Raw genomic sequence first — 72,089 nt, forward strand, 5'->3', positions numbered from 1 at the left:
CAATCGGACGTTGAATCGGTAGTGCAGTGGTGTGCCAGGAATTGCACTGTTCTAAATAGCGCTAAACGAAAATGGTATCATTCGCTCATTCAAGAATAAAACAAATTACGTAGTAAATTCCCACGTTCACTCAGCACACAACAATACCGTTGGCACTGTAGAGTTCATACAGGAATGCCCGTATTCAACAGTCCCACTTAGCCACTGGTTTAGTGACGTATGGTTTAAGTTGATCACGTGAGTACTTCGTCCGCCAGTCACGAACAACCACCCCGCTGGTCTCACGCTGAAAAAAGGGTAATTCGTTCGATCTCTACAAAAAGGATATCCAAGACGGCCGTGAACCAAAACAACTTTATCGTCTTCAATGTTGGAACAACTGAATCGACCAGTCACAGTGCGCCACGCTCATCAACGTATCAGGGCACACCCTTTTCCCTCTTTTCATCGCCCTCTTTTTCGTCTCAACCACAACCGGGAAGACGAAGTTGCTGACACCTTACAAACCAGCCCAAACCAAATACTAATTCATTACACACTCCCCCGGGAAATGAGAATTCTCATTTGCAAAAGTACTCAAAGTGATACCTGCCCCACCAACAAACTAGTAACCACACAACTCTAACAAATCTCTAATGGGTAGAGCAGTTGCACTGGTCTGCGCAATACTGTTTTGTCCGACAGTCTTACTGCACACGCGCGAATGTTTTTGTCCCTGCCTGGAAACACCTCTGTGATGCGTCCGGTCTTCCACAGGTGACGCGGTAGTCTCTCATTATGAACAATGACTAAGTCTCCCACTCGTAGCGTCGGTTTTCTGCTGGACGTCTTGGCCATGTGCGCTGACCTAAGTTGCAGAAGATATTCTTCTTTCCATCGTTTCCAGAAACGATCTAGTAAGAGCTGCTGTTGTTTCCAACGGGCCTGTAGATCCTCTGTCGGCTTAGGTGCGCTCCCAGAGAAGGATGGTAACGAAGTAACCCGCTTGCCGACCAAGAAATGCGCTGGCGTAAGTGGTTCTGCTTCATCCGGGCTGTCGGCGACGGAAGTCAGAGGACGTGAGTTTACGACTGCCTCCACACCGTGCAGGATCGTGGTCAGTTCTTCAAAACTGAACCGGTTTTTCCCAAGGATCCTTTTGAGATTGTTCTTCACCACTCGGACAAGCCGCTCCCAGAAACCACCCCACCACGGAGCACGCTCCACAATGTACTTCCAGTGAATTTCCCATTCGGTGAGGTGGTCTTGGAAACTTGGTCCGCGCAGTGCCTTCCAGATCTCTCTGTCCGCTTTCTTGAATGTTGAAGCGTTGTCCGTGTATATTACGGACGGGACACCTCGTCGGGCAGTGAACCGTCTGAAGGCTAGCAGAAAACTTGCGGTACTCATCGTCGTCACCAGCTCTAAGTGTACCGCTCGGGTAACTGCGCAGGTGAACAAAGCGATATATGTCTTCTGATCCCCTCCGTCCGGCGACTTCACGAACAGGGGTCCAGCGAAATCGATCCCTATCACATCGAACGGTCCTGTTTCCTTTACTCGATCAGCAGGAAGCGGAGCAACGGGAGCTGATGCTGGTCTAGCTTTGAACCGCCGACAGACGACGCACCGATGTAGGACTTTTTTCACCAGCTGTCGACATCTGGGGATCCAATACCGCTCCCTTACTTCGGTCATGGTGTCTTGCACACCTCCATGTAGCAGCCGTCGGTGTGCCTTTTCCACAACGAGTTCAGCAAGCCTGTGTCCATTAGGCAGTAATATCGGGTGCTTTGCAGCCGTAGACAACGAAGCGTGTTGCAAACGACTCGATATCCTCATTATGTGGTCACCATCAAGCACTGGTCGTAGCTCAGCGATTGGAGACTTCTCGTGGACCCCGTCGCCGCGCCTTAGTTGCTGCATCTCTGTGTTGTACTCTTGTTTCTGCGCCTCCCTGATCCAGTAGAGGTCCGCCCTCTGTATCTCTTCGGCTGTTAGAGGCCCTGAAACCTTTACTTTCGGTTGGCAGTTGTTGATGAAGCGGTACACCCACGCGGTCACACGGAGGACGAATTGCAGTCGGCTGTAGTTCTCCAGGCTCAAGACGCTGGTCGTTGGACGGTCGTTGCCTGCCAACAAGACTTGGGTCTTTACACGTTCAGCTTCCAGTTCTTCGTCCTCTACTTTTTCCTTGGGTGCTGAGTTCGGCCATGACTCCGTAGTTCTAATCAGCCATTCCGGACCCTTCAACCACCTCTTGCAGCTCGACAACCTTTGCATTTTCTCTCCTCTCGTCAGCAAGTCTGCGGGATTCTCCTTCCCCGGGCAATGACGCCAAGATGCCGGATCTGTGGTGGATTGTACCTCGGTGACTCGGTTCCGTACAAACTGTTTCCACCGGAGGGCTGATCCTTTGATCCATTGAAGGACGATGCTGGAATCCGTCCAGAAGTAGAACTTCAGTGGCCAGTTTGTAAGGGAGCTCCGTATGACCTTTGCTAGCCTGCACCCGACTAACGCTCCCATCAGTTCCAGTCGCGGTAATGTTAAAGTTTTCAAGGGTGCGACGCGCGCCTTCGAGATCATGAGCGTTACTGAGACGTCCCCAGTCGTGTCTTCTGTTCTCAAGTATGCAACTGCTCCGTATGCCAAGGGACTTGCGTCCGTGAAAACGTGTACTTGTACTCCCGCGATGTCTCCTATTCCTTGGCTCACAAAACGCGGTATCTCGATGCGTTGCATGTACGGTAGGCCCTCGACCCATCGTGTCCACTCTTCAACCATCTCCACGGGTAGGTCTTCGTCCCAGCCAACGCCGGCTTGCCAGATCCGTTGGAATAGAATCTTTGAACATATCGTGAATGGTGACACGAAACCTAGTGGGTCGAATACCGATGCAGAGACTTGCAGTATCGTTCGTTTCGTAGTGCTTTCCGAACCGGTACTCCTGTTGTGTTGTGCAAGCTTCAGACTGTCTGTCTGCCGATCCCATCGTAATCCCAGTAAGCCTGTGTCGTGATCTCCGGGACCAACCTCTTCTTGTTCTTCAAAAAGCTGGTTAAGACGCTTAGAATTTGATGCCCACTTCCTCAGGTGCATTCCCGCCGATCTCATGATCGCGTTGGCTTCTTTGTAAATCCGTTGGGCATCCTCCTCGCAGGAAGCCCCTGTTAACAGGTCATCCACGTAGAAGGATGCGGCGAGCTTGGAAGCTGTTGCTTTCAACCGTTCCTCTACGCCGTTCAGGTGGTGTATAAGTGTTGCTGCCAAGAGGAACGGACTCGAGGTCGTCCCAAACGGTACTCTAGTCATTCTCCAAACTTCGGGGGCTGGTAAAGGACCCTCCTCCGTCGGTGTTTCTTTGTACCACAAGAAACGCAGTGCGTCTCGATCTTCCTCTCCAACCACTACCTGCAGAAATGCTTGGGCGATGTCAGCCACGAGCGCGATACGTTCGGTGCGAAAGCGCAGTAATAGCGGTATAGTTCTGTGTTCAGCTTGGGCCCTTTTTCCAGGTACGCGTTTAATGGAGCTGTGTTTGGAGCGTGAGCGGAAGCGTCGAAAACGACCCTGAGTTTGGTGGTTGTGGAGCTTTCCCGAATCACCGCCTGGTGTGGCATGTAATATACATGCTCTGACGACGTTGGCTCCGAATCAGTAACGACCTCCGCGTGTCCTTGCTCCAGGTATTTGCGCATTGCTCCATCGTAGTCTAATAAGTGGCTGTAGTTTCGCCGCAGTCGTTTGACCAAAGTACGTAACCGGTGCTCTGCGACTTCTCTGTTGTCTTCTAGTGGACTACTGGTGTGCTTCCATGGCAACCCTACTTTGTACCGACCATCCTCCCGCGTGACTGTGCTCTCAAACTGCTTCATGACTGTATTTTCCTCGTGGCGACCGTCATCGGCGTTGTCGGTAATTCCTAGGCTCTCTAGCTCCCAAAATTTCCTCAGATCGAAGGTACTTTCCTCCGTTGCGGCTTCAACGTGCAAAACGCAGGTAAGCGCTTTAGTCTCCTCAGTCAACGATGACTTGAGTACGGCTGGTCCTTGGAACGTCCAACCCAAGTGTGTGTCGACGGCGACTGTGTTCGTTTTACCGGCACAGCGACGGACGTTTGTCTTCACCAGCTTCCACATTTGATCTGCGCCTATCAGAAGCCCGATTCCAGGTTCTGCTTCTACTCCTGGAAAAAACATCTCGTCGGCAATGTGTCCTCCTTCAGCTCTGACTGCTTCTACGAGAGCGTCGTCTGGGCATAGTGACACGATGTCCTTGGAGATGAACGGTATCTCCACGGCCTCCAGCAGGTGCTCCTTCTGATCATACTGGCTGCGGAGCTTTACTTGCACCAGTTTCTGTCGGTGAACGACTCCTCCCGCCGTAGCGTCGCCAAAGGTGTTCAGCCTCACCACTATGTCGCCTAGCTTCTCCAGGTTCAACCGCCTGGATACATCTTGACGGACGAAAGTCTTCTGGCTGCCGCCATCAAAGATCCCTCTAACATAGGCCGACTGTTTTCCGGCGAGAATCCACGCTCGAAATGTCTGTAATAGCACGACGTCGCCATCGTTTGCTCCTCCTGTGCTTGCGGCGTACATGCTTGTTGTTTCGACCGTTTTAACCTTCGTCCCCGAGACGGAGTTCCAGTTGGGGTCGCAGAGTGAAGTCACGTGTTTGCCTTTGCACGACGAGCATACAACCCTCCTCCTGCAATCTTTGGCGCGGTGTCCTTTCACTGTACACCTAAAACAGCGACTTTCTGCGGAGAGTATCCTCTTTTTTCGATCCAAATCTATGGGGGCGGTGCAGTTCTCCATCGTGTGCTGCTCGGAATCGCAGAAGTTGCACCGTGCCACCTTCGCCGATGCATGCAAAACTGCGGATGCTGGTCGGGGTTTCTTGAGTCGGTTTCCCTTCGCTTGTTGATCTCGACCAGAATCATTTTTGCTAGCATTGCTGTTACCAGCTTTCTCTCTGCTCTCCACTTCTATTTGTAGAAAATCGAGAATGCTGTCGAGCTCGGATCCGGATGACCCCGTCATTCTGGTGCTTTCGTCGTTCCGTTGGGAGCCCTGGTGGCCGCCTGACGTGTTCGGTTGTGCAGAAACTATGGATCCACGAGCCGATCGACGATAGTACTCGACGGTGATATCACCAGGTAACGCCTTCAGGATGATGTCCACGAGTAACGCGGCGTACGTTGACGGGGAAATTCCGAGGGCCTGTAGTCCTCGTCTGTGTGTCTGCACGTGGTCGAACAACCGGCGGAGACCCCGGATGTCGTCTGACGACGTCACCACAGGAGGTGTTCTCAGCTTTCCAAGATGCTCTTGTTCAATCTCTTCTGATCTCCGAAACGACGAGTCAAAATGTCAATCGCGTCCTGGTAGCACATCTCCGTCGCTTGAAGACCCGCTATCGCCGCGGCAGGTAGTCCGGACAGCAAAGAGCGCAGATACTGGAATTTCTCCCTTCGTGAGAGATCTTCATTTTCGTGAATAGACTGTCGAAACTGCTCCCAAAATGGTGTCCACTTCGCAAGATCTCCGTTAAAGGTCTGCAGCTGCAACCTTGGCAGTCGAACCGCACTTGGCCTTCCACTGTTTGATATCGGGTTCGTTGATGTCGTGGTGGCTGCCCAATGTTCAGAACGGGTTCCGTTGCCTTCGCCTTCAACAGGCTCGTCATCTTGAGGACTTGATCTTCGTATTCGAGCACTGTCGCATACTCCTGATCCATGTGCTGATCGGTAATCAGCGGTTCTATTTCTCTATCCAAGATACTTAGCTCCTTGCTGTTGTGCAACAGCCTTTCCAGCAGTGATGCGTACGTTTGCGGTGTAGTAGTCGGGTCGGCCAGTGCTGCTGTCGCCTCGTTGATGACCTTAGTAGTCTGCGTTCGGCGTACAGCTCGCTTTGGCTTCAGCCGGTCCATCGTTGATCTAAGACGATAATCCTCTAAACGTTGAGACAGTCCTGATCCGCGGTTCCTGGCTTCGATACAGTGGGAGGCCTCTGAGTCACTTTCCCGGGTTTCGGCACCATGAAAAAAAGGTATTCGTTCGATCTCTACAAAAAGGATATCCAAGACGGCCGTGAACCAAAACAACTTTATCGTCTTCAATGTTGGAACAACTGAATCGACCAGTCACAGTGCGCCACGCTCATCAACGTATCAGGGCACACCCTTTTCCCTCTTTTCATCGCCCTCTTTTTCGTCTCAACCACAACCGGGAAGACGAAGTTGCTGACACCTTACAAACCAGCCCAAACCAAAATACTAATTCATTACACACGCGGCCTCCGCGGGGTTTGTGTGCAAAACGCATAGGCCTAATCTACGCTTCGCCTGAAAATTTTCAGCGAAATACAGGTAAGTTTTGACTTGTAAAGCTACTAGAAGCGTTCGTAAGGCGAATGTCGTTTGCACTCCAATCAATGTTTGCCCTCAACGTCTCATTTCGTTCGCCGTTCACACGACGTAAACCCGGCAGCCTAGCGATGGTCTAACTCCCATGTATTCACATAGGACTGATTTAAACTTGGGGTGGGGGTAGTTTAAAGCCGGTCTACCGCGGAGCAGCTGTGAATGAGCATTTCGAGAAACAACCCAAAAATAGTTTTTGCTGGACGCTGTTGCCTAGTTTTCAAGTCCAAATTGCGCAAATTAAGCGAAAAGAACGGTGTGAGGAACCTTGAGCGAAGTAAGTGAAGTAATAAACCCGCCGCCGATAAAAAGTTAACGATCGGTATGAAGTGGAATTTTGAAATCCGCTCTCCTAATTTATGACCAACATCGTCAAAGTTAGTCATGTCAACATCGGCCGCTAGACGCAAGTCACTTCCCGATACTCAGCTGACAGGAGGTCGTGTACAAATAGCTGTCACCTCCAGCAACAAAAACGATGCTGATTGTGCGTGGTACTCTTAATACAGCCCTTAGTGCATCTGTTATACACCACTAACAATAGTTCGTGCTGTGCTGCCGTTGCTGGTTCTGATTGATATATTTAACGACTTGCTGCACACTACAGTGATCGCCGGTACTTGTGAACGAGCTTTGTGTTCCTAGATTACTGTTAAGTGTTTCCTGTTAAAAATGCATCCATCATGTCTGCATTCTAAAATAAACGGAGGTCACAAGAGGGAGGGGGGTTCCATGGAGCAGTTATACCTCCACGTGCGTTACAGCTATAGAGCGGAGTATGGTACATGTTACCCAGCATGTAAAGGCACAAATATCAAACACGTAGCTCGACTTTGAAATGTGCGAGTGACATTCCAGAATAGTAGGATTGAGAGGGTACCTGGAGTTATATGTTGGATGTCCCAGTGCATTAACAAGGTACAATATTTCAGATTTGACTCTGGAAAGGGCACCATATGGGGGAAGCTCTAGATCCCCTTGGAAGCTTGATTTGTTTGCCCAGAAAGATGCAAGCCCCATAGGAAAGCACTGTTGCGTTCTGTCATTATGAAAGCACTAACGTTTTTTGGAACTCGCTATGAGCATGTTTCTTGGCACAATTTTGTGCCGGTGAGATCTGGCCAGACTTGTGCCCGTTACTCGAAAAAAGTAATTGATTACCGTTACCGTTACTTGTACGGAAACAGGAATTGATTACCGTTACCAATTACTCGACTTCAAATGTAATTGAGTAACGCGTTACTCCGGTCTTTACTCTGCATTCACGCAAATTATACACATCTTTGTGTGCCCCAGAAAAGGAAAGGAAATGAAAAAGGTCCAGCAGCAGTACAACTGAAATAAGAAAAAAAAGAAAGAAAGAAAGAAAGACGCGTAGGCCAAGTAGACCTGTACGTCTACTGTATTTATCGTACGGGAAGACGTTGACCCGATTGTGGAAGAACATTGCGTGGGACTTTCCCATGACTCACTAAACTTCCAAAGCTTCAGGTACCACCACACAAGTGTAGAGAGAGATTAGGGAGAGAGACCCTAAAATTCCTGAACTTCATTACAATGACCTCCGCTTGCTACAGCGGAACGGCCCAACAAAGGCTCACACCACGATGGGCTTGACCTGGGACAGAACACGTGAAAGATAATATAATCTCTGCTGGAAAAGTAATCAATTACTGAGTAATCGATTACTCAGAAAAGTAATTGATTACTCGAAAAATTACTGAAAATTTAATTGATTACAAGTAACGCAATTACTAGTAACGCGTTACACACTAGTTACGCACAAGTCTGGACCTGGCTATGCTTATCGGCTTCAATGCAGGGCGCTGCTCTATATGTCGACTGGGAGAAATTTTGACAAAACTGCGTGTCTTTAGGATATCAGACTTGGTTATTCGATAAAAGTACAGGGAGAAATATCCCGCGGAGGCATACAAGGAAATATTACGAGCAGTGTTTTGTGTCAACGAATTTGTATGGACAAATGACAGCCTTCATGGGGGCATATAAACACAACACTTGAGTGTCAAGCAGCTCATGTAGTCATGATGCCGATACCACAGTCAGGAGTGTGCAGATGCTGCGTGCAAAATTGTGAGGAGGTTTCATCTTGTCGGTTCAGGAGAAAATCCACAGAGAAGTGAAGGTCTCTTAAATTTTATAAGGACGCACATGTAAGTACATGTGTAGCAAAAATGTATGCTCTACCGGTTCCAGCACACTACACCAGAAGGGGAGGGCAAATATGCCAACAACCAACATTTCTGCAATGATGATGTACCGTAATATTAGAAAATATTCAAGGTGACAGCTGCTTGCTGTTATGCTCACATTTATCATCTGCTAACAGTAAATGTGGCTTTGTAGACTGCCACCGCAAGACACAAAACACAAGAAACCTGGCTGCACACTTTACCAAAGCAACATATTTCTGGGATGCGATTACTGCCAATACAAGCCCATGACCATAATTCACACAGTGTTCCCCTTCATTGTGTGCAGCACTGTGTATGCCCAACACTTTGTTTCTTTTCTTCCAAATTATTTGTTATAGGCACAGCAGTGCCTGTACCTCATGCTTTTGAGTTGTTTCTTTGCATAAATCAATAAAACTTGTTACGCATTTCCACAAGTATTATTATTAACGATATCAACTATTAGTTGTGAGGTACAGATTGTTGTGGTCTAAGAATGTATTGTTGCCGTGTTATCAGCGATAGCCTTCACGCGCGTGTGCGCTTGTTTACTTCCACTCCCATTGGTTGGTTCTGACGGTGAACGATATAAAAGCGGACCGATAAGCGGATGTTATTTTTTCTGCCTGCCCCGCTCGCTGTCAATGTACGTTTTGTTGGCTGTGGAATAAAGTCATTCCATATGACAATGGTTTCTGTGCCTAAGTACGGATACAACAGTGGCGACGAGACGATGGACTGCCTGAGCCCCAGTAGCCGAACATGAGGCTGAACCACGGCCAAGGACAACGCGCGGCATTACCATGACAACTGCAGGGCAACTGAAAGAATTCAACCCTGCTTCCGCTTCATTCGAGGTATACGTCGAACGTTTTGAGTTATATGTGGCAGCGAACAGCATCCCGGAAGACAAGAAGTCTCAACTGTTCCTCACAGCCCTTGGGGATGAAGCCTACACCACTCTACGTAGTATTCTTCTGGACAAAGCCCCCAAAGACGCGGTGTACAAGGACATAGTAACTCAGCTGAAAAAACACTACGCACCAAAGCGTTCAGTAGTTGCTGAGCGGTACCAGTTTCAGAGAAGGAGCCAGAAAGAAAATGAGTCGATAGGTGACTTTATCGTTGCTCTGAAGTCGCTCGCCATACCCTGCAATTTCGGCGCCTTCCAAAAAGAGGCTCTTCGGGACCGATTTATAGCTGGAGTGAGCAGTGACAGTATCCGATGTCGCCTTCTAGCCCTTGATGACAACGAAGCCACATTTGATAAGGTGTGCCAAGTTGCCTTCAGCATGGAAGCCGCAGAACGGCAAACACGTGAGATGCACAACGTGCCTGGGACGACGAAAGACTCCGAGGGAGGAGAAAGCGTACTTTGGAAGGACCAAAGACCTTCACAAAGGAAAGGTAAATTCAAGTCTCGGACTGTGGGAGACTCAGTTTCTCAAAAGTGTTATCGTTGTGGCAGACTGCACAAAGCTAGTGAGTGTCCCTTTAAGCAAAGTCAATGTTATAATTGTTCGAAAAAGGGTCACATTGCAAAAACGTGTAGGACAGCTCCTCGTGATAAAGGGAAGAATCCTAAAACTAAGCCAGTAAGAAAGGTGGACACTGGTCATGAGTGTGAGAGCAATATGGAACTGTACACGCTCTACACCATTGGAAACGGTTGTAATGACTAGAAGGTCACTGTTCAAGTGAATGGAAAATCTGTTCAAATGGAATTGGATACAGGATCGGCGGTATCAATTATGTCGGTTGACGAGTATAAGCGCCTTTTTAGCAAGGTAGAGAAATGCCGGAAACCGAAATTTCGATTGAATACGTACAACGGTACCACTGTTCCTGTACGAGGCGTGGTAGATGTTAATGTGAAGTACAAAGAAGAAGTATTTTCTTTGCCATTGATTTTAGTGGAGAACTACCAGGGTGCACGGATGCCACCTTTGTTCGGGAGAGATTGGCTGGGCAGAATAAAGTTGGACTGGCTAAACTTGTTCACCTGTAATATAATGAGTGCAGGAAACGTTGGGAATGTAGAAAACTTAAAAGAGAAGCACAAGAGTGTGTTTGAGCCTGGTTACGGAACCATAAAAGGGTTCAAAGGTAGCATCGTACTTGAGAATGATGTGAACCCTATCTTCTGTAAATCAAGACCTGTTCCATACGCCTTAAGAGAAAAGGTTGAAGACGAGTTGCGTAACCTTGAAAACAGTAGAATTGTGTATCGCGTGAAAAACAGCAAGCGGGCTACGCCCTAGTGATCGTGCCTAAAAATAAAGGAAACTCGGTGCGTCTTTGCGCTGATTATCGCGTCACGATCAACCCAGTCAGTAAGATAGACCACTACCCGTTGCCGTTGCCGGAAGACATATTTTCGAGCTTAACGGGAGGAAAATGCTTCACAGTGCTAGATTTGTCGAGAGCGTATCACCAATTGGAACTTCATGACAGCTCACAGGAGCTGTGTACGGTGAACACGCATTTAGGGCTCTTTCGCTTTCGACGGTTACCCTACGGGGTTACGAGCGCGCCCGCAATGTTTCAGGCGGTCATGGACCAGGTCTTGAAGGGTATCTCTGGATGTGCCTGCTACATTGACGATGTGGTGATCAGTGGTAAAAACATAAAGGAGTGCTACGGAAGAGTTGAACAAGCCCTCCAAAGGCTCGAGGCACACGGCATCAAAGTAAACCTGGAAAAATGAAGAAGTAAACCTGTAAAAGTAAAACCTGGAACCAAAGTAAACCTGGAAACCCAGAAGAAGAACAGACTCTGTTCGAAATATCGGCGGCTTCGTCCTGAGGCAACTTCCTTCCTGGAAAAATGTCAGTTTTTTCAGTCTCAGATTGAGTACTTGGGCTTTGTTATTGATGAATTCGGATTGCATCCTGCTCCAACAAGGGTCGATGCTATCATGAGTGCCCCAGAACCCACCTGTGTCACGGAAGTTCGAGTCTTTGTGGGTCTTGTAAATTTTGATGCAAAGTTCTTGCCGAACTTGGCCACTGTTCTTGAGCCACTGTATAGGTTATTGCGCAAAAGTAACAAATGGAAATGGACAGCAGAATGTCGTCAGGCATTCATGAAGTGTAAAGCGTTGTTGTCAAGTAACCAACTGTTAGCATTGTTCGATCCCAAGAAGGTGATCCGTCTAGTATGTGATGCTTCTAGTCAAGGCCTTGGAGCCGTTCTATCGCAAGTCAACCATGGGGAAGAAAGACCCGTCGCGTATGCTTCACGGACATTGACAACATGTGAACGGAATTATGCTCATTTAGAGAAGGAGGCTCTCGCAATTATTTTTGGTATTAAGAAGTTTGAGAAATATTTGCTGGGACGTGAATTTGAGATCGTTACTGATCACCAACCGTTGTCTTCGCTCTTCGATCCTCACAAGCACTCAAGTTGTGTCGCAGCGAGTCGCGTCCATAGATGGCTCACTTTCCTTGCGAATTTCCGTTACAGAATTACGTACAAAAAGGGTTCCACCCTATGTAACGCCGACGGGCTTTCACGCCTTCCTCTGCCAGATACGACTGAGGAGGTAGAAGATATCATGTATTTTTCGGCCATTAAGAGATATTCTGTTAAGTGCTCTTGATGTACAAAGGGCGACAGACAGAGATAGTCTTTTGAGAGGTGTTCGGGACTTGACGTTGTCCAGTATGACCACGAGAAGTGCCGCCAGAGTTAAAGCCATTTTTTAATAAAAGACTAGAAACTGTCGGTCCAACATGATTGTATTGTTTGGAACAATAGAGCTGTAGTTCCAAAGGCGTTGCAAGATTATGTTCTCGACCTGTTGCGTGAGGACATCCCGGTATAACTAAAATGAAAGCTCTCGCACGCTCCGCTGTGTGGTGGCCCGAAATCGATAAAGATGTGGAGAGGACCGTGCGGCACTGTCAAACATGTCAAAGTGTGCGACGGGCACTTCCAGCGGCCCCACTACAACCGTGGTCCCGGTGCGCTGCGCCGTGGGATCGCGTGTACATCGACTTCGCACAGAAGGAAGGAAAGTACTTTTTGGTAGTAATCGATTCGCATTCGAAATGGTTAGAAGTACGCGTGGTGAACAGCACTAGTGCGGAGAAGACCGTAGAACTTCGTTCCATTTTTGCGGCCTATGGACTGCCTCGGGAAGCTGTTTCAGATAACGGACCCCAATTTAGATCTACCGAGTTTGCGCACCTCCTTCGTTCAAATGGTGTAAAACACACATTAACCCCTCCCTATCATCCTCCCTCTAATGGCGCTGCTGAGCGAGCAGTTCAGACCCTCAAGAAGGCCCTACTGAAAGTCACGTTAGAGGATCGCGACTCCAATTGTCGGCGCTCGCTGCAACATCGTGTGGACAACTTTTTATTCGCTTACAGGAACACGCCACACACGTTTACAAATCAATCGCCAAACGAGTTGTTTCTGGGTCGTAAAGTCCATACCAGATTAGATCAATTGAAGCCTGACCTAGCGTCTACCATGAAGGCAAAAATGCAAGCCATCAAGAGCAGGGCTGATAAGAGACGCGGGAACATCAGTGAGCAGTACTCAGTTGGCGATAAAGTGTTCGTCAAAACGGTTCGCGGCTAGGATGTAAACTGGCTTCCGGGGAGGGTAACAAAAGTAAAGTCCCACGTCACCTTTCTTGTGGAAGTTCAAGAAAAATTAGGTTCGTTCATCTGGACCACCTTCAATCCGTACCTGTAACCACTGACGTGACAAGGCATATGCCCTTCTCATGGCCAATACCTAGTTCAAGCTCCGATGATGTGCCTAGTTCGCAAAGGGACTCTACTGATGAACTAGAACCGGTCCAATTAAGACGTGGTACGAGGATCGTAAGCAACCGGACCGATACGGGTATTCATGAGTGGGTCGAGGTCCAGTGTAACTTGTTGAGAGAATTGTGTTATGAATGTGTATAAAGATGTTGCTAGACTATAGTTGGAAGTGTTTTTCTATATAACTGTGATGATATGGATTTGGTTGTTACTTGTGCATTATCTTTAAGAGGGAGGAAGTGTTGTGGTCTAAGAATGTATTGTTGCCGTGTTATCAGCGATAGCCTTGCCGCGCGTGTGCGCTTGTTTACTTCCACTCCCATTGGTTGGTTCTGACGGCGAACGATATAAAAGCGGACCGATAAGCGGATGCTATTTTTTCTGCCTGCCCCGCTCGCTGTCAATGTACGTTTTGTTGGCTGTGGAATAAAGTCATTCCGTATGACAACGGTTTCTGTGCCTAAGTACGGATACAACACATGTTTGTCCCATGCCACATGCTATGGAAAAAAGAAATATTTACTACATTGTGCATGGCGACACAACTACAATGCATTGATTGTGCAACAGAGCGGAATTCTATTGGGCAGTTCAGCATGGAAAGCAGAACCACTAGCTGACATTCTTACTGGCACAGGAAGTACCAACACTGAACAGTTGAAATTACTGCTGTACATTGGACATGAAGAGTGATTGAGTACGGGAATGCTGTCTGTTACACATAACGAACAAATAGAGATCATGAAAAAGGGAACTGTGATGGAAGGACATGTAGGGTTTGTCTGAGCCGGTGCAAAGAGATCCAGTAACACAATTACCAGTACCGTGGAATATATGTAGATCACAGGGACCTGTTGTTATTGGTAATGCTGTGTTTCCACCTTGTACTGTGGCGTACGAGTACATCGATCTGCCTGAAACGCAGCTACGCTGAGGACAGTCACCACGTGGCAGATTGACATTTGTATCGTCTGTTCTAAATTATGGGTATCATTATGGTGTGACTGCAGATGTATGACAGATCACGTGATCTGAGAACACAGGCATGCTCATTTTGTTTGCAAGATTTCCTGGCAAATCTCACATGCTATGCATTGTTGCCAGCTGTCATGACTCTGATGTCATAACATGATGGCGACACGGATGTCAACGACACTCCAGCTTTACACTGGTGTGATCTGTGCACTTGTTGTGTAGTCTCATATGCTGTAAGGCAAATATTGAAGAATAGAAAAACACGTTCCTGTGTAATCAGGTCACAAGATTTATTATATATATCTGCATTCAAATCCACATTCCATCCATTCCTCTATTGATCATGAATGTCCAAATGCCTGTAATTTCGTTCTGTTGTGTCTGTCTTCAATGTATTCTAAATAGCTGAGTTCGAGCAATAAGTATAGAATAGTAGAAATTGTAGTAATACTGCATGAACCAAACCAATGGCCACTTCTAATATACACTTCACTTCACTGTACTTTCAATTATGTTGCAACTTCGTTCTCCTTGCACCAGTACAGGTAGGTGCTAAGTGCCCACGGTTCTTCCTTTTGACATGTCCTGTATATTACATGATACGAACAGGTACTCCCATTTCGTACTAGCTCACCTCTGCCTTGACAAATACTCAACCCCTAAATGCACACCAGTGAACGAAGTATGAACGCAATATGGGCATACTAGCGTCACAAAAATCTGATGTAATTAAGAGTGTTGTTATCAGCATCATTACAAATGATTCTAATATGTATGAATCTGTCACTCGAAAGCCCACAGGAAAGAGTGCCTAGATGCTGTGACAATGCAAGACACCGCGGCACTCATTTAAATTTGGAAAGATTGAAGTTTCCTTCCTTCACATCATCACCAGGATAATATGTGGCGCCTCAAGCGTACTAGTTTTACTGCATAACCGGCACAAAATACCTGTGACATGACACACGTTTGTTTCAGGAAAGCAGTTCTTCAATGCAATACGTGAAGAAAACTAATTGTCGTAGAGATATGTGGCTGGAACGTGACTAACCCTGCTTAAATGCATGAAAAACATGTCATTGTAAGAGTAGAAACCATTGCTTCAGGAATATTGTGGTTGTGTGTGCGGAATTTTCCCTATCTTCTAAAGAGGAGTTTCGCACTACCTCTACCTCTGTTTCTTTTTGTATCCCTGCCCCCTCCCCCCCCTTTTTTAATGCACCCTTATGGGTACATAAAGTTGAATAAGGAGGAATGAAATAACTATATGCCCTTCATGGTGTGCCAACATAGATGTGTTTGCCCGAAATGTGTGAAACTGTTGTTACTGTTAACTTGCAAACCATCCCACCCTCCCCATACGTCACCTATTAATTTCCAGCATACACCATCTGAAGACATCGCATGTTCATCACTGGCTATTGAAGTTAGGTTGTCAGCCATGCAAAAGCATCTATGTTATTTTTCTGCGTATTAAGCGATGTCCTACATTTCTGCTTCCTGACTTTGTCCTTGATGATGCGGTACACCGTGTTCACTACACTAATATACTGTCTGGTTGTGTAGCTTTGTGCTGACACAGCTGAATGAATATGTCGGCTTTTGCAAAGTTACAATTGCCAAAGTGTCTCAAAAGATAACAGAAAATGTGGAAGAAAGATATACAATCCTGTATTTCCTAAAATATAATAGCAGTTCATTGTAGATAACATGCATCTGATTTCAAGTTTCATTCTTTTCTTTATATGAGCTTATTTGCATTGCATTCATTTGTTCTTTGCAGCCTTCCACTTACTGTCCATTACATATCAATACAGAAAGCTAGCAGGCAATGGTCAGTGCTGCTGTTTGCTTTGATATTCCACGGTGTTGTTTCTCAAGAAATATCACAGTCTCACGGCATAGAGCTGTGCAGTTTATAACTGCGTAACTACGCAGTGCACAAATGCATGGGGCACATGCACAAATATTTCAGAGCTCTACCATCTGTATTTCAGGTTGTCTGCAATACAGGACAGTGTAGAAAACTGGGAACAGTCAGAGACCTATAGCATGACTTAAAATCGAAGAAAGAAAATTCTCAAGAACGCTGTATAGAGCTGCTGATGTAATTGTGCAATACCTTAATTTGCGCAATTGGACAGTAGCAGTTCTCAGAGCAGCCTTGCTAAAGGAGAAGCAGAGGTCAAACGGGCCTCTCACGTGATTTTTCTGTCAAGTTCAGCTGTCTGTGTCAAAGTGAAGTGGTAACTGCAACTGCATCACCATAGAAATTATTTCTGAACAAAAAGCCTAAATTAAAAGCCTCAGCTGGCATATTTTTAGCATGGCATCAGCTGTGGGGAGCTTTTAGGCATTGGTGGTGGCGATTGTTGGCATGTAATGGTGAAATGTTAATGGAAGTGAGGTTGTTTACAATGCCAGTATGAAGTCAAGGGAGGAGCTTAAAAGAATGAGCGCCGAAAAATACGTAAGTCCCTGACCAGGTATGTAAAAGTGTTTCCTCAATAATATATGACTCTGAACAAGCAAGCACAATGCAAATACCAGCACGGATTTGATTGTAGCTGATGTTGCAGCTGTTGTTGTAGGTGCTTGTCTTTGTCGATTGTATGTTTGCTCCACCCTTGAAACACCGTTACTGAGACAAACAAGACCTTGTATACGAGTTATTTGATACATTTTAACAGCAAAGAGAAGATTGTTTGTATTTTGTGTATGTGGTCTCAATAAACAACAAACTCTGAATAGCTCGGATCTGTTGTAACGACATTAAAGTGTGCCCTTTTATTTTTGCAGATATGGCGTCTGTGATGTCAAGTGCGCTCAATATATGACTGCAGGACAGGTGTGTACATTCCCATTATATGAAGTTCCAGCATGTGACAGTCACAGCACAGCCAGTCTTTGTTAGTTGAACAGAATAAATCAATTCAGTGCTTGATGATATGTACAAGGATGTTATATGCAGAGATACCCAGATAAAGGTCACAATTAACCATAGCACCGCACTGATAGAACGACAGGAGGTCACCACAATGGCAACTTCCACACAACTCACAGGCAGGACCACCCTGGGTAACATAAGAGCGCTAACACACATACACACACAGGACGCGGATGTCGCAACCACCTGTAGCAGCGCCAGTGCCGCCTGAACTTTCCTTTATCAACATGATAACAAAAAAACAAAAAAACGGGCGTCTTTCTCTTCGCGTTTTTTCCGTCGTCTGCTAATTTATCCCTCCCCTCAACCATCTCGTGACAATGTGAATAATGCGCACGCGTTGTGGTCAAAGGGCTTCAGAGCCGGAGAGATCACATGATCAACTTGAACCAGACGTCACTAAACCAGTGGCTAAGTGGGACTGGTGAATACGGGCAGAAGACTCTAGAGAACGTACTTGGCACGGCGCAATGGGATTCTCCTACCCCCGAGGGTGCCCGCCCCGGGCGCAGCCATCCGTTGGTCATGAACACTGTTACTGTCACACAGTCACTGTTAGTGGACGAATTTCTGCCCCTTAACTACAGCGGAGCTGTTGCGTTTGTTGCCAACCCTGTGCAGTCACGTGGGATAATAAACGGATAAACGAGCCGATGGAGGGAACGACGTCCAGCGTGGGAAGCGATACAAAGCCGTGTGAGAGCCAGTTCTCACTTGGCGACGGCTGACGCGACGTCGTGATCAGAAGTAGAGGCACATTTCGGCCGTAGAGGCCGTCAGAGCGCACGATATTCGACTATCCTCGCGTTTGCTGACTCCGCCTCCTGGATGCCGGCTGATAGGAGGACGCGGAGGGCAGGCACTTCCCAAGCCTCTGCTCTCGCCTAAGAGATGGCGCTACTTTACCTTTGTTTCGCGTGTCACAAGGCTTCTGCCATGGCGCACCAATCTAACCAACCGCTGAACGAGGCTTAGACAGGAGTGTAGCTACCGTTATTTCGCCTGCCGCAAGCCTCTTGCCATGGCGCACCAATCTAACCAACGGCTAATCAACGAGGCCAAGCGGGAGTCACGTCTACGGCGGGGAACGGACGGCGAAGCCGTTGGCTAAATTGGTGCGTCATGACAGGAGCCTTGCGGCAGGCAAACAGCGGCAGCTGCTGGTTAACGGACTGCGAAGCAGTGGGTTAGATTCGCGCGCCATGGCAGAAGCCTTGCGACACGCGGAACAACAGTAACGCTGCGCCATCTCTTAGGCGAGAGCAGGGGCTTGGGAAGGGCTGGCCTACGCGTCCTCGTATTGGCCGGCATCCAGGAGGCGCATTCTACGTCGCTCTTGGCCAGCAAACGGAAGGATAGTGCGATTTCATGTTCCCACAACAGCGGCATTCCGTCGTCCAAAGCAGACGAAAAAGCAGGAGGCGTGGCCTTTCTGTGTCACCAAATAGACCTCTCCCTGTTTGTAAACAAATGACGTCATAGTGTTCGACAGCGCCACCTGTTCGGTAGAGTTGAACTATGCTCAAAGCTATGCGGCGAACGAGGTCGCGCCCAAAAACCACGGTCTTCAGGGGATTAGGATGATCCCTGAAAGGGACGCGACCTTCGGTTCTACTTTTCTTTCAATAGGAGGCAGCGAACAAGTGCCCATTCGTGGGACCCAGCTCTCCCCTTGCGATCTGCTTCGGTTTCAGTTTGTCTACCAACGTCATGATGTCGAGACCGTCGCGTCTAGGCCGACTGTTTTGACGATCTTTTCCCGTGCGCAGTGGGGTGGCGCGCGGGCTGAGGGTTATCCAAGTGCTTGCCGGTGGCCGGAGGGCTGCGCGTGCGCTCACCCTCGCGCATTTTCCAACCTGGGCCGAAGTCTTTGGCGATTTTTCCGCCTCGGCCGACTTCGTTCGCAATTTTTTTCCAGTGGTGCGTCAGCAGGTTACATGCACGTAGGGACATCCACGCCGACAACTCCGTCAAGCGATGCTACCATCACACCTGGGCCAACTTCATTCATAATTTTTACGATTGGGCAGGCTTTGGCAATTTTCCCACCTGGGCTGACTTCACTCGCAATTTTTTCCCGCTACAACACGTAATGCAGGTAGGTGGGCGGTTTACATGCAAGTATAGACACAGTCAACAGTGCCGGGGATTATGCTGTGACTCTGTGTGAAGGAGAAAAACCCAGCCAAAAAACGTGAAGCAGAAGAAACACAATACAATAAAATAAACATAATAAAGAATATACTTACTTATTACAGGTATGATGCAACAGCAATGAGGAGGTATCACACAGAACGAACCAAACACATTTTCATTAACGCTAGTCATACGCACAAGTTTTCGATGAATCAGAATTAAAAAGGAATAGCACACTTAAGCAAAGAAGATATTCTTAATCAATACGATTACAATAAAAATTAGAAGTTTTATTATCAAAAAGTGTATAAATCGGTAATATTCGGTTTTAATAACTCTTATAATTTATTTGAAGGGTTTGATATTTTCTGTATACGCTATAACGCAATGTGAGTTCTCTACGCTGTGGAGATTAATAATTACAAATATTTTGCGAATGAAATTTACTTAAAACTCGTAGAGAGGGTCACCCACGTCGACGAACTCGTTTCTGAAAAAATGTAACACGCTCGTGTGCGGTACCAAGTTAACGCGTCGGGCGCAGAATCGCGTTCGGTTACGGGAACGTTCATAGCGTTGCGGAAACGCCGCCCCAGCGTCTTGCCGAAACGTCTTCGTCGACGCGGGTGACCATTCCTTCAGGATATTCAAGTTAGGTTCTCTGATGTGCTTGAAATTGCGTACATCTATCAGAACTTGTAATTGGAATGAAAACTCCACTATTGCAATGACAGTGCTCAAATATAGGATTATTACACGTTTTTATAATAAAACTTGTAATTTTAATTGTAATTGTATTTATTAAGATATTATTGATTAAATGTGCTATTCCATTTTATTACTGATTCGTCGAAAATGTGTGTACATGATTACCATTAATAAAATATTGTGTATGATTCTTTCTGTGTGACATCTCTTCAATGCTATTGCATCATACCTGTAATACGTAAGGATATTATTTATTAGGCGTATTGTATTGCATTGCATTTCTTCTGCTTCAAGTTTGTTGGCTGGGCTTTATTTTTCTCCTTCACACAGAGTCACAACATAATTCCCGGCACTAATGACTTTAATCAATGTATTTTCACTTGTACTTTTGTGTATCGCGATCGTTTGCATGTCTATACTTGCATGCATACTGCCCACCGCACACCTGTTGTGGGAAAAATTGCCAGTCAAGTCTGGCCAAGGTGGGAAAATTGCCAAACTTTGCGCAGGCATAAGAATTGCAAATGAAGTCAGCCCAGGTGTGACGTTAGCATCGCTCGGCGGGTTTGTTGGCGTGCATGTACCTACTTGCATGTAAACTACCCAGTTCACGGCTCTTGTAGCGGAAAAAAAAATCAAACAAGTCGGCCGAGACGAAAAAATTGTGAATGAAGTCGGCCCAGGTGTGACGGCACGATCGCTTGGCGAGCTGGAATGTGCATGTCCCTACTTGCATGTAAACTGCCCATGCACCACCGGAAAAAAGTTCCGAAGAAAGTCCGCACGGCTGTTGTAGTGGTAAACAAATTACGAATGAAGTCGTCCCAGGCGGAAAAATCGCCAAGGAAGTTTGCACAGGTAGAAAAATTGTGAATGACGTCGGCCGATGTGTGACGGTAGTATCGCTTGACGGGGCTGTCGGCGTGCATGTCCCTGTTGCATGAGAACCACCCTCCGCACGGCTGCTGTAGTGGTAAGCAAATTACGAATGAAGTCGGCCCAGGCGGAAAAATTGCCAAAGAAGTCGACCCAGGTTAAAAAAAAACGCCACGATAAGCGCTCGGGTACCCTCAGCCGGCGCGTTCGCCCCTCCCCCGCGCACGGGAACAAATTCGCGAAAAAAGTCGGCCCAGACGCGATGGTGGAGCCGCCCTGGTGGCAAGGGGCGAGTGCAGCCACCTCCGTATGCTACTGACACATTGCACCAGATAAGCATGATCACATATTAGAACTTACAGTTTTCAGATGAGCATACCATGATATCCCATACCCACTTGGGAGTTCCTAGAACGACAGAGACCTACTCTGTCCTGGCAGGGGCACGCGAAACTCCAGCAGGCGTCCTACGAGACGTGGAAACACTCCAGATACATGCGCTGTACCTCACACAGCACCCCTACCATTATCTTCGGCTCATCAATAGTGACTGTCCGGACGCTAGCATTGATATTGCTGTTGACCGCCTGAAAGTGCACCTCTCCACTGCACCGTCAGTACGTTCCTATGCTCCGCCAATGTGGACTCTTCGCAGGCCTCCGTTATGTGACCACGTTCCTCGTCTCCTGGAGAAAAACTCTGTACCTCCTGTTGTTGCTCACCAGCTTACGCTGGAGCACCTCAACTCAGCGTACTCTTAACGACTCCCTATGTACACTGGTGGATCAGTTTCGCAAGGCGGATCAACACCACCCTCTTGTAATCGACATGGGAACCTTGAAGTGGCGCACAGGTTCCCTACGAAAATTCATCTACCGAGTCCGAGCTCTTCGCCATACTGACCGCGTTGAACCACATGGCGGGATCAGCGCCTGGCTCTTGGACTGTGTTCACGGACAGTGAGGCGGCGCTAGAAGCTCTAGCAAAATATTGTTCCAGAACAATTGGCGGCCTCGACACCATGGTTGTCCCAACATAAAACAGACTTCTATCCTCGGGTCATAGCCTGTGTTTCCAGAGTGTACACAGTCACATCCGCCTGCACGGAAACACCCGTGCAGACACCTTTGCACGTCGTGCACATGGGGAAGTCACGTTCAATAACTCTCTCCTACCACTTTCAGCCGCAGCATGTCTGTTACAGAAACAGCGACTCCGTCATAGCGGCACTCGGCAGTTTCAAGAGGACGCTGTCCGATTGAACGGCCACCGCCGGTCTATCGACCCGTCGATGAATTTCGTTGCCACACACCACTGTTCGCGTCAAGAAGTGTCCATTATACACCAACTACGACTTAATGCCGCGAGGGCACCTCTGCTTCTGTGTAAAATGCGTCATCTCCAGCCGCCCAAAAGCCCCACTTGCGCTGCTGTAGCTGATATTCAACATCTTCTCGTCGACTGCCACAGATTTGACACCCCTCGAGCCACGCTCAGACGGCGCCTACTCCAGCTGCGGTGCACAGACTTTTCTCTGGCCACCCTGCTCGGTCCAGTACCAAACCACACACAGCGGTCTGTGATCAAAGCACTTGCTTGAGCGATTCAGGTCTTATGAACAGAGTGTGAACTCCAGTCGTGCAATCTCACTCTTCAGTGTCCCACCCCACCCTCAACGCATTAACCCCTTGCTTTTTTTTTCTTAAGTCATCTTCTGTAATCCATGTCATCATTCTTTCACTCTTTCTTGGCCATATTTTCTTTTGTCACCTTTGTGTTTAATCTGTCTCATCCTTCTTTCACCGGAGACGCAGCATGACACGATATCATCCGCAGAACCGTCGATGGAGGGTAAATTACCGTCATCGCCGTCACCTGGCCGCCGTGGGAAACAGTCTTCATGTGTAATGAAAATGTTGAGAACCTCACAGCGGAAATATGGCACTCCTCTTTCGGTTCAGGTGTCCTTGCGGCAAATGCGTACCGATGCCGACGGCAGAAGAATGTCTTTGTTGCCGCGAAACGAGATGTTACTGAAGCAGCGCCGCGGTTGCATTTCAAGAAATCCCTACTTTGAAATGTGGCTGAAGGCTGAGGTGCTCCAGGTGTCCTAGTTCTACGTGAGAGAAAGCGACGAGTACGCTCTTACCAGGAACAGCGAAGTGAACAAGTGAGTTATTTCATGTGTGCCTTCGGTTTGTTGTTAGTAAAGTTACATATCATAATTTTACGCTGTCCATGAAGTTTCGATATGTTGCGCACAAACAGTTTACCAGGTGGCTCTGGGGACCATTTGGAAAGCACTGCAGAAAAGTCCTGAAAGTATGTGCTGTACATGCCATAAAGGAAAACTTTCCTTCTGAAGCATACAAATGTTTTCGCATTTTTTCACATGTGATGCAGAAGGTGCTGTCTGACCATGTGTATGTTTATTCGCTTTCACTGAGATGAAGCTGTCACTTTTGTTTCAGGTCCTTGTAGGCAGCATTGAATGCCTCCCATCTTGACAAGAGGTACACTGAATGGTTTGGTCGTGAAGACTGCTTGGTCACAATAGTATCCCTTTCGTGCACAATAGAGGTCTGACATATACCCTTCTGGAGTAACCAGACAGCCACTACACAGTAAAATACATTCTGCAGACGTCAAAGCTTGTAACGTTGCTGTATTGATCACTGTGTTTATAAATGATCATAAGTGATAGCAGGGTTATTTCATTTCAATTCAGGCAAGCCGATCCCCGCGGGGTCATCGATTTCGATAATTATCTTTTTGTATTATGACCCAATATTTATTATGAAGAACGTCACAAGTCCCCACCTTGAAATCGTAGCGCTTGCGGAGACAAAACAATTCGGACAGGCGACTAGGTGAAGCGAGGCTGTATGCTCGTGAACCGTTTTGTCGCATTTTGAAGCCGTATCAGTTAGTACGATTATAAACGGAAGTCGAGGGAATGTTTTGGCTCATTTTACAGGTTGTGAACACTATTTTAGCCGCGTGAAAAGTTGTCTACCTTGCAAAGATTTTCCCGCAGAAAATGGCAAATTCGCTGAAGAAAGCGAAATTGCTAACACTTCGCGGCCTAGTTACGCAAGGGGTAGACATCATATGTAAATGAATTTTACATAATTGGAAATGCTTTTTTTTATCTTTCTAACTGCAGAAAGATGAAGCTTCCTCGCTATTTAGTGGACATGACATGGCAGGACAAATTAACCACAGTACGGGAAAATATACAAAAAGTCTCGCCGGACTCTATTGCTGATTACATGCCCTTTCAAATTATATTTATTTATCAGGGCTAGAAACATGCAACAGGTCTATCCCGCCATACTCCGACGGCTCACTCCGGGCGCATTCATCCCAACGCAGGCGAGATTAATGAGCTGCATGCCTGACTTCCTTGGTACTTAGGCACAGGATATGAATGGACAGTTATGTAGCACGTAGTCGGTCATATTGCGTACGTCATGAGAGCACGTTCTATAGTCGCCAGTGTACATGTAGTCAACACGTCTTGTACGTTAATGGCTCCATACTTGAGTGCTACAAACTTTTATCACAAGAGGTCAGACCTTTTCTAGTGACGGCTGTCAAGGCCACATCGATTACAGACCGTCACCAGGTACATGATTAAACAGTACCGCGATCCTATTTTCCCCCAATGAGCCAATAGGCTAACAGAACTGACGTTGCTGATTCGTTGACGGCACACCATTGGGGACAGGAGCTAGGTTATTGAGTTGGGAGATGACTGTCTGATCGTCAACGTAAGGCTCTCGTACCGTCCAAAACGAAGGGTTCCGACACTTTTTCGGATTGTTCCATGCAACGACGTCGTCATGTGTCGAGTTGTGCATTGCAGTCGTTGTGTGTTTTGCGCAGATGATGCTGTTCGCTACAAAAAGCCCATACCCAAGCAACACGGCTTCATGAGTGTCAAAAGCCTGGACATCGACGCATTGAAAGAAGCTTTCAAAGAAGTCCTGGGTTCTGAGCGACGTGACGAAGTCAACGGCGACGACGAATTATGTAAGAACAGTGTGCATTACTTTCGCTCAGTGATTGCGGAGCTTCCGTAACGGTCTCCTCCCACGCCAGTAATGGATGAAGATTACGTGCAAAGAGAGGAAATTGACGAGATCAATGAGAGTATTTCTCGCGCTGAAACAGATGTGACACCACTGCAGGATGTTGGAGATACGATAAGCAAATCCGTTCGCCAGGTGATTAGCGATGCCTATGAGGTAGAACCCACGACCTCAAGTGGCGATGCAGACTGCTCCACCTGTGTGAACCTCATACAGAATATCAGGTGCGCTTCTACCAGAGGTGCGCTTCGCAACAGGAAAGGCGCCACGTGTTAACACTTCTGCCCGAAGGCGTCGCCAAGAAAGAAACTTTAAAGCTGATACTGGAGGATACGTAGAAATCTTAAATAAGTTACTTCGAAAAAGTAACTGAGTTACAGTTATAATTACTTTCTTGGTCAAGTAACTAAGTTACAGTGATAGTTACTTTCTTTGTCAAGTAACTAGTTACAGTTACAGTGACAGAGAGAAAGTAACTTAGTTACATTACAGTTTCTTTTCATAAAAATGACAATGAGAAGGTGATACAATTGTTAAAAAACATACACTTCCTTACACTTATTTACCTGCGATAAAGGTAGTACTGCACTTAACCAGAAACTGTATAAGTCAATATGTGGCTCTCCCACAGGGAAAAAAAAAACGACATGTATACGCGACCTGGCGCATCGCGGAGAAAAAGAACAGCATGGTGACACCCACGCGTTTCGTAGCGTGCAGAGAGAGACATACCCAGGGATAAGGAACTCTCCTCAAGATGCTTTTTCAGTTTTGAAGTTGATGTCCTGACGTGTTATTCCATATCTTGTAGTTTAATAATTAAATTAGTTTCGTCCTTCCATGATAAAGACTCGAAGGTTGCTTCATAGAGCACCCACGGGAGCTTCATAGCAATGATAGCAGCAACCAGGGCAGGATTAGCTATTGCACTGGTCGGTGCGCAAGTGAGCTGACCGGAAAGTTCCTCCTTGTGCATAATCCTTCCCTTGTCCAGATGAGGCAGGACCCCGTGTCAGCGGTGACACTATTACTAACATATGACTCACTCCGACCCTCGAGGGTAACTATCTTCAACTGATTTTTGCTCGCAAAGCTGGAATTCCCTGCTTGGTCAAGATCACAAGGCACGGGGCACATACCGATTACGGACAGAAGGACGGAAGGCACTGTTAGGGGGAAGTAGAGTACGGTAGGGTAAAGAAAAAAAAAAGGAACGACATTTATTCGAGTAACTAGTTACATTTTGCAGTTACATTCACAGAAATGGAAAGGGAGGGGGCAGCTTACTGGACGTAAGTCCACTGTACAACAGTGATTCACTTCCCAATGTTCAGAATGCCGGAATCATCTCTCTATGATAATTTCAGCCGTTTCTCCCATACTGGAACGGTCCGAAGGTTCAGCTGCACTAGAGTCACTAAATAAGCTACGCTTCAGAGTATCGACACTGAGTTCCAAGAGCGAGCATGCGCCATCTTGTTTCGGCGCCACGCTTCCCACGCGCACGCGCACTTCTATCGCCCATCTATCGTGCGCGGGTGAAATGTTCATATCATTTACAAGCAGCAGTTGATGGCCTTGAGCGCACCTTAACACTTTCGGGACGTCCTGGTGGACAATACATGGATTATCGCGCAACAATCATACACGCTTCTCTGTCCCACAGCGAGCATTATGTTAGTCGTCTTTGATCCTCAACTGAGGATGGTACCGGTGTGGTGCGTAAACAAGATGGCGCTCCTTCTCTCCCTTGGACCTCAGTGTCGATACTCTGAAGCGAAGTTTATTTAGTGACCCTAAGCTGCACAATACTGCTTCCTTCTCTTTAGACAGCTTCCGAATGTCTTACACTACATCATCGTTTCACAAATCGTCGTTTTCTTCGTTCCATTGCCGGATATCAGACGAGTTGCAACGAATAAAGGACGAACATTTCGAAATACCGGAACATAATAAACTCCGAAAAGCACTTCCTAATGCGCCATAAATAGAATATCAGATCCTCCAGAGCTCTATGCATTTACAAAAAAGCTAGAGCTATATGAATAGGAACATTTCACTATTCCTCATCGCAGTTGTCAGTATTAACTGAAAACAGCATATATTTTTTGCACAAGGAAAAACAAAATTATTGAGAGTAGATTGACATGTAAAGTGAGTCCGCAACGTATTTTTGTAGTTACATGCTGCATGTGCCGCAGGGAAGTAGCGCAGATAATTTCGACTACTGGGGGTTCCTTTTATGTGCGTCGGTTATCGTCGACAGGCGGTTCTGGATGCAATGTTTACCTCCATCCCACTGCTAACACGCAGGAAAAGTCATGCTTGTTACGATACACTGCGTCTCATATAGCATGTATACCTCCCGTATGTCTAATGATAATCGGTATTATGTACTTACCGTTCCCTTCACAGTAGAGATGATAAGGTCAGACATTTTCGTTCTGGTAATGCGGGAACTGCGGGGAAATAAAAACGCACATGAAGCCTCATTTCAGGAACAGGGTCACTCAGAAATAGAATAGTTCCCGATCGTCACTTTCAGACAAAAGAGTCTCGAACCAAAGGGAGGCTTTGACACTCTTGGAAATAGCCTAGAGGTATCGACACCTAAGTTTATGTACTGAGATGGTGAAATGGGGTGTCATCCGAACTCCCTCATTCGTGAGGAGGTCGCCTAGCTGGCTCTCCAGCACAACATTGACTTCTCCCTCACTTGTAGACCTTGTACCTGTGAAACGTGATTTGTTCTTTCACCGTGTGAGTACACCATTTTCAAATATATACACAATTTTAACTGGTACCAGAATGGTTCCAGTCGAATCTGGACTGGTTCCAGAATGGTTCCAGTTGAATGTGGATGGTCCCAGTTGGATTTCCAAATGGGGTGGCTGGCTCCAAATTGGTCAAGTAAGTGATACCACTCTGGTCTCAAATAGTTCTAGGGCTTACAGTGTGTGCCTCACAGGTACTATTTTGTTCCCAGAATGGTCAATTGAGATTCCAAGCTGGGTTGCTTCCCGTTTTGAGATCTGTTAGAGGAGGAAGAGTCCACTCTTGCCATATACGCTTCCGGTTTGTTTGTACCATTATTTTGGTCTATTTTAGTGCATGCACTATCAATTTTAATTGCTTTGTATCCATCTACGAGTACGTCTTCGATAAAATATACGCTGTAACTTTCATTCGTATTCATATTCTCATCTGAAGGTGAATATCATAAAAAGTACTAGCAAACTCCCAAAAGACTCATTCAAAAGATGACAGAAAGAACGCTCGATAATCAGACGAAAACCAAAGAGGTAACTGCAGGAGCTCGGCCGAAGCTGCAATAATTATGAGGGCGCCACGGTGCGGCGGGAGACTTTTAATTCAGATTGAAAGGGTGGGCCGCGTGAGTGTTAGCTGTCCGCTGAAACTTGAATGCGCCGTAGCAAGTTGGGTTTTTTCTTGCGCTGCGGTGACAGAGACCGTGCACCTCATGTGCAGTATTTACATGTTCTCAGTAGGATTCCTAAGACAACGCGATGACAATGATTCAAGTGAAACACAATGTCGATATCTCTGAGTAGTCTTGACGCTACGAAGACGACATGGCGTGAGTAGAAGAACCGGACGATGAGAGACCAAGCGGACTGCAACATAATGCTTGCCATGATGCTAACAAGTATAAATGCTGACCGTGATGCTTCGATGTTAATTAGATGTTTTACTTCAGAAGCTAGAGGAACCTAAGAAGCAGGATCAGAAGAGTTTATAAAGATTCGGATCCTTTGGTGAAGAGGAATGGGGTACATGTTGTGACATACATGAGCGGATGTCTCATCTTCTCTGAGAAAATACGAAATGTGAGGTGGTCAACAAAACGCTACGGTCCCTGTGGTCCGTGATCGCATCGCATCCTCAGTCAACAAAGGCATATGCATAGTCTAGACAAAGTGAGTGATTACTTGTATGCTACTTAGTACGTGGGAGGTGTATCGATTGCTTTTTTGCACTCAGTGAATGCTCATACAAGAATAAACAATATAGTGGCTGGTCATTGGCGATACGGGTCCAATATGGGGCCTGTTTCGCCAGTCTTGGGAAAATCTTCGCAATATGGGCCTCACATTGCACAGTTTGTGCCAATATTGCGAAAATCCTGGCAATATAGGCACTATATTGCCCGTGTGCATTCCATATTGACCGAAAATACAGAAAATGGTACGTACCCGCGTTCCACAAATCCCCAAGCAGCTCAGCAAGATTGCACGTTGAAGCGTGTGAAATGCCCCTTTCAATACGTCGTTACATCCACCAACTTCCCGCAGGTGATACACGTTGTTCGAAACAGTCAACGTACAGCTCGAAGCAGAGTTAACTTGAACGCTGCTTAGACCGGCGGAGCAAGATAGGAGCCACCCTCGCGGCCTTTAGCAGAAATAAAGGACGAGGGCGTTTCGACATTTCCATTCCAGTCGGAGGGGTGCTCGCCGTGGTGTGTCGAACAGTGCCCAATCAAGCTGGCCTTGTTAATGCTGTGCCTGTTTGTGTTTTGGGCGATTGTGTCTGAGATAACGCGGATAATCGATGTCTTGGCACGCGCCTGGAAACAGGATGGCGCATGGGCACGCGTCATCCGAAACACTCATTGTGTGAACGAATCAAATGAATAACAACTTCCCTCTTTCGGAAAATTTACTGCGCTCAGAATAGAGGATGCGAAGAGGATTGAAATAATTAACGATGGTAATCGCGAAACCACCGTAATGAGTTTTTAAATAATAACAAAACAATGCTTTCATGGTGTAGCATATCGCGTTTCCCGGGAGTTTCTCGGAAGAACAGCCAATTAGTACACACAAAAATTTTGTGTGTGCATGCTGGCACACAGTGCAGGGAGTAACCGTGAAGATTTTCTGTCATTGGTGTAGTGAATGATGATCAGAGCTAGACAAATTCACAATGACCTTTGTCCTCACTTCAGTTTTCGTCAAGAGGTTCGCCCCTACCTCGACTGCATATTCCCCAAATTTGCCTCTCTCACGTTTCGTAAATCGCATGTTGATTTTCTTTTTACCCACATAAATTATTTCTTCGAAAATTTTCCTCACCTGGATCACTCCATCTTAATTTTAATTTTGGAAGTTTGGGAGAGGTGAGAGCCGACCGGTTATCGGGACGCCATCGGGATATCATCGATTGTTCGCAATCCCTCAGACACGGTCGCCAAAAAAAAAAAAAAAAAAAACGCAACGTTGATAACGCCGGCGCGATTGCGCACTCTTCGGCACACCACAGCGAACACCCCCCGACTACAACGGAAATGTCAAAACCTCCACGCCCTTTATTTCAACTAGACGTCGCCAGGGTGGCTCTCCCCTTGCTCCGCTGGTCGACGCGGCGTTCCAGTTAACTCTGCTTCGAGCTGTACGTGGCAATCCCATTACAACATTCACTAGAACTCAACAACCGAACTTTCCCCGTTCTGGAAGCAGCACCAATCATGCTTTGCGATGCCAACGCCAATCGGCCGAGCCGACTGAGAGCGGGCGCGGTCGTTTGTGCGAAATCACGCCTCCTTCAACTAATATGCATGCGCAGTCGTATAGGACGTTTCACACGAGCTAAAATGTCGCTGGTTCCTGTAATGATAACTGAATTCCGGCAAGTCAAGAGAAAAACACAATGTGAGATAGGAAGGGATGGCTCTTCTGTAAAGTTAGATGCTTCCAAGTTGCTGCAAGCAGTGTGAGCTGCTCTGGCGTATGTCCGTCACCGTCACGGAAGTGTTTCGCTCCATTGTACTCTCGGAGCGGGTTGAAAAGTTTTGGTTTATAGACTATTTCGATCCCAATGAAGGCTTCGGAGGGATGTTTGGCACTGGCAGTTCCGCGGGACTGCCTGCCTAGCATTAGTTAATCCTGCTCACATTTTTAGGGCGAGAGCAGTACTTTTTTGATGTGTGATGTGAACAAGCTTTCGCTTGTCCCATCCTACAGTTGGCAATACGACTGCTTGTGTCCTTGAGCAAGACGGGCATTGCACCCGTTCTCCGTTTCTGGGTCGATGCGGTGCACCTTTTTTTTTTTGTGTAATTTGATGCAACATGGATCAATGCGATCTTCAGAAATGTAAAAGCAAGAAGAACAGAGAAGTATTATCAGTGCTGGCTATTAAACCGGATAATGCTTCGTTATTACACGGATTCCCCATTGGCGTTATCACAGAAATATTGGTAATATTGGCGCAAAATGGGCTCGTCAATATGGGCAAACCGTATTGGCCCAATATGGAGCTTGGTTGCATTCCCCATATTAATCCAATATTGGCAGCCGATAGTGAACCAATCTTGGCAATCTTGGCAGCCCATATGGGTCCAATATTGGACCAATATTAGCGTGCTGCTTGGGTGTATCGAGAGAACCTATTCCAAAGACAGCCCCGACCCGATAAGAATTCTTCAATAAACCTCACTAATAGCTTCAACGATTATGCCCCGGACGTAAGCCGCATACTTAAACAGCACTATACAATCCTCACCCAGTCTGTGTTGTCTAGTTTCGTTTTCGTGTTCGTCTGACGTAATGCTCACGTGCTTGTTCACTTTCATCTTGCGCACACTGCGTGTCTCGCGCAACACGTATTTCATTTTACCCTTCATTTTACCATTTTACCCTTGTTTGACAAAGCACGTGTGCTGCCCTCTCCCCTTGTACATAACCCCTCTCATTCATTGGAATTGTCGTGCATCACCATAATGCACCATTCCTGTTGAAGACAGCGCCGTTGTCGAAACGCCGAATACCCCCCCCCCCCCTTAGTTTTCAATAAAGTCCCCATTTTCTACCTTTTCGTCTAGAACGTTTAATACATTTTCCTATTTCCTTTTATCTGCTACAAATTTTCACACAAAGGGGAGCTTCCCTAGGGGCGGTTTTACTTTTGGCATTCGATTAGTCGGCGGTGCTACTACTAGGAATCCAATTTTTTCATCAGTTTGAGGACCAATTAACAGATATATTTCAATCCCCTTTTTAATTATTGACTTTAGGGAGCACATTGCAATTGCAATATTAAAGCCTGGTCACCACATGATCCGCTCGAACCACTGATGAAGCACGTGCCGTCTCAGCGCGTTCTATAAACCCAAGTGTTTCACCTCGGCCGTGCTCCGGAAACAGGAAGTTATCGCAAAAAGAGCGACTTCGCGCGTTATATCTCAACAATAAACGCGTCTATTATTGTGCAATATCTAGATCATATTGTGCGCGTACTTCTACGTCTCTTGTGTTGTTCTTGCCTGCAGAATGTTCAAAAGCGACAAGATGAAAAAATGCTATTATTCATAGTCTTGCCGTAGCCATTACAAATTATTATTACCACATGTCAAAAATATCGCTCATCAGAACCCTTCAAATAGGAGGAAAGGACACGCTGCACATGGTTGGACAGTGCTACATTCTTTTGTTTTCGCGATATATTGCTGGGATAAACAGCAATTTCTGAGGACATTGTCCTACTCTCGGTCCTCTAGGTCCCCTGTCAAGAGCCCTATCGAAAAATGGGCTTTTGACCACCGTAGCCAAAGGAACCAGTTCTCTAATTACACTAATATCTTAACAGACAGGCGCACATATGCGGAGATATTCTGCGCGGAAAATTGCCGTTTTCACGGGATGAGCGGGACCGCAGCCTTAAACAATTTACAAAAAGGCAAAACACCCTTCGATCATTACACCCTTATTACACCCTTAGCACAACCTTAACACACCAATGTAGATGTGCACGCAATTCACACCCATCTAAGCGAGGATCAGCCACGAATATGAGTGAGGTCTGGGTGTATGTTTCAAAATACACCCTCATACACTAACATAGGTGTGGAAAAAGTTGGTGTGGTCATCCCATCTGCCGAGTGTAGCGGCGGAGCACAGCTCTGCCGCAGCAATACTGGCTGATTGAATATGGCGCCCCCTTCACCCCCAGGTCCCAGTTTCGGATGTTTCCTTCTACCCTGCTGGAAACAGTCTCATTGAAAATCCTCTGAAAATCTCATTGAACCTAGTAGACACCATGTACACAAATCTCATTCAGTGACCAGGAAAATTCTCATTCCCAATAGATGATTTGGGACAAAAATAATATTGAAAATGGCGCAATATTCAATGAGTCTCAATGAGAAATCACAGCAAGTGTGAATGAGATGCAATGAGAAGTTTTGGTTGAAAGATCATTAAATATCCCCCTCACGTCTCATTGAACCAATGAGCCACAGCGGCAGATTTCTCATTGGAGCAGGCCTCCATTTCTATTTGGCAGCGAGCTTTTTGGGGTATATTCACATTAGATGTGCGCAGCTTGCCAATGACTATAAATGATTTCCTTCAACAACGAACTAGACTCAATGTGACTTCAACTTTATTTGCTTTATTTGATCAAGGCATTACATATGGTACGGTATATATTACAGCACATATATCCCAGCTTGGGTGACATAATCTGAATTGTCCTGTACCTTTACAGATGCGCAATGTTTGACTAGAAATAGTGACTATGGTGAATTATTTAGTGATAGATACAATTGCATAGCGAAATTCCGCGACAGATATTTCAGCGCACGTGCGCGTTTGTGTGTTTTTTCAACATGGAATTACTTTCGACGCCGAATGGATCCCGCTCTGTCATTTCGCCTTTGCGAGGAGTCCCGTAATTAAAAAGCTAATGAACTTTAGGTAATTCGTGATCATATAGTCGCATGATTTTCTTCGAGCGAATGTTCGCCTGGCCATATAACTCTACTGAAAAATGGCATATATTTTGCTCCACTAGTTTTTAATAAAAATGTTGTAGCGAATAAAAACAAACAACCGTTGTTTGCAAGAAACAAACAATAATCATCATTGATCATTAATCACCAGGTATGAAAACAGATACACTACAAATATCCAGTGTACATACAGCAACAGTGACAACACTATAAGGAGATAATGCGTGACACAATTTGAAGCAGGCAAAATCCGATACATTCATATGAGAAATCACCAACGTCACTTATCCAGTAGCACCTTCCTTCTCATCTAATTGTCCGACAAGGTGAGTCCGTCTAGTGCAAGCGGGATGATGGCACCTCGTGAAGGCACTTCAGAGAACTATGGATAAATACTGGGTCACTAGAACACCTCTTGGTTCGCTTGGGAGTTGAGGATCAAGCGTCCGAAACACGCCGCTTACCTTTGTGCTAACAGAGCTCGTGCATGGGTTCAGGAACAAAATGCGTGACGACGGACCTCACTACACAAATGCAAAGACGTTCAGATTTTTATACGGTCGGCGGAGCTGAAGGGCAGGAAGCACCATCTAATTTATCAGACTGCATCTTAGATCCTACACGCCAACAGACGTTTCCAAGTTCAAAACATATTCTGAATTGATGCCGATGGCGCTCGGTCGCACACGACGACGACAGCATTATGGCTGTAGTTTCGTTTTGACAGACTGGCATAGCTGTCGCAGTGCACAACCCGTTTTGTGCAACCTACGCAGGAACGCGGAGTTGTGTCCGTTTCGGTCTTTATTTATTTATTTTGTTATCTTATTTATTTATTTATTATTAGAATTATTATTCTTATTTCGTTTATTTTATTATTTCATCAATGTGTTTTATTGTATTTGAGCATAATTTAATATGTACACCTTATGGAATTAATTTCGACAGTTATTTTCTTTCTCTTCCCTTTTTTTTCGCTTTATATTAGCCCAGCTGATCTTCACAGCCAGGAATCCAACACTATCTGGCGTAGTCGCTGGACTGGAACATCCCACAAGGATCCCACAAGGATGCATCCCATTTCCAGCATTGAACTATTCTTGTTTTCGAATGGCAGTTGGATGGTTTCACAACGTAAAATCAACCTGCACTGGCCCAGCATAGGAACTGCGTCGGCAGTCTTTTTTTTTTTTTTCTAGGCTCATTCCTATGTTTGCGTGCGAAATAGAGCTCCTCTATTGCAAGTCGTCAGTGCCCTTCAGTTTTCATTGTTTGACTCACATTGCAAAAACAAGTGTTTTCAGTTTTGGACCTATCGGTGCCCTATTTCAATGGCCGCTTCAATTAAGCTGCGCAACTGTTTCAGAATCATATGCTGCAACATCATTTGAAAGTTTTTCGTCGGCACGGGCACTTGGGAAAGGTGTAGGGCTCGAGATCGTTAACATATTTAAAAAATGCAAGGGCAGTATCGCCTTCATCATCCACCGCTTACGAGCGAATGATCGCCAAAGGGGTCGTGTACAATGCCAATACATATCATATTAAATGTCAGAGGACAAACCATAAGATAGTTTGTCTTACAGGATGTCATGTAGCGTGTTTTTGAAATTTTCTTGTTTGAAGTGTATACTTACAGCTGTCACGTACAAGCGTATATTATTTGTATATGTTTTGGTATATATTGTTTACACAAGTTTGTTCACCACTTGCAAACACAATGTGCAAAACTATGCATTGGTAGAGAGCGTACTTCACTTGAGGCACTCCTGCGTAATTCTATATGCATGCTCCTGGGGAAAAGAATATTCCCTTTCACTCTCGTGCAGTGCAAAAAAATATATGGATTTAAATGTAAGCAATTTAAAACTCGTCAGTTGCGTAGTTTGTGCCAATTGAAGTGTGTAGGAATTCAAACACGTTTCGAATAGAAGATATTTTAAATTAGAATGATTGACTTCTGTATTCAGTGTACACCAACTTGCTCTATACCTCGAATGTGTCTTTCGTGATCTTCATCCTTTCATCTACGCATGGAGCAGTCCTATCCGCACAACATGTTTGCACACATTAATTCAATTGCCACAGTGATCATGATGGTTCGATGCTAAACAAATTCCCCAATTCGTTTTTCTTCTGTGATGGGGACCTTTATTGCACAACACGTCGGTTCAGATTGCTCCAATTGGAAATCATTGTTTCTCATTGGCACCCAGTGAACTAATTACTTGATTTGGTTACTGATTTCCTATTAATATTCTTCACCACAACACCTGTTAGAGCGCTAAAACATGAAGCTATCTTTTCCCTCAACACTTCTCATTACTTTAATGAGAATTACCTGCGTTATTCACATTAAATGAATTGGGTGTCCCACTTCTCCTTCAAAGTCATTGGTTCTCATTAAACAAATTAGATCCTGGTTCCCTGGAAAACTCCTTCTCCAGAACATCCGTTAGAGCGCTCAAACATAAAGTCAGCTTTCCCGCAACACTTCTCATTACTTCAGTGAGAGATACCTGCGTTATTCACATTAAATGAATTGGGTGTCCCTGTTTTCATTGAAAGTCATTGGTTCTCATTGGACAAATTAGCTCCCGGTTCCCTGGAAGACTCCTTCACCACAACATCTGTTCAAGCGCTCAAACATAAAGTCAGCTTTCCCGCAACACTTCTCATTACTTCAATGAGAAATACCTGCTATATTCACATTAAATGAATTGGATGCATACATTCTCATTGAAACTCACTGAAATTGATGCGGGCGCTTAACGAGATCGGGTCTACTTTTTCCAGCAGGGTAGCATACTTCTTAAGATTTCTTGGCGTGGGCGGCCCGCTGACGATCGGGCAACAGTAGAGCGCGGGGAGGGCTGTCGTTTAGCCGTGACGCCGCACGACGCGCTTAAAATTAGGCTCCCAAGGTCATGGTTGTCCATCCCCCTGAGCATCGTGACGAGTCACAGGGAGGCAATGTATTGATCAAGGCTGTGTGGAATAGAGTTGCACTAATTTGTTGTGGTCTTTCAATATATAATTTTGCAGAGGTTGTTACATTGAAGCATTGACATTCAATGCGTGGGATTTAGGGTTCGCAAGGTATCTCGGAGGGGATGTCCAACTGGACAGCGTTAAGTCTCAAAACTAAAGGTATACTCGGGCGGGGAAACTCATTTATTTAGCTCTAACAACTCAAGGGTGCGTAAAACCGCGTGACAGTGTACGTCATATATTAGAAATTCATAACGGGGCTGCCCAAGCAGCACAGAGGACCGGGAAAAGGTTGGGAAGGCAACGGGGCTACTGGTTCTGCAAAGGCCGGTACCGAATGCGGGAACCCGAGGTTATGCCGATTGCATTCCGGTACCAAGAGAAAGGAGAAATGCGAGAGGGAAAAATGGTGAGGTCGCTTCCCTAAAAATCCCCGACATTCACCCGATTCGTGATCACGTGGTAGATGTAAAACAAAAAAAGCAAAACCACAGGACTTCACCCCGTTCATTCCCTGACACCATGTCGATTGCATATCACGTGACCGTACCTTATACGTAGCAGGCAAGCGCACTTTTAGGGCATCCAAGAGCTGTCTGCTATTATAGATGCACCGATAAGACAATAACTAAGAAAATGTGCATTTAATTTCGAGTTGCAGATTTGAGATTTGTGTCTCACAGTCGGTTGCGGCATTTAAAAAGGACAACATAGTCCTTTTTCAGTTCGAACTTCCAAACTTATAGCTTAGATGGGTAGAAATCCAGAGACTCCCTTCCTACATACTTATAGCAGATATTTACGAGTACACTTCGGCGGATATCACCCCGGAGTTTCTTCTCAGCAACTTCGTTTACACAACAGCTCCGGAAGGGAACCGCCCCAGTCATTGTTTACGTTCTTCCTATTGCAAATGGCGACGCCTTTAACATCGTAATAATTATTGGCCAACTACGATCATGAGCGACGCTACATTGGTCGGTCTCTTGATTAATTTTTGCCCACCTGAGGGTTCCTTAACGTGCGTTAAATTTCACACACGGGGTACAGGGCTTAACCCCCGTAGACGGCGAAGCAATCCGTATCAACCACCAAATTGCTAGCCTCCTCAGGGCTCGAACCAGCGACCAGGGGGCTCGTAGGCCACCACGCTATCTCATCAACCAAGTCACTGAGGCGGCCCCGTGGTAACAGGCTACGACACTGCACGTGACAGGTTGTTGACGCTACAGTGGGCACTTTGACTCAGCCACCGATTTTACACTACACAATGATGATTCCTCATTCCCGTGCTTTAAAATGCCTGCTCCCAGATAAAAGTTGTATATTCTCAAAATGCGGATTTAGTTTGAGTTTTCATGAGTGCTAGTACAGACGATGTAATTGGGAGGAACGTTCGTGATGCAAACTCGCCGAACTGTGTTGTACCAGTACTAGGAAACGGTCCACAAAATCCACAAACTATACCAAACGTTACACATAGACGAGCATCCCGAGAAAAAACTTATTTCGGAGCAGATGATCAGTTGGATATCATGAACCCGGACTTACGATGTACTCTCATTACGGGCGGCACGTTTTCCCAAAGGTAATATCAACAGCGATTTGTTGGGAGCACTGTCAAAGGTTTCTCAAAACGCTACATTTGTGACATCAAACAGTAAGCAACGCTGGCATGCTGGAAGCACCATTTCACCTCATTCTCCTCTGTACTGTTCTATTTCTGGGAAGCACGCTGTCATATAAGGCTGGAAGACCTCTGTGTGTCCCCGAACACAAATCTACTCTGCACCTACCTTGCAGAGAACGTGTTGTTCACTCTCAACAATGACGGTGTAAGCTATGTAAGCTATGCCATTAAGCCACGATGACTGGCATATGGATGTGGGAAACAACCTAGCAGAAGGTCAAAGGCAGGCACTGACATGTAGCAGTGGGTAGCCCAGTCTACAGTCATGAGGCACACTTGAAGGCAGATCTCCACGTGCTTTGTATAGACTGTTATGTGTGACAGTCATGATTCTTCGATGATAATTTATTTGTGATGATTATGACGGACTGCAACACCAACCCATATGGTAGAATTTAGCAGATGCAGGTATAGTCAATAACAGCCTGCAATTTATTTGCACAGAGTATACTGAAGGGACAAACATGCATTATGAGCATCTGAAAATTGACCCCAGGTTTTCTTTTATGTTTAACTACATGCATCACAGAACCAAACCCCACAAAGACCACACACACACACACACACACACACAAAGACAATGAGATGCATGACAGATTACATGGCATAAATGCAGGTGAGCTGGTGAAAAATCCATGGCGAAACAAAAAATATGGAGTTGCCAGCAAAACACAGATCGATCTGCAACACTGATGCAGCAATCACAAAGTTATCAGAGACAGCACTTGAACCGACGTCTTCCTGCCTTCTGGACAAACGTGCTAGACTACAGAACACTGGCAGCCACGTAGTGTAGGATGGTGTTGCTTCAAATGCCTCCCTTGGTAAATTCTTGGTTGCTGCATTTGACTGAACAGATAGCTTTGCACACTGTATAGGCAGTGTGTTTAGTGCCTTGCTTGCGATTGAGTGAGTAGATAAAGAGAAAATCTTATGTATGTGTGTGAAAAAGTGGTGATGCTTTTACAGAGAAAGAAACGAAGGTCGGGATGTGAAAGATTTGCACTTTCATGGGCTGTCTCAAGTCACTGTTTCAGAATTTTGCAACATCGTTGAACTAGTATGTACCAAATTACTCCGCACAATCGGGCATGCCAGGTTAATGCAGGGGTGATCAGCATGCCAGGAAATCCTGAATATCCAGGCACTGTAGACCGCTCAGCAAAGTGATGAAATCTGGTGAGCCTCGGAAAAACCTTGCACGCCACATAGTGCGTGATAATACAGTATACTGCTATTCCATGAAGGTCCGTGGTGCACTACGACAGGTCCCAGCTTTGGTGCATGACAACATATTTCAAACAACAATTATAATTACTTTCTGTTGGATACTTTTGGATAACTATTACGATACCATGCTAGCTATTTGATACCACTGGGAGCCAGAAAATATATTCAGCATTAAAAATTTTGGCCATTTGAGCCTAACATTGCTGCTTTGTTTTGTCGCAGTGACCACAATAACCATAAACAACCAAAAAATTGGAATAACAAACCTTCTGCAAGATTCATAGCAATGGTGATAAGGCTATAAGGCTAATCAAATTCTTTGGCGTTGTTAGCACTAAGAAGCGATAGCATTCAAGCCTGGTGGCACTGACCGACGCAGACGCTTCTTTATTACGGGCAACATCAGTAGTTGCTGGGAACCAGATGAAAGGGGAAGTGCGCTGCCGTTGCTTCTACAGTGCGACTGCCAATATTCTAAGAAGATAACAATCTGTGTATATTGGGGACCACTTAATCTATGTTACGGTAGAAGCAACATCACACTGTGGCTGTCGGAATTTTATCTTTCTTTTTGTCACGATATCTCTTACCGCATTCGTGCATCAGGATCCAAAATTTTGTTGATTTTGAAATTTCCATTTTTTATTATTATTTTGATTTCCTGACTTTTTCAATTTTTGTTTGATTTCTTGTGTAATACAATGACTTTCCCCATCGCCTCAACACAGCTCCACCAGAGCAGAAAGCTAGCTGTGTGGCCTGCTCCGGTAGGTTCTCTAGAAAACAGTTTAGTGTCCATAGCAGTCCACTCAGGTATTGTCTCCTACCCACCACCTTAACGTATGCCTGTACACTGAAGATTGTGTGTGAGGATCCAACATTAATTTTGTCTCCTATTTGCCACAGTCACGTATGCCCGTACACTGAAGGTTGTGTGTGAGGATACGACATTAATTTTCTCTCCTATCTGTCACCATGACGTAATCCTGTACACTGAAGGTTGTGTGTGACGATAGAACATTAATTGTGTCTCCTATTTGCCACAGTCACGTATGCCCGTATACTGAAGGTTGTGTGTGACGATACGACATTAATTTTCTCTCCTATCTGCCACCATGACGTAATCCTGTACACTGAAGGTTGTGCGTGAGGACGCAACATTAATTTTGTTTTGGACGGGTTGCATGTCATCGACAAGCATCATCTCAAGGCACAACGATCACCGTGAAATTGATCACTCAGTGAAGAAACAGGTGTAATAAACGTGCATTACTGGGATAGAACAGAGAATGCGATTTAGCAGGTTGAACTTTAACATGAGCACAACGATGCAGCAGTGGCATCAGTATGCATGAGAAATTAGTTTGGCATTGATCAGTAAAAGTAAAAAATAACCTGCTTCATATAGGCAAAGCCGGATGAAATGTCTCCTGCATCCTGGACTTCATTATTATTGCTGCCTCGCTACCCTGTTTTACATCTGAGTCGCTTTAAGATCTGACTGTCATGATTTCAAACAAACTGGTGACAAAAAGAAAGTCTAGTTTATCAACAGGTACAGCCTGTACAAATCTTATAGAACACATTTTGCATAAGTTTCTCTCAGCGCGATGCTGTAGTGCTCGACGGGGGGCATACCAGTAGAAAAGAGTAGCCTGGTGAATCTCGGTATCTGTTTTCAGCTCGTCCGCTGTCGGCTGCAGGAGTATCGCGCATTGAGCAACTTTCACGAATGGCATGTTATAAACAGTTCCGATGGCACCCATACCTCCGTCACAGTGTGACGTGGAAATATCAACGTTGTTCTTTCTGATAACTATTCTAGGTGTATCATAAGGTCTTCCCAAGCAGCGCAACTATCCGTCCCACTTCCCGTGATCGCGTACCACCCCTATCACCCAAATGTTGTACTGGGCGCACGTTGTGCACAAGAAAGGCAGAGACAGAGAAAAACAAAGGATACAGCAAATAATGTGCCCCCCCCCCCCCGCACAAGGAACCTGGGGTCTGGACCCGTCCTTGCTAAAATGTTATGTGTTACGTTACTACAAAGTTCTGTGTTTTACAATATGTAAGACAGTCAATGCTAATGCGGTGCAAGAGAGTCTAGACTTGCTGGAAAGCAAAGAGAAAAGGAAAGGCAGGAGCAAAGTGAGCATCAGTGCTAACGATGACATCCTTAGCGTCAGGACAAGAAACACTGCTCAATCGCTCAATCGTGAAATCGCACGCACTCGTGGGGTTCGGTCGCTTGCGGAAGGAGACTGTGTTCGCGTTTCGCAAGTTCGAACTTGGTTTGGTTGCACTTTATCCAACGAACGAAACGTCCTGTACGCACGATAAATGCATGAGTTTTTGAGGGCATTCCTTTACGAAGAGGATAGTCAAGTCCTGTAGATCACATAAACAAAATACAGAAACCGACACTGAAGATTTTTGTTTAAATTTAATTTGTACAAACTTTCGCGTGGATGTCCACGCTTCCTCAGGAGGCGTGGACCCCCACGCGAAAGCTTGTACAAATTAAACTTAAACGAAAATCTTTAGTGTACGTTTCTGTATTTTGGTTTAGGGCATTCTTTAGATAGGCGTCACCATTTGAAAGTTGGCTTCACCCAATACTTCCGTGTACATCGGGCAAGCCCACTTCAACGAACGGTTATTGTTGCGGAATTGTATGCTTGTAAATATTGCGGAACTTTTCGAATCATTTATTTGTGTTGCGCGAAAGCCAAATTCAACCTGACATCATATACATTGTTTAGTAATAAATTAGGTTAGATCAGTGCAGCTGTGGCAGCTTCAAACTCCCTCCCAACCTCATTATCGAAGCAACTTTGTGGGCGAAGCAAGCTGCCATGGCCCTAATAATCTAACCTAACTTCACTGAACTAACCTAAGACATCATAGACTTTGTTTAGTGATAAATTAGGTTAGATTAGTGCCGCTACTGCAGCTTGCCTCGCCCTCCAGACTTCATTATCGAGGCGGATTTTGGGGCAAAGCAAGCTGCCATGGCCCAATTAATCTAACCTAACTTCAGTAAACTAACCCAAGACATCATCACCTTGGTTAGTACCATAAATGGAGAAAAAATCAGCAAAATCACGCAGACAGCGAGGAAACTAACATTTCAGCAACGCTCAACATCTCAATCATTTCGCTCAATCATTTCAACTACGCTCAGCGTTCCTTGAAGTGTGCTTGCCCGCAATACACAAAAGTGTAAGGTGAAGTCAACTTTCAAATGATGACACCTACCAAAGGAACGCCGTCTTTGAGTCAATACGTTGCATCAATAAATGTGTATTTCGCCTATCAAAAATGGCTTAGTCATTTTGGAATAACGGCCGCCATGCATGAAAACCAGTGAAAGGCAATGGTAGCGAGGACCAGCTGAAAGGCGAGCCAGAAGGTGATTCGTTCACTGTGATCGAATCATTCGCGATTGACGCATCACTAATTCGAACCACAAGATGCACCACATAACCAAAATATTTTTGCCCAACATCTTGCAAAATTATAAATGGAATAATTTACTTACAGTCTACGGGTGATCCTTGGTGGAGGTCCTTGTCTCTGCAACGCAACTCAACACGACAGAACTGGCTCTTTCACACTGCAGGCGCAATGGCTCGTATTTGTGACACGCCCGAGAGGGGAGAACCTTTCGCAGGCTGTCTTGGTACAGGAAAGGGACAGAAGTTTTTCGGAGGCTCCCTTTAGTGCAGGAAAACGGGTGGTAGGATGACGTGGTTCGGTGATATCGCCCACTCGTTGGAAGACAGTCACGTGGCTTCGGCGCGCAAGTTGTGAACACCCCCCACCCGAGCCGGAGGAGCTCTCACGCTGTAACCGCTCGAGAACAATGCTAGCAGTAAAGTCGCGCGTTTGATGTTCACGCTTCGAAATCAAGTGACTGTGTTCCGAAGAGAGGGCCGGGTTCGTTAGCGAACCCGGCCCTCTCTTCGGAACACAGTCACTTGATTTCCACGTGGTACTCACGGCCCTTCTCCTGTACCAAGTCAGCTTCCGAAAAGATTCTCCCGTCTCGGGTGCGTCAGAAACTGCGGTCGAGACCGGAACTGTGCCGTGGCTGAAAACCGCAAAAAATACGTTTTTTTTTCTTGCCGAATCGAACCGGAACCGTAAACATTTTTTTCTTTCTCCTTGTACTAACCGGAACTGAACCGAAACAATATTATTTGGTAGCCGGTTCGGCAGATGGTAAAATTGCCGAGCGGGGAATCTTCCCGAATTCAAAGAGCAGACAGATTGATAAACCAAGAAGTGGTGTGTCCATGCACCTCCTACAGCATCACTTCCGAAAGGTTCACGACATCCAGTACATTTGGCGCCTCGACGTGTAAAAAACAATACGTGTAATTCAAATAAAGATGCGTTACACTTTGCGTTGCTGGCTCGGCTACTTGCATACATTCAGCTCCCCAGAGTGAAGGCGACGTAAATTTTAATAGTTCACAGAGTGACGTCCGCAAGCAATGCAGTGCTCAAGAGACTACGGGAAAGAGGTTGGCGTGACCGGACCCAGACCACAGAGGAAGGAAACACAGATGCGGCGCCCTCTTTTCAACAGGAAGCAATGTGTCGGCCTGCGCATGGGACTTTGGGATAGCCTATCGACCACGTGGCCACTTTTTTCTCTCTTCTTGTTCTTTTTTTTAGCAATGAACGATAACGTTTTCCACTGGAGTTCAATGGCATGTTAGCTGTACGTCATTTCCCATTCGGAACCGGGAGGTAGCCGGGTTCGAATCCCGATACCGACTGTCCTGCCTGGGATTTTTTTCTTGGTTTTCGTCGGACGCTTTGAGACATATGTCGGGACAGTTCACTTAGAAGTCGGTCCAGGACGCACATTCCCCAGGGGGGGGAGGGGCGACAATGCCGAGCCCTTTTACCGTCACTTTTCGGTGCAGTAGAAGATTTTCTGCTGTGAGCTGCGTGATTCTTTTTTATCAATGAGGTGTAGAGGAGAGGCAGTAAGAGGAAGAAAGAAGGAAGAAGCCACCGCCGAAACCTGATATGAATTCTGAGTCGCATGAGTTTCGATATTCGCGGTGGCCATTTTCTCGGCTTCTGTTACCCTCTTCGCTATGAAACTTTCAATGCAGGTTCACATTAGGTGCAAAGAACTGTGTTTTTGTTTAATTTGCGTAACCTGGGACGACCTGGGATAAGGTGCGGTACAGGTTTCCAAAATCAGAGTACAGGGAGATATGATAGCACACCATTATCAGACTGCCCGTTACGTGAGAACGTAGAGGCGCAGTGCGCTGGGAGCTCTTGAAGGTTCTAAGGTTTTATACTCGAAATCCTTGTCACACAGCAGGGAATTGGTAAAACGTCGTCGTGGGCGGGACGAGTTCAATTGAAGGACTGGCAAATTAAGAACCGCTTGTACACAGGAAAGAAAATGTACAAGGAGCCACATCCGGTACAAAAGAGTATCCGGAAGTAAAGTAAAATATTTCCCTCGCTGCTATTTCGATAACAAGACTGAGATGACGGACATGGTGTTTCTTAAAGGGACTATGAAATTTCCCGAACCCCCATACTTTTTTTCGATGGAAACTGTTCTCCCCGCAGAGAAACTAATATGCCACAAATTTTTCCGGACGAAATCGCTCCACTCTGCGAGGAGCGCGCGCTGGAAATGTCTCTTCCGCGTTCCTCCTCTCCCGCGCATATTTCCCTGCCGATGGTGTAATTGTACGGACCGCACTTCGGTTCCCCGTTACGTCACCGGTGTTGCACAATGGCAAGTAATGCCGCGACTGCCGAAATCTGCCGATCACGCGAAAGCTGCTGTCATGGAGATTTCCACTCCCGATGAACGCATACGCGGGATCCTACGGCGCATGCTCCTGGCGGGATTCCTCGGCTCGGCGACACGTCACGATGACGTGTTGCTGAGCTGGCCGTGGTCGCGTCAAGTTGCCCGTTGTGTCTCCGCTCGGCAGCTCGCCACGGCGCGGCGCTAGCTGTCCTCCCTTCGCCGCTCCGTTTAAATTCGCTCCCGAGAAATCCGCTCGCGCGACGAAAGTAAAATTTCGGTTCTAGACTCAGAAAAATGTCTTCTTTCGAACGAAACGAAGAAAAAAATCGTTTCATAGTCCCTTTAACGACATAAAATAACGTTCAGCTCAGTAAACAAGATCTGTACGGATAGACACGCAAATGCTGTAAAAAAAGAGGTGCTGTAGATAGTGCTGGCAAGCTGGTGTATGACTGCGTACTAAACCCGTGACAAGGAGTACAGACAAATTCTGGTTAAACAGCAACAAGTTTCATATGTATAAAGGAAATTTATTACATTAACTTGATGACATGTTCAGTGTAAGCAATGAATAACTGTGGTATATACAGAGAAACCAGTTAATAACCCGCAATGAATAACAGAGGTAGGTAAAAAGAGATAACAAGTTTAATGGACAGCAGAACTTATGTAGTCAACAACCTCCGGAGAGGAGGTGCAGTGTTGCAATGTACAGCAAAGTGCCGCGAATTCGCTGCCTGAATAAGGATTATTTAATGAGTGTTTGCGCAGGTGCTCTTTGGAGCTATATAAAGAGTGTCCTCGAAAACGTATCATTGAATTATAATTTTAAAAAAGTACAACACATAGAGCCATGCGGTCAACGGCATTTGTTCTTGCCGGGTTTTTCCACCTCCTGATGTGCATGTCACGTAACCTAAGTTTAATTATGTAAAATTTTGGAAGCTTCAGTTTGAAATTTGCCAACTAAATGTCACGTTTTACCCCACAAACGTGAAGAGCGTGTCTCATTTACTCAGATTAATGATAATTGACAAGGATATCCAGGAGCTATCACATCGGAAGAAATCATCATGCCGAACATCATGCCCTACGAAGCTCCGGCAAGATAGCGAAAAGTGATTTTTTCAGCGGAATCTTTGTCGGTTCGACGAAAGGAGGTTAGAAACCCAGCCCAACCGCGGCATCGCAGAAAAAGGTACCACAGGCATGGTTTATCGCGTCCAACTTTCGCTGGGGTAATACTTGCCCTCTCCCAATTTTAGGAACTGCTTCTTTTTCTACTATCACTCTGTGGGCTGGCTTTAGAACCTCCTTTCGTCGGAGGGATTGCGCTCAAAAAGCCATCGCGCGTTATAGCCCAGTGCTCGGAAAAGGATGCTGTTGGACTGTTTTTTTTTTTTTTTTGATGGGATAGCTCAAGAACATCACTGTCAATTGTCATGAAGTTGTGTGAATTCTGCTCGCTCTTCATATTGGTGGGGTAAAAAAGTGACCTTCACTTGGCAAACTTCCGAGTTGAGTTTGCAAATATTTACATAACTAAACTTACAATATATGACAATCACATAAGGTGGTGGCAAAGTCCTAATAAAACAAAAGCCGTTAACCGTGTGATTCTATGTGGAATTATTATTATTATGATTCAATGGCCCTTTTTCTGGGACACCCTCTATGCATTTGGCGTTACGCATTCGTTGCTGCGAGTGGTGGATCCTACAATGTCGGTTTATACACTGCGGTTCTTCACCAGCACTATGCGCATAGAAAAAAAAAAAGAAAAGTCCTTTCCTCCCCCAAATATATTCCGCGGCACCCACTCTTTTCCAAATATTTAAAAGATGGAGTGACTTTAACGAGGATCTCTCTTGTTTTGCTGTCTTTCTTTAGCCGGAAACTCCCCAATTAAACGGTTCATTATTGTATTGTAAATAATTAGTAGTCGTGCACTTACATACGCTCTTCTAGGGATTTCCGCGTGGCCGTAGAACTCAACCGCTAAAAACAGAATCTGTGCTGGTCTCTGTAGCGTGTTGATAAAATTTTGTAAAGGTAGAAAATAAACGCCCTCTACGATCTTGTTGAAAATAACTCGATGAACTGTCCGCAACTGGTATGTCATCAACCGATTGAGAAACACAACTATTGGCCATTCAAATTGTAGAGGAGGTGGTGTTCCCCTACATGAGTCCTGACCGGCGATGATGGAATGTCCCAGCGGGCAGATGTGCGTGGCCTCACGTTGGAACGGTGCCGGTAGAACTGCTGTGCCAGCGCCGTAGCGGGTGGCAGCAGAGGCACGTCGTCATCGTCGTCACCGGGCCGCCACATCACTCCCCCCCTCAGACGCGGAGCGGTGCATGCGGTTGACATTCGCGTCGATATCACGAAGAGGAGAATGAATGACGGCTCGTAGATGGTGGACGGCTGGGCATACGGCTTGTGCCTGTGGCTGTTGATGCGGCAGCAGCGGGATGGCGGGAACAAGAGTGCTGCGATCCGGGTGGGTTCCAGTGATGAGATGTGAATGCCGATTGGTTGAGTGGTTGGGTGCTTGAGTGGTTGCTGATTGTCTGCTGAGTGCGTTGAGCTCTTGTTGACTGCGCTGAGTGCTTGCTGAGAGATTGCTGCCGAGCGTTGATTGTTGCTGAGTGATTGGGTTGTTGAGTGCTGATTGTTGCTGGGTGAGTGCGTTGCTGAGTGGGCGACAGTACCGCGACCGGTACGACAGCGTGAATGCCGGTTGCCGCCAGAGAAGTGCCGGGGAGGTCCATCATGAAGCAGGTGGAGGCCGGAAAGTCAGCGTACTGTGGTCTCTCTGCGGGTCCCCGGTGGAACAGTGGTCCCGGTGCGCCTTGCCTGCTTGAGGGTGGTTCGCTGCTGGTTTGCCGAAAAATTTAGGATGTTGAATGGCCGAATTACGCCGAGCATGGTGTTCGTTGTTCGGGTCACCAAATGTAGAGGAGGTGGTGTCCCTCTACATGAGTCCTGACCGGCGATGATGGAATGTCCCAGCGGGCAGATGGACGTGGCTTCACGCTAGGAAGGTGCCGGTGGAACTGCTGTGCCAGCGCCGTAGCGGGTGGCAGCAGAGGCACGTCGTCATCGTCGTCACCGGGCCGCCACAGATCCGACAGTATTATATGTTTCTCTGATCTTGATTGTTAGTGTATATAGCTCCCATTACCTGGCAAAGGCGCATCTTATCATATGTGTCATCATGCACGAAGCATTAGTCAAAAAAACAGTGTAGCCCTGAGACAATAGGATGACGTCACGACCAATGAGAACGGCCAGCAGGGGGCGCAGGAATGCTCTTCTCTCTTAGCCTCTCGCAGGTGGCGGCCGCAGAGGGCGCTAAGAGCGCGCGCGCATGCGGTCACTTTCTCACTGGCTGTCGCGGAGAGCAGACGTGAGCTCGGTTGCTCCGCAGTCCCCGCGCTCGCTCAGTTTCTGCCTGGCTGATGAACAGTCGCAGGGGAAAAAGGTGGGTGATTTACTGATGTTTGCACGTTGTTTTACCGTGCTCGTGTTAAGCCTTTTCTCGCTGTACGCGCATCTTTAGACTCGTTTAGCGGTGTCCCGTACCAAGCCTGTTGACGCACGTTTACCCCAGTGGCTAGTGGTTCCCGCCTTGTGTTAGCCGCGTAGTGTTGTGACGCTGTGGTTAGGCCTAGACGATTTCCTTTTCCTCGGTGTGTACTGTTTTCTCCGCTCTGTTTAGCAGTAGCAGTTAGACCTTTTCTCTCGCATGGCTAGACTTGTTCAGCAGTGTTGCCATTTTTATCTGCCGCTAGTGTCTTGTTCTGTCTTTCTCGTATAGAGCTACGATGGTGGCGCCATCTGGTGTGATGCCTTGCAACTAAGCGACCACCTGTCGTCGATCTCTGCAACCGCTGGGCACCAACTATCAACGTGGCGGGCGCTGGTCACTCGGGTGTTGCGAAGTGATTTCTTCGCCGCGGCATCGTCGATTTTCGAATAAATTGTTTCTCTCCACTCTATTTCTATATATCTATTTTATTTTCTACCTATGTTTTTCTTTTTTATGACGACGACTATCCGGAAACGCACAGGGTGGTCTGGACACGAGTTAGATGGTCCCAATTAGTATTATAACTCCCTGGAGGGTGCTGATTAATGTGGGGGGTTCGAACTAGCTCTAATTGCTAATTAAACGTGTCCAGAAGCCTTGTAGTCGTGGTCATTCATTACTACTATTAGTGCGGCGCGTCCGTATAATGGTCTTGTACACGAGCAAAAATTCGCCATAGCGGCGCAACCGAAAGCAAAACGTGGCTACTCGGTGACGATAAAAGCCAGTAGTATGGAAAAGCGAAGATGAAACCAATAAAGCTGTGTACTTGATAAAACTGGAATGTGGAGGGGGACGCAAAAAGATCTGGCCTTCGCCATATAGGGCAGGGCGCGAAAGCAAAGCAACAAATTTTTGCATAAAACACTGACAGGGAAACTCAGAAACAAACGCAGTTGTATGGTTTGCCATTGGCGCACCCTGTAAGTCTTCCCGCTTCCTGTAGCCTAAATCACGGACACGAAAGAGGCTCAGCACCACGTACCGACCTGCATGGCTCAATCGGTAACGTGCTGGTTCGCTGAGCTCAAGATCGCGGGTTCGACCCCAGCCAAGGGGGGCGTACTAACCTGAGGGAGGGAAACATCGCTTCCAGCACCGTGTGCATCTCTTTTCTGCGCACGTCCAAATTTTCCGCGGTCGTATCCTACGTCAGGCGAAAAATGTCACCGCACTGCGCAGACAAACTTTACGCATAACGTTACGGTACTATTATTGCCATTATTATCACGCACCACGTGATAGCGAAAGCTCAATGAAAATGGCAAGACACCGTAGACTGCGTGGGAGGAGCAAAAAGTGGTGATCCTCAAAGGTTACTCCATTGAAGTATAGGGGCTTTAGTTTGCAAGGCTCTGCACGGCCACCTGTAGGATGTACAATACAAAAAATCAAGAACGAAAAACACGCACAGGCTAATAATGGTAAGAAGACAAAATTATGCAAGCGGTAGAGGCTAGTTATTAGACCCTAAAAGAAACAGACATAACCTTATAAGTGCGAAATGACAAGTTGATCAATACGGGTTCAGCTCTTTTTTAGAACGTTCCCAGGGTTGTCGACAAAGCGTAAGGGAAGAAAACATGCTTTTCTGAAAGGGTGGATTTTTTTGGTTGCTGCAGAATTTCGATTAGAGGAGCTGGCAACCAAGAACTTCAAGGGGCTTTATCTTACCCCCGAGTTCATAGATGTGATTTGTGAGTGTCTGCACGAAGACCTCCCGGTAAACCATCTACGTCCAACGGATGCCAACTGGGTATTAGATTCTGAATATCTGGATGTCCACTCGAGTTTCGTGAGCATCCATCCGATGTCCAGTGAATGTCCATTTTTATGGGAGCTCTAGAGGAAGAATTGCTGTCCAAGCTCATAAAAACGCCCACGTTTTGCAAGCGGTTCCTCGACGACATCTTCATGGAGTGGCCACACTCAGAAGATGACCTAATTACATTTACCAACGCCTTTAACCAAGCACATACGGCCAGTCAGTTCACCCATTCGTACTCCGCTTTAACTGTTAACTTCTTAGATGTCCATGTAAAGTTAACCAAGGAGGTCTTGTCCATAAATCTGCTCCGTAAACCTACGGTCTCTCAACAGTATCTAGCATTCAGAGTTGCCACCCGCATCGTACTAAACTTGCCGTCCTTTACAGCCAAACACTTCGATACAGGCGCATCTGTTCCAGTGACGACGACCTGGACAGAAATCTAACTGAACTTAAGCAAACATTCATCAGTCGTCAATTTCCCCCTAATTTAGTGGATGACACACTAAATAGAGCCCGCAAAGCAGATCGTAAAGCCCTATTCCAAAACCTACAAACGCGAGTCCGATAATAGTTGCGTAAACCTAATTTTAACATTTAGCAGCAATATTCAGAGCGTTAACAGTATACTAAACCCTTACCACAGCATCCATCTCCAATCAGAGCGCATGGTACAAATTTTCCCTCAGCCACCGCGGGTAACTTACAGGCGCGCGCGCAACCTGCACGATAATCTAGTTAGCTCTAAAGGGCGGATCCCATAACACGCGACAAGCGACACGCTACAGATTCTGTCGCTGTCGCCGTTGTCGCGGGAGTAGCTTCCCGATCCATTTTTGAGGCGACAGCAGCTGGCGACAAAACTATATTGGCGAGAGAAGAATTCGTATTTTTCAATTGACTATGCGGCATATCTGTCAAAAACATCATAAAATTTCGACTGAAACGCCGCAGGAAGATAAGCACCCAGAGAAATGTATACTACCGTAAGTTTGTTATAATATGTTTGTCTGTGCTGGCGCTGCAGTTCCATCCGTTTCCACAGAATGTGCAATAGATTTTGGCCATACGCGATAACCATCGATTCGAACGGCTGCTTTCCCCTACAATCTCGAAATTTCATTAAAACAAAAGTGACTTGACACTCACGCTACGCTGTTTTCCCCACATCTCTATGCTTTGTCGTTCGCTCCAGCTACATACCGCCAAATCTAGCGAGTTTTGGGCAACCGCCGGGCCACGGTGACTGGCGACAAGCGACAAATATCTACGGGGAGCAGATGCAGGATTTTGTAGCCGCGACACCGCTTTTTTGTCGCGAGAGCCCGGATGCCGCCGCCGAATTTGTTGCTTGTCGCGTGTAGCTGTCGCTTGTCGCGGGTTATGGGATCAGCCCTTAACGTTAGCCAGCCAGCATATCCAGGGACCGGCTGCAGCCCGTGCGATGGACGGCAAAGCAAATGCAAAGCACTAAAGTACTTTAAAGCACGAATCGTAATTTTTCTGTCAATATGCATGGTGACCTTGGCAAAAACACATTTCGGATCAGGTTCAACAACCACCGGTCTGTCGTTACAAAAGAGCCAAACCTTCCGTTGTCTCGCCCAACCAGGTCATTCCCTAAATAATGTCTCACTTTTCATTCTCCAGTCAAATCTGAGCTCACATCGGTGCAGAGAACAACGCGAATCCTATCTTATTCACAAATTACAATCGACGATTAACGAAGACCTCGGAGCACTGTGAACGGTAAGAAATCTGACCGCCTAGTTGAGCTTCTTCCTTTCCGTTCCTTTCTTTTTTTTTTTTTTCAGCAAAGTCCGAGGCAGCACTCACCTTGCCCAGGAAGTTTCCCTCGAAACGGACAGGGATCGAAGGAGAATAACCTCACAACTCGCACTTGACCTTCTGGAATATTCCCGTACCTAACTCACCGACCACCGGCTGTGGCGTGCCTTGTGCCGATGATGACGTCACATACCAAACCTCTTTAGGCAACCTGTAACCGCCTGCGCATCTTTTGTCCTCACGAAGAAGTGCCACTGTCGAAACGTCGACCCTTTTTTCATTTAACTTTGTCTCTGCCCATTAAATGAACTAGTGTTTCTTACTTCTCTAAAATATGTTGTTCGCGTCTTTTTCCTTCCACAACTATATATATATATATGCGATATAACGATGCGACAGCACCAGAGGACACGTGTTTCGCCGTGTTTGCGGCTCGTCGGCCCTGGGTAGCTGCGGATCGTTCGGGATTGGCAAACCAGGGGTCACTCAGCGAGCGATATACACCTGGGAGGGTGACTGAGCACTCCTCAATGCCACAGTGCAAGCCAGTGAATTATAAAGAGGGGGAAGAGCCATTAAAAAAATAAGTAGATGATGCTATATGTGTTTGAAATTCAAACTTACAGATTAAAATGGCTTCTATGGCTGCACGTAGAGAAACAGATACTCATTGAACGATGCGACAGCACCAGAAGACACGTGTTTCGCCGTGTTTGCGGCTCGTCGGCCCTGGGTAGCTGCGCATCGTTCGGGATTGGCAAACCAGGGGTCACTCAGCGAGCGATATACACCTGGGAGGGTGACTGAGCACTCCTCAATGCCACAGTGCAAGCCAGTGAATTATAAAGAGGGGGAAAAGCCATTAAAAAAATAAGTAAATGATGCTATATGTGTTTGAAATTCAAACTTACAGATTAAAATGGCTTCTATGGCTGCACGTAGAGAAACAGATACTCATTGAACGATGCGACAGCACCAGAGGACACGTGTTTCGCCGTGTTTGCGGCTCGTCGGCTCTGGGTAGCTGCGCATCGTTCGGGGTTGGCAAACCAGGGGTCACTCAGCGAGCGATATACACTTGGGAGGGTGACTGAGCACTCCTCAATGCCACAGTGCAAGCCAGTGAATTATAAAGAGGGGAAAAAGCCATTAAAAAATAAGTAAATGACGCTAGACGTGTTTGAAATTCAAACTTACAGATTAAAATGGCTTCTATGGCTGCACGTAGAGAAACAGATACTCATTGAACGATGCGACAGCACCAGAGGACACGTGTTTCGCCGTGTTTGTGGCTCCTCGGCCCTGGATAGCTGCGCATCGTTCGGGATTGGCAAACCAGGGGTCACTCAGCGAGCGATATACACCTGGGAGGGTGACTGAGCACTCCTCAATGCCACAGTGCAAGCCAGTGAATTATAAAGAGGGGGAAAAGGCATTAAAAAAATAAGTAAATGATGCTAGACGTGTTTGAAATTTAAGCTTACAGTTAAGATGGCTTCTATGGCTGCACGTAGAGAAACAGATACTCATTGAACGATGCGACAGCACCAGAGGACACGTGTTTCGCCGTGTTTGTGGCTCGTCAGCCTTTGGTAGCTGCGCATCGTTCGGGATTGGCAAACCAGGGGTCACTTAGCGAGCGATATACACCTGGGAGGGTGACCAAGCACTCCTCAATGCCACAGTGTAATTCAGTGAATTATAAAAAGGGGGGAAAGCCATTAAAAAAATAGGTAAATGATGCTAGACGTGTTTGAAATTCAAACTTACAGTTAAGATGGCTTCTATGGCTGCACGTAGAGAAACAGATACTCATTGAACGATGCGACAGCACCAGAGGACACGTGTTTCGCCGTGTTTGCGGCTCGTCGGCCCTGGGTAGCTGCGCATCGTTCGGGATTGGCAAACCAGGGGTCACTCAGCGAGCGATATACACCTGGGAGGGTGACTGAGCACTCATCAATGCCACAGTGCAAGCCAGTGAATTATAAAGGGGGGAAAAGCCATTAAAAAAATAAGTAAATGATGCTAGACGTGTTTGAAATTCAAACTTACAGAGAGACTTAGGCTCGGAAACTTACAGACTTAAGAGCTCGGGCTATTTTTTTCCTTTTATATATATATGTATATACATATAGGCAGGAAAAATCAGAAGACGAGAAAGATCTTACAGGAAAACACAAAGGGGAGTTTATTAACACATATAGGGATAGGTGTCGACAATTTCAGCAGTCAGCGCTGCCTTCCCTTTTGTGTTTTCCTGTCAGCTGTGTGTCGTCTTCTGATTTTTCCTGCTTATTTCATTCTTCTGGTCAACCGCCCTCCTAAGCTTCTAATATATATATATATATATATATGGGAAAGGGAGACAGCGACGGATCTGAGATACACAAGATTACGTCACCAAGCTGAATCCATAAAGGTCGTGGACAGTCTTGTTGCCTTTTCTGTCCCGAAGAAGGAGGAGCTTCCCTCCGAAACGTCCACTCTTCCCCATTTCCTAAATAATGTTTTAATTATCTAAAATAAACTTTTGTTTCTATTCTATTAACGCCTCAAATTCGTGGCTGTGGCCCCTTCCCTTTCGCTCATATTCCATGTTGCGGTTGTTTGATTTCTCATCTTCTGCAATTTATATATACTCATGGAACAATGCGACAGCACCAAAGGACACGTGTTTCGCAGTGTTTGCGGCGCTCGCTGAGCGACCCGTGGTTTGCCAATGCTGAACGATGCGCACTACCCAGAGCTGACGAGCCGCAAAACACAGTGAAACACGTGTCCTCTGGTGCTGTCGCATCGTTCCATGAGTATCTGTTTCTCTGCGTGCAGCCATAGAAGCCATCTTAATCTGCAATTTTGAATTTCAAACACCTCTAGTGTCATTTATTTGTTTCTCTAATGGCTTTTTTCCCTCCTTATATATATATATATATATATATATATATAGATTAGAAGCTTAGGAGGGCGGTTGACCACGAGAATGAAATAAGCAGGAAAAATCAGAAGACGACAAAGAGCTTACAGGAAAACACAAAGGGGAGTTTATTAACACATATAGGGATAGGGGTCGACGTTTCGGCAGTCAGCGCTGCCTTCGACGGGACTGGGGTTTGGTGACAAGAACAAGCTTTATATATGGGAGAGGGTTATGTACAAGGGAAAGAGAGCAGCGCATGCGCTTTTGTCATGACTAACATAGGTTGGTGACTAAGTGAAAGGGGAATGACCGGGTCTGTGCAGCAGGACCTTGAGGAAATACCCGTGAGCCTGAAAAAGAGACAAAAGAGTGTATGTATTGTGCTGGATTAGGAATGCAGGTTGCGAATAGTAGAAAGGATTCCTGGATCTTCGTTTATCTGACACTGGAATTTATGAATGAGATAAGACTCGCGCTGTTCCCTGAGCCGCTGGGAAAGAAAGCCTGACTGCAGGATGAAAATAGATATATTGGTGATTGAGTGTCCTGGTTTACTGAAATGGCGCGACACTGGCAGATTAGGTTTCTTCGCGACGCCAGATTTGTGGTTATTGAATCGCGTTCGAAATGAAGTAGCTGTCTGTCCGATATATTGGGCGTTGCATTCATTACATTGAAGAAGATAGACAACATTGGAAGAATTACAGTTAAAGTCGCCATTAATGTTGACCCGATAATTAGAATTGGTAGTATCTGCAGAGTTAGCGGCTTGCATTGATTTACAAATTTGGCATCTAGTTGCATTACAAGGGTGGCAACCAATGTTATTTTCTGGAAGTTTGTTAATTTTGGCATTTACTAGTCTGTCTTGGATGTTCCGCGCCCGGCGATAACTTACGCGCGGTGGCTGTGAGAATATTTCCTTCATCCCATCAGATTGTGAAAGAATTGTGTAGTGGCGGTTGAGTATCCGGCTGATGTTAGGAACGCTGCCATTGAATGTGACAGTGAGATTTACTGCAGAATTTCCATTGGCTCGAGGAGATCTTTGGAGCAATTGTTGGCGATCTGTGGATCTTGCTCTGGCTATAGCGTCTTTAACAAGTTTGTCCGGGTATTCACGATCAATGAAGGTTTGTTCTAGTCGTTGGAGATGGTTGTCTAGTTCGGCATCGTTAGTGCATATTCTGCGGTAGCGCAATGCCTGACTATAAGGTATGGCTAACTTAGTATGCCTTGGATGGCAACTGCGGAACGATAAGTATTGCTGAGCATCTGTAGGCTTCCGGTATAAGTTGGTTGAGATGCCGCCGTTTTGTAACTTGACTTCCACATCCAAGAAGGTAACAGTGGAGGCGGAGTAGTGGGAGGTAAATTGAATGTTAGGGTGAATTTGGTTGAACCGGTTGATGAACGTGAGAAGGTCACTTTCAGAATGAGGCCATATGATAAAAATATCATCTAAAAATCTCTTGTACACAAGTGGTTTCAACACGGAACATTCGAGAAATGTTTCCTCCAGGGATGCCATGAAGATATTTGCATAGTTGGGGGCCATTCTCGTGCCCATAGCTGTCCCGTTAACTTGCAGATAGTGCTTGTTATCAAATTCAAAGTTATTGGAGGTCAAAATCAGTGTTAGCAGTTCGGTGAGGACAGTAGGATCATACGGCTGGTCAGGTTGATTTTTGTATGCTGAAACGGCCGCTGCTATACCATCTGCGTGGGGAATATTAGTGTAAAGGGACGTGACGTCTAACGTTGCCAAGAGACAGCTTGAGGGAACGGTTACTTGCGATACAGTTTGAAGGAAATGGTTGGTATCTTTGACGTAGGAAGGTAATTTAGGGGGGATAGATTTGAGAACGTGATCGACGAAGGACGATATATTTTCTGTAGCGGTACCGTTACTGGACACAATTGGTCTTCCGGGATTGCCTGGTTTATGTATCTTAGGGAGCATGTAAAATCGGCCTGGTTTAGGGTCTTTAGGAAGTAAGTATTCATAGAGCGCATCGCCAATTTTCTTAGTGGTCTTTTTCAGGCTCTTTTTCAGGTCTTTTTCAGGCTCTTTTTCAGGCTTCTTTTTCAGGCTCACGGGTATTTCCTCAAGGTCCTGCTGCACAGACCCGGTCATTCCCCTTTCACTTAGTCACCAACCTATGTTAGTCATGACAAAAGCGCATGCGCTGCTCTCTTTCCCTTGTACATAACCCTCTCCCATATATAAAGCTTGTTCTTGTCACCAAACCCCAGTCCCGTCGAAGGCAGCGCTGACTGCCGAAACGTCGACCCCTATCCCTATATGTGTTAATAAACTCCGCTTTGTGTTTTCCTGTAAGCTCTTTGTCGTCTTCTGATTTTTCCTGCTTATATATATATATATATATATATATATATATTTACAATTTGATCGTGCACTCCCAGCCGAGTACAGCTGTTTCGTCCTACTTGGGACTCCTCAGCCCGGCGTAGGGAGGCTACACGATCCTGGTGGTAGCGACGTTTATTAAGAAAAAGAAATGTGGTCTGCCTGCTCATATCCACGGGAGCGGAGTAAGGAAGGAAAAGAATAAGCGTAATAGTCACGATTCTGGGTCAATAGCCTGGACACGATCCTGGGTCGGCGCTAACAGTGCGCCTCGGCGAGACGTTAATGTTCCACGGTGACAACGTCACCTGTGGAGGCCGCAGTGCTACCCAGTAAGTACATATACAAAGGAAAAATAGCTCATGCTCTATGGCTGCACGTCGAGCATATGTTTACAATTTGATCATGCTCTCCCAGCAGAGTACAGCTGTTCCGTCTTACTTGGGACTATACCATACCATATACATAGCTTGAAAACTTGGAGTTCGGTCGAACGGCTACGTAATTATAGTGAACTTTGAGATAAATGGGAGACAGAAGACGAAAGTAGGGGATGAAGTAACAAAAAAGGGTTTATTAAAACTTAAAAGTTATAAAAGGTAGGGGCTATGTCTACGTTACGGCGTAAGCTCCGTCTTCTTCGGGACGAAATAGCTAAATGTGGCCACAAGCCTGGACGTGACACAAAAGCATTGTGAAATATTACCCCAAGCGATCATGACGTCATTGTCTAGCCCATTATCAGCCTCGTGGCCAGATTTAGCTATTTCGTCCTGAAGAAGGCGGAGCCTGCGCGGTAACGTAGACATCGCCGCTAACTTTTGTAACCCCCATTTAAGTTTTAATAAACCATTCTTCGTTACTTCCCCTACTTTCGTCTTCTGTCTTCCACTTATCTCAACGTTCAGTTCATCTTCATCCACGATCCATTACGATCATCCGTGTGTGCTACGCGTGGCCTTTTACATCCGACTCATCCAGCAGCAATTCACAAAAATCCGTCCGTACTGTTTCATTTTTTTTCGTGATATCTAATTTCTCTTAGCATGTATAACAATTATCTCAGTTGCTTTTTTTTTTCATCTTCTGTCGGTTTACCATGCTTCTCAACAGTACTGCCTTTTACGTTCTTCAGCATACGATACTGTGAGTGCACCAAAGATTGCACAAGAAAAAGAAAAAGAAAGCGTGTCGGTGTCGAACTCTTCTCATGCCGCACGTTCGTGCTTCAGCTCTTATTTCCTTCCTAAGTAGGTCTATGGCTTCAGCGATGCAACCTGTATTTCTCAATATACAGCGTTGCACAGCTCCAATTTGCGCTCACCGCTTCGTCACCAAGCACTACTGACGCAGTCAATTTAACTTAACTTTGTAGCCCAACCAAACTCGCGTACTTCGCAGAACACACGGAGCCCAAAACGACATAGCCAGCAGCTCACAGACTTCAGGACGGACAGGCGGACTAACAGCTGCATTTTACATCCCACAGGACTAAGTTGAACAAGAGATCAAACTGCCCTACGTAATGCCATTTACGGAACCTGATGCATTTCCGTACTCGCTCCTTTGAGATGCATCTCCTCGTCCACACCAAAGCTTGGACAATCGGGACGGACAGTAAGGCAGCGGTAGATGCAAAAACCTATTCATCCTCCTCTGGTAAACTGATTAGTGATGTCATTACATGATTCTTGACGTGCAACCATCACCTGATGGCCACCTCATGTCACTGGGCCTGTGTGTATTGTCCCAATCCGTATTTGCCAACCTGAAAACGACGTCGCTGACTCTGTCGCAATCCGAGCCCACGATACTAAGGTTATTAATGATGTCCGCCTTACGTCCTCGCCTGCCAAGTGAATACATCACGCTTCTGTACCGTAAGCACGCGCCTCTTTCTGAAGGATGATGTCAGAACGAACGCCTAATTCTTTCAATCCAGTAGACTGTTGACGATCCACGATGTGCGTGGACGTACAACGGGAGGGAAGAATCTGTACTCGATCGGTTGCGCCTAAGCATTGCCTGAACTCCGTTAATGTTCAGTTTTCGACGTCATTTTTTGAGTTCTTACCATTTGGTTTTCATGGAGACTATCTCGGCCACCTATCCCCTTACCGTGACCGCACCGAGAACTTCTTAGCGGCTGAACTTCATGTGACACGAAGGTTACAAGCACCTAAATATTCCTGTCGTATGTCCTTAAAATTGTTCCCGTCTTTCTTCACAAGACTGACGCAAGGGTGACGAGATCATCGACGCAGGACGAGCCCGATGGCAGCTGACAAATTACAGCAGTTACAGAAAAATTAGTTAAAGTTAAAGAGTTCTAATTGCTACTTCGTTGATCGCCGGAAAACGACAGCGGGTTTCTGGCAACTGCTATGTACACCCAGAGGCAGCTATACCAGTTTACTGGTGTGGCGGAAGCGTCAGTAATCGAAGTGGTCGCCTCTCCCGCTCCGGTATACAAGGACGACGATGACGACGATTGTGTTTTTCAAAACTCGAATACGTGATATACTTTCGTCTCATTACAGATGCATACAATGGGGCACCTCGCTAGAAATGTTGAGTCTGCACTCAAAACCCTGTGAAGAACATGCGCCGGTTAGAAAAAGTTCCCTCAGAAAGTACAGCCGGTACACAGCCTTAACGTCTGGAAACAGCCGTAACAGTGATCAAATAGCAAGCATAGCGACCCCCATCGCCAAAGATGTGTGTCCCGCTGAATAATATGTGTGCCTCCTGACCCGTGTACTCGTGTGCTTGTTGAATAATGTGTGAGCCGGATAAATGTGTGTGCCTTCGCTGGATCGTACTACGTGAGGAGTGACGCGGCACCAGTGGCACCTCGTATTCTTCCGCGATATGTTCCCCGCTGCTTTCGTGCCTGTTGTGTGCGCTGCAACCTCGCGTTTGAGAAGGATGACAACCTTGCTTTATATACACAGGTTTAATGTTTGCTTAAAGTCAACCTAATGACAAGGATGCAACCCGAGACAGGGAAATAAACAACAGACAACAATTTTCTCAGACACAGCAACAGAATTTAATAGCAAAACCGTCATTATATACACAACAACCTCCGGAGAGGGGGTATGGGCACAAAGGAGGGCTTGCTGACGCAATGTCCACGTGCAGCTATCTCTAAAGATTCCCTGAGATCTCTAAAGATTCCCGCCACAAGTTCCTTTCTTTACACAAAACTTCGGTTTCAGAGAAAATCGGTTGACAATTGTTGCATTCAAGTACATGGGCTACGAGTTCACTGGAAATGTGATTCTTTCCCGTATTTAGGTTACGCTCTTGCAGCCTATGATTCAAGCACCTCTTTGTTTGCCCCACATAGCATAGACCACAACTAAAAGGAATACAGTACACCACTTCGCTGGAACAAGGTACGAAGGGCTTTTTGTGCGTGACGGTACAGCTTTGTGATTGGGACAAAAAAGGCGTCAGTCTGGATAACTTGTAAGCATTAGTGAATACTACCCTTATGCCATAATCTTTTGCGACTGCCAAAATATTATGAGACACTGAGTGGAAATAGGGAATAGATACTGTATGGTCGAAAGAAGGCAAGTCAAGGTCAGGCAAGTTTGGTGTTCTTCCGATGCCATCTTTCCAGTCCAAGGTGCGGACCGCTCTTGACTCACTCTTTAAGCCCTTCACGGGTTCACTTAAATTGTCCAAATCAAGCATTGTCAATGTCCTTTCAAAGAATCAACATCCTCTCAAGAATGCCATCATTAATTGTAAGCCTTCGTCCCTATCCGTCAAGTTTTTTCTAAAAGATCATAAGGCGGGTATGCCGGTACGTGTCGTCATCAGTCAGCGTGGCTCATGGCAAAGAATAGTCTCAGATTTTCTACAAAGGTCCCTGCGCTCGCTTCCCCTCTCCGAATCGATCTCCCTACGTAATTCACAGGAATTGCTACAATTTCTAAACCCTTTTCACGGTTCAAAGGTTACGCTCTTTTCTCTGGATATCAAGGACTTATACTATTCAATGAATGTACCGCTCCTACTCAAACGTACCTCTGAGCTAATTGATAACCACATCACCGCTTTCCAAAACACTGGGTACGAACAACACATTCTGGCCAAGCGTGCTCTAATTCATTTGCGCAAGATGATGAGACCCCCCCAGTAATCAATCATCAACAGAGCCTTCTTTCGACCATACAGTATCTATTCCCTATTTCCACTCAGTGTCTCATAATATTTTGGCAGTCGCAAAAGACTATGGCATAAGGGTAGTATTCACTAATGCTTACAAGTTATCCAGACTGACGCCTTTTTTGTCCCAATCACAAAGCTGTACCGTCACGCACAAAAAGCCCTTCGTACCTTGTTCCAGCGAAGTGGTGTACTGTATTCCTTTTAGTTGTGGTCTATGCTATGTGGGGCAAACAAAGAGGTGCTTGAATCATAGGCTGCAAGAGCATAACCTAAATACGGGGAAGAATCACATTTCCAGTGAACTCGTAGCCCATGTACGTGAATGCAACAATTGTCAACCGATTTTCTCTGAAACCGAAGTTTTGTGTAAAGAAAGGAACTTGTGGCGGAGGTTACTCAGGGAATCTTTAGAGATAGCTGCACGTGGACATTGCGTCAGCAAGCCCTCCTTTGTGCCCATACCCCCTCTCCGGAGGTTGTTGTGTATATAATGACGGTTTTGCTATTAAATTTTGTTGCTGTGTCTGAGAAAATTGTTGTCTGTTGTTTATTTCCCTGTCTCGGGTTGCATCCTTGTCATCATGAACCAGCTTGTCTGCGCCCTCTCTCTGTTGTCGTAAGTCAACCTAGTTGGGGCGCAACGTACGACGCCTGCGTTTTACTTGTGTTTAACCATTCAACATTGTACATGTGTACATTCTGTTGCAGACGGTGTATGCATTGCAAATGGCGGCAGGAGAGAATCGGCTACATCGGTGAAGCGACCAAGTACATTACAAGCGAAGCTAATTGTAATCTGTCGTTACTGAGGCACGTGGGACTCTATAACCTCCACGGACGTGCGATACAAAATGCTGTACTATCCTAGCATTCATGTTTGGACAATAGCAGCGTGACATTCAAGTCGGTGTCGTTACAGGTAGTTTTCTGTCTCAACTGTCACGCATAAACGTGCAAAACTGCAACTGCTTCTCACATCGAACCGTGTATGGCGCCACTAGCTTGGACAATCGTTCGTCGGCTATTTCGTTTGGGAAACTGTCGTATTCGTCACTAAGTATGATCTTCATTGAGCCATGCAGTGTCAGACAGTTCGAAGTTCCGAGGACTGTGTGTTTGATGTTGAGAGGACTGCCTGATGCATCGGAGGAGTCCATGCAACGTGTGCTCCATATCTGTGCGTTGGGATTAGTGAACTGCGTGCGCTTTCCATTCAGCAAACGATGATGTACGGGATTCAATTTAAAGGCATGTGCACGCCAATAAAATTTGATCTTTCAATTTCAATGTCCTTGGTGCATGTTCTCTTTTTTCTTCTTTGTGGGAATCCTGGAGGTCATTTTTCTGTTAGGGAACTCGAGAGGCATAATGTATCTCGCGTATTAATTGGTACAAGTATTTCATCAATACGTAAGGTACACTGTGGCTCCTGGCGTCAGCAGGGACGTCGTACGACATGTATCAGGGGCAGCTTCCGCAGACACCCCAGTCCTCGCTTTACAAAAATGAATATTGACTTTCTTTTTACCCCTTATGAACATTCTATGTACTGTACTGACTTTTTATAGACATTGACTATTTATTGCTATTTTTGAATAGAAAGTATAATGACCATGTATTGAGTTTGTGTTTATATACAACTTATTGTGTATAGTTCATATACAGCCCATAGACAATGCATGATTTTTCTACTTCCACACTTGGAATTGCTCAGTGTTCAAAATAACTCGATAGGTAGCCTGTTGGGTACATGCATGTGATTTAAGCACATATTTAATGAGTAGCCGCCATTTTAAGTGGACTACGAAATGATTTTTTTCTCGCTTTCACCAGGAAGAAAACATTTTTCTGATTCTAGAACCAAAATTTTATCCTCGTCATCCGAGGAGTATTCTCGGGAGCGAATTTAAACGAAGCGGCGAGGAGGGTACTGCTGGCTAGAGGTGTGCGCCGTGGGCTGCAGCGTAGAGCGCGTTGAAGTCCCGGCGGCGTCGGCGTCAGCGGCGTCACGCCGATGCTGTCATCTCGACGTGCGCCCCGTGGGCTGTCAATATGTTCTCTTCTCTGAAGGGGGCGCACGAACACCTCAGAGCGGGGGTATTTTCTCCCTCATAGACACCGCGACGGTGGCAGTATTTACTGTACCGTGCACCAAACAAATGCGTCAGCAATGGATAGTATTATGAAAGAAAGTCGAACACACAAGGAAAATTAGGAGAAGTAAAGCACTTCAAGAAGGTCGTCGCCCAAGAACTTCGACTGGGCGCGTTAAGTGCGCGTTAAGTGCTGGAGAAAACAACATAGCTAGATAATCACCCAGATTCAGATAATCAGAACGACGAGCCATCCCTTTAATGGCAAATGCACGTAACAGTTATAGCGAGTGCTGAACGTTCACAGGACGGCGACGCGTGAAAGCTCTGTCCACTGATCCAGTGGCTCGAACGGAAGAAGCAAACAATAGCAAAGTGAAGACGCAAACGTTAGCAAACAATATGACATAAGGCGCACCCACCACGTCATTGAACAGTATTTTTGCAGAGGCTGTAGTTATCATGGATAAATGCTGTAAAAGCATTTAATTTCGCAGCCCTAAATTTTCGCCAATCTAGAAGGGATATATTCGCAACAACTAAATTTCGCGCGCCGCTCGAGTTCCTCGAATTTTCTCGATTTGCAAAATTCGCGAAAATTAAGGTCTCGCGAAATTAAAGGGGCAATCCACGTGAGACGACCAAGTGCTTCGGAGCGATCGAGCTGATTGGTGTAGGTGCTAATCTGTTGGCCAGATTGATCGCTTTCCAACCCAGATAAGGCGAAGCTCGCGTCATTTCTGCGCTCGGAAATTGAATACTTCTTGTTTCGGCTCATTTGCATAGCGACATTCAGCGTCGGACATTTCAACACACGTGCGCGTTTGAGAATTTCTTAAACATGGAATGGCTTTCAACAATGAATATCTTCCGTTCTGCTATCCCGTTTTTACGCGAAATCCCTTAATTAAAGAATTAATGAATTTGAGCCAATTAATGAACTCAAAAGCGGCATCTATTTCGTTCCGCTATTTTTTAAAAGCGGATTTTAAATAAATTTTAATTTTAAAAATTTTGTGACGAATAAAAAAAAACACCCTGTATACGGATAATGACCAGTGCTATGGTGTTGGTGGATGACCGGCACACAACCTGCAAGAATTGAATGACAAGTTTTCCTGGAGTTGTGCCTCCAGGGTCGACTATGAAACGAAACTCTAAAGCATAAACAGCATATCAGGAGATGAAATTGTTACTGCTAAAAACACCACAAATGAAGCCTGGAACCTAAGATGAAAGAAAAACAAACAAAATATTAGGAAGGGAGGGTTCTCAGGACAGAAGCCGCCGATATTTCGAACAGAGACTGTTCTTCTTCTGGGCACCGTCCTCATCATTGGCATGGTATTTAAAGGGTTAGGTGTGACGTGTTTAGAGGTTCATGCGAATTGTGGGTCAACAGCCCGGAGGGAAGAAAGGGACCGTACGGGTTTCTACGGCCGGAGTAAATGGCTGCTTTGTTAGAGTGTGGAGGGGATTATGTGAACATAGTGATCTAGGCTACAGACCGGTTACAGAAAAATGGAAGGTTCACGAACACGTGGACGAAACGGGAACCAGACAAGAATTGGCAAGCATAGCGAAAGATAAGGAGGTTAGTGGTTACGTGGGGAAAATTCCAGAACGACCAAGGTTTCTTTTTTCCTTTTTTTTTCTTTTTTCTTAAATATATATAACTGTAATACAAAGTTGTGGCACGCAATAAAGAGAGCAGAAAGCAGTGGCCATGCAGAACATAACAGATGATAATGGAGGTAGAAGGGAAAATCATATTTTATTTGTGAAGTGTTTCTAGGGTGCCTTGTGATTTGTTGATACCGGACAGGTGAAAAGCGTTGAACTTGTATATGAGATAAGACTCCCTATCACGTCTCTCACGTGTGTGTCTAAACCCGGTTTCTAGAATATATAGTTTAATGTTGTCAAAATTGTGACCAGGAACGTTAAAGTGTTCGGCGACTGCTTTGGGGAGTTTGTTGGACGTGTCGGTTCTGTGTCTTGTAAGGCGGTTGTTCATTTGTTGGCCGGTTTCACCAAGGCATTGCATAGAGCAGTCGCCGCATTCAATGCAGTGTATGACATTGGAGCTTGTGCATGTGAATGCGTGGTTAACGGGGTGGGTGTAATTGGTCGCAGTGCTTTTGATGGAGTTAGCGTGTTGAACGTGCTTGCATGTTTTGCAGCGCGGGAGGTTGCAGGGTCGTGTTCCCGTGTACGGGGTGCTCGTTTTGCTGATTTTGGCATTGACCAAGGAGTCTGACAGGTTTCTTGCGCGTCGGAATGTCACCTGTATGGGATTTGTGAATATGTTGCTAAGTCGGTCACTGCTTTGGAGGAGGGGCTCGTGCTTCTGTTGAATGGCTTTGATGTTTGGAAGTGCGTTGGAATATCTTGTGATGAAGCTTATTTGGCACGCGTCAGGATTTTTTCGGTTTTCCAGAACCTCGTCTCGATCGAGTGTGAGTGCCTTGCGACGGAATTCGGTTAGGAGAGAGCCTGGATAGTCCCTTTGGGCAAGCGTACTGCAGAGTTCGTCAAGCTTCTCAGCGTAATCTGTGTCGTTTGGACAAATTCTGCGTAGTGTTACACTCTGCCCATTAGGAATTCCAACCTTACAGTGACGCGGGTGGTGACTCTTGAAGTGAAGGTATTGTTGTTTGTCAGTTGGCTTTTTGTACAGGGTTGTGATGAGGTTGCCGTTGTCTAGTGATATTGTGGTGTCGAGGAAGTTAATTAAGTGAGTTGAGTGTTGTGATGTGAACTTTATGTTGCTATGCACGGTGTTCAGTAGATCTATGAACTTTTGAAATACATGTTCCCCGTGTTCCCATATTATCAGTATATCATCGATGTATCGAAGGTACACCGTGGGTTTTAATGAGAGGGCGCTGAGAACTTTGTTTTCTAAGAACCCCATGAAGATATTTGCGTATGTGGGTGCAACAGGTGTGCCCATACTTGTACCGTGTACTTGTAGGTAGTATTCGCCATTGAACTCGAAGTAGTTCAGTTTCAGGACCAAGTCCATTAGAGCGAGTATGGTTTTCGTGTCTTTTCTGGTGTTTGTTGTAGAAAGGGTATTGCAGAGGGCTGTGATTCCGTCGTTGTGTGGGATGTTAGTATACAGTGATGTCACATCCAGCGTGGCTAGTATTGTGTCCCCACCAAATGTACGAGTGTTGTTTATATCTCTGATTATTCTGAGGAGGTGGGGTGTGTCTTGTACATGCGATGCCAGTGTTGTCGGAATATGGTTTAAATAGTGGTCCACGAATTTCGTCTTTCTGTTGGTGTGTTGTTATTAGATACAATTGGCCTGCCGGGGATGTCAGCCGTATAGAGCTCGTTGGCGTGTACCTTGTGGATTTTGGGCAGTAAATAGAAACGACCTGCGCCTGTGTTTGATGGGGTGAGATATCTGAGGTCATCACGTGTGATGAGCTCTCGTTCGTGGAGGTCCTGTATGGTATGGGTTATTAGCGCGCCGTGTAGTCCTTTGTTGGGTCATGGTCCAGTTTGAGGTAGTGTTGCGTATTGTTGAGTTGCCTATGGGCTTCAGAAATATATTTATCTGTGGGCCAGATGACGATACTCCCACCCCTACCTGCGGGCTTGATAATGATATCATCTCTTTCAGCTAGCGCTTTGATGATGTCACGCTGTGTTTTAGTGAGGTTGTAACCACGCGTGCTTTGGGAAATACCGCGAAGGATGTCGTTGCTTACTTGTTTAATGTACAGGTCTAATGCGGGTTCTCGGCCGTGATTTGGTGTCCAGGTTGATGGTAGTCGGAGGTCGTTGTTGTTTTCTTGTGTTGTATCAGCGAAGAATTCTCTAAGGCGTAGCCGTCTTGCAAAGTCTGATATGTCTTTGTGGATTTCGTATTCGTTAACAGAATTGAGTGTAGGGCAGAATGTTAACCCCCTAGAGAGGACTTGTAGTTCGTCGCTGGTTAGTGAGCGTGATATCTCTATTACGGTGCTTGCGTCAGCGTTTTCTCGGGGTGGCTTTCCGAGGTTTTCCGAGTTTTGAGTGTTCCTTGTTAGCTAGCTCGCGGTTGAGTTGTTGAATGTGTAGTTCGAGAGTATTTGCCTCCGCGTTGGTGAGACTGATATTGTTCATATGGGCCTGGATCGTAGCGAGTTGCGCGTGGCACTGTTTCTTTAATATTTCTAGAAACGTACGGGCTGTGTTGTTAAGGGCTGATGCCCACTCTAGCTCTAGTTCAGGTGTCAGTTTTCCTAATGCAGGAACTGTTTTAGGGGTGAGGCCTTTAGGTACTGTGTTGTGAGCCAGGTGGTGGGTGTAGATCCGTAGATGATGTAGGTATCGGCTACGTTTCTCCATGAGTTTTCGCATTCGTAGAAAGTTCGTTGACTGCATGGTAGGCTGGTGATTAGATAGTCAACGGTGTTTTCTGCGTGATGTGCGTGTGCGTCGTGTCTGTGGGGTCGGTGGCTGTGGGGTCAGTGGCTGTGGAGACTCGCTGAGCCACCCCGAGAAAACGCTGACGCAAGCACCGCAATAGATATATCACGCTCACTAACCAGCGACGAACTACAAGTCCTCTCTAGGGGGTTAACAATCTGCCCTACACTCAATTCTGTTAACGAATACGAAATCCACAAAGACATATCAGACTTTGCGAGACGGCTACGCCTTAGAGAATTCTTTGCTCATACAACACAAGAAAACAACAACGACCTCCGACTACCATCAACCTGGACACCAAATCACGGCCGAGAACCCGCATTAGACCTGTACATTAAACAAGTAAGCAACGACATCCTTCGCGGTATTTCCCAAAGCTCGCGTGGTCACAACATTACTAAAACACAGCGTGACATCATCAAAGAGCTAGCTGAAAGAGATGATATCATTATCATGCCCGCAGATAAGCGTGGGAGTATCGTCATCTGGCCCACAGATAAATATATTTCTGAAGCCCATAGGCAACTCAACAATACGCAACACTACCTCAAACTGGACCATGACCCAACAAAGGAGTACACGGCGCTAATAACCCATACCATACAGGACCTCCACGAACGAAAGCTCATCACACGTGATGACCTCAGATATCTCACCCCATCAAACACAGGCGCAGGTCGTTTCTATTTACTGCCCAAAATCCACAAGGTACACGCCAACGAGCTCTATACGGCTGACATCCCCGGCAGGCCAATTGTATCTAATAACAACACACCAACACAAAGACTCTCGAAATTCGTGGACCACTATTTCAACCATATTCCGACAACACTGGCATCGCATGTACAAGACATAACCCACCTCCTCAGAATAATCAGAGATATAAACAACACTCGTACATTTGGTGGGGACACAATACTAGCCACGCTGGATGTGACATCACTGTATACTAACATCCCACACAACGACGGAATCACAGCCCTCTGCAATACCCTTTCTACAACAAACACCAGAAAAGACACGAAAACCATACTCGCTCTAATGGACTTGGTCCTGAAACTGAACTACTTCGAGTTCAATGGAAAATACTACCTACAAGTACACGGTACAAGTATGGGCACACCTGTTGCACCCACATACGCAAATATCTTCATGGGGTTCTTAGAAAACAAAGTTCTCAGCGCCCTCTCATTAAAACCCACGGTGTACCTTCGATACATCGATGATATACTGATAATATGGGAACACGGGGAACATGAATTTCAAAAGTTCATAGATCTACTGAACACCGCGCCTAGCAACATAAAGTTCACATCACAACACTCAACTCACTTAATTAACTTCCTCGACACCACAATATCACTAGACAACGGCAACCTCATCACAACCCTGTACAAAAAGCCAATTGCCAAACAACAATACCTTCACTTCAAGAGTCACCACCCGCGTCACTGTAAGGTTGGAATTCCTAATGGGCAGAGTGTAAGACTACGCAGAATTTGTTCAAACGACACAGATTACGCTGAGAAGCTTGACGAACTCTGCACTACGCTTGCCCAAAGGGACTATCCAGGCTCCCTCCTAACCGAATTCCGTCGCAAGGCACTCACACTCGATCGAGACGAGGTTCTGGAAAACCGAAAAAATCCTGACGCGTGCCAAATAAGCTTCATCACAAGATATTCCAACGCACTTCCAAACATCAAAGCCATTCAACAGAAGCACGAGCCCCTCCTCCAAAGCAGTGACCGGCTTAGCAATATATTCACAAATCCCATAGAGGTGACATACCGACGCGCAAAAAACCTGGCAGACTCCTTGGTCAATGCCAAAATCAGCAAAACGAGCACCCCGTGCACGGGAACACGACCCTGCAACCTCCCGCGCTGCAAAACATGCAAGCACGTTCAACACGCTAACTCCATCAAAAGCACTGCGAGCAATTACGCCCACCCCGTTAACCACGCATTCACATGCACAAGCTCCAATGTCATATACTGCATCGAATGCGGCGACTGCTCTATGCAATACATTGGTGAAACCGGCCAACAAATGAACAACCGCCTTACCGGACACAGAACCGACACGTTCAACAAACTCCCCAAAGCAGTCGCCGAACACTTTAACGTTCCTGGTCACAATTTTGACAACATTAAACTATATATTCTAGAAACCGGGTTTAGATCCACACGTGAGAGACGTGATACGGAGTCTTATCTCATATACAAGTTCAACCCTCTTCACCCGTCCGGTATCAACAAATCACAAGGCACCCTAGAAACACTTCACAAATAAAATATGATTTTCCCTTCTACCTCCATTATCATCTGTTATGTTCTGCATGGCCACTGCTTTCTACTTTCTTTATTGCATGCCACAACTTTGTATTACAAATATTCAAAAAAAAAAAAAACCTTTGCTCGTTTTGGAATTTTCCCCACGTAACCACTAACCTCCTTGTCTTTCGCTATGCTTGCCAATTCTTGCCTGTTGTCCCGTTTCGTCCACGTGTTCCTGAACCTTCCATTTTTCTGTAACCGGTCTGTAGCCTAGATCACTACGTTCACATAATCCCCTCCACACTCTAACAAAGCAGCCATTCACTCCGGCCGTAGAAACCCGTACGGAACCTTTCTTCCCTCCGGGCTGTTGACCCACAATTCGCATGAACCTTTAAACACGTCACACCTAACCCTTTAAATACCATGCCAATGATGAGGACGGTGCCCAGAAGAAGAACAGTCTCTGTTCGAAATATCGGCGGCTTCTGTCCTGAGGCAACTCCCTTCCTACATCTCTACCGGTTCGCTGGATTTCTACCCATCTACGTTTAAGGTATGTATTTTCTGAATAAATTGTTCACGTTGCATCATGTATATGTGTGGATCGTTACGGGCTCGGCAGCAACAAAGAGATCATCAGGGATGTAACAGGTTTTATGGCCGCGATGAAATTTCCTCACGTGAAGAGAGAAGCCTTTAGTTGCAGGGGCGAGTGCGATGCGGCAACCGTTTGCCGTGTCTTACTCGTCCTTGCAATTTCAAGGCTTCGAGCAATGTGTGAGAAATCGTATCGTACCTGCTCTGTACCCAGTGAGTAAGGGGGTGTACTGTACCCGGTTGTTTAAGGAGGATCATTGTACCGAGTAAAATAATGCGGTACATTTTTTTAAAAATGTACCGCATTTCGAACCGGTACTTAGGCGTTACCGGGCGTAGAGTGTAGTCCTTGAACATTTTTTGCAACGAGATCCCCGCTTCACTGCGTTTTTTTCGTCGTCGTTTTAGGTGGCATTAAGGTGTCATGGCGGCCCACTTGGTAAAAAGCAAACTAATCAGGGGCGCGAAAC

The 72,089-nt window shown here is 46.0% G+C and overlaps 2 protein-coding genes across 2 annotated transcripts; one reads left to right on the plus strand and one right to left on the minus strand.

Annotated features, from left to right (window-relative positions):
- Positions 1–690: 690 nt before the first annotated feature.
- Positions 691–5,919, minus strand: LOC135376760 (uncharacterized; the record flags this gene model as incomplete). The annotated part of the gene is made up of 3 exons (XM_064609238.1): positions 5,556–5,919; positions 3,435–5,329; positions 691–3,393 (listed from the first exon to the last, which is right to left on the minus strand). Coding segments are annotated over exons 1-3 (4,962 nt in total), but the record flags the coding sequence as incomplete, so codon positions are not given.
- Positions 5,920–9,409: 3,490 nt separating this feature from the next.
- Positions 9,410–17,272, plus strand: LOC135376761 (uncharacterized). The gene is made up of 2 exons (XM_064609239.1): positions 9,410–10,013; positions 17,165–17,272. Exons 1-2 carry the CDS (start codon positions 9,410–9,412, stop codon positions 17,200–17,202), a joined length of 642 nt encoding a protein of 213 aa, XP_064465309.1. The 3' UTR covers positions 17,203–17,272.
- Positions 17,273–72,089: the final 54,817 nt, after the last annotated feature.

This window comes from Ornithodoros turicata, unplaced genomic scaffold, assembly GCF_037126465.1.
Source record: "Ornithodoros turicata isolate Travis unplaced genomic scaffold, ASM3712646v1 ctg00001280.1, whole genome shotgun sequence".
Classification (NCBI taxonomy): Eukaryota; Metazoa; Arthropoda; class Arachnida; order Ixodida; family Argasidae; genus Ornithodoros; species Ornithodoros turicata.

Coding starts and splice junctions, on each gene's coding strand:
- LOC135376761 (XM_064609239.1), top strand. CDS start 9,410: ATGACAACTGCAGGGCAACTGAAAGAATTCAACCCTGCTTCCGCTTCA. Junction 10,014..17,164: donor AAGACCTTCACAAAGGAAAG/GTAAATTCAAGT, acceptor TTATTTTTGCAG/ATATGGCGTCTGTGATGTCA.